At 46.9% G+C, this 72,089-nt stretch overlaps 1 protein-coding gene across 1 annotated transcript; it reads left to right on the forward strand.

The window, feature by feature from the left end:
• The first annotated feature begins 16,365 nt into the window (after nt 1-16,365).
• On the forward strand, nt 16,366-54,004 carry LOC146197059 (uncharacterized). Its single transcript, XM_084598795.1, has 16 exons — nt 16,366-17,135; nt 23,744-23,822; nt 24,325-24,441; nt 30,348-30,518; nt 31,075-31,128; nt 32,365-32,418; nt 32,594-32,659; nt 43,602-43,757; nt 44,078-44,206; nt 45,232-45,519; nt 47,920-47,973; nt 48,065-48,145; nt 49,027-49,113; nt 49,749-50,082; nt 51,842-51,995; nt 53,442-54,004. The coding sequence occupies exons 1-16, from the start codon at nt 16,722-16,724 to the stop codon at nt 53,772-53,774; spliced, it is 2,571 nt and encodes an 856-aa protein (XP_084454921.1). The 5' UTR covers nt 16,366-16,721; the 3' UTR covers nt 53,775-54,004.
• Nucleotides 54,005-72,089: the final 18,085 nt, after the last annotated feature.

Below are 72,089 nucleotides of genomic sequence, written 5' to 3' on the forward strand. Positions count from 1 at the left end.
AACCGGAATCGATGTAATAGGGGTACAATATGTCATGTAAAGGTGAAGGTTTCAATGATAAAAAATACAAAAAAAGAAAACAGAAAACAGAAGAGAAAAAGAAAACATGCACACACACATGCACGCGCGCACGCACGCACGCACGCACGCAGGCAGGCAGGGCAGGCAGGCAAGGCGGGCACGCAAGGCAGGCAGGTAAGGCAGGCAGGCAAGGCGGGCAGGCAAGGCAGGCAGGCAAGGCAGGTAGGCAAGACAGGCAGGCAAGACAGGCAGGCAGGCAAGGCAGGCAGGCAGGCAAGGCAGGCAGGCAGGCATTGCTGACAGCGAAACCGACATGTTGCCGATGCATTTATCTCCAAGTTTCCTGGGCGGGTGAGAGACCGACAAATGTTGGCGTGCTCACTTAATCTTTTGTTCACGCAGCGGCCGGTTTGTTCCATCTGCTTCAATCCGTTAGACCGCGGTATACAATACACCATAGCTATGCATCATTCTACTTTTTTCTTTTTTGGTCTCATGATTGCTGGTGCGGGAAGCTATCCCGTTATGCGCAGCAGTGAATGGTCACGGCGGGGTTTTTAAAGCTCATCCCTGCATCCTCAAGCATGAGACCAAGAACGTGAGACGTTCATTGTCGACTAACCAATTTCAGAAAAAAAGCTTGTTTAACCATGGTCTTGACTCTGTTATATTCAAAGGCTCTGTAACCAAACATGACTCATCGACACATTATCCAAGTGTATCGAAAAAAGTACATGGGTTCAACGTTACTGAACCAAATATTGAGCGAAAGCATTAGCTGCAGGTGACCGAGCGTTCTTCTTCTTCTTCTTCTCTACTTCTTCTTCATCAGCCCACATATAAAGCCCCGCTTTAACCAAGCCGTATGAACGTGGCTTAATGGCCAATTGGAGTAACGTGAATGCCATCCTAGCAGGATACTGGCATTCACGTTATTCACGTCACAGCGTCACTTGGGTAAGACGGGGCTACCAGCCGCGCTACGCTGAAGGCTCAAAACCTAGAGTAGTATTGCTTTCGCAATAATAACATGGCACCATGCATACTTACACACACCACGTACCATGTCCGAGAACCGATTACGGCCTTCAGTCCCTAACTGACTGCTACCATTTCTACCGATTAAATTAGGGTTTATAAATGATTAAATTTTTCTGTAATCATCAACTGCCTCCGAAATCTGTTTCTTTTGTCTGCTGTTTTATTGCGAAAGCAATACTACTCTAGGTTTCAAGCCTTCAGCGTGGCGCGGCCGCACCCATGTGACGCTTTGGCACCACATCCCACGTGACACTAGGGTGAGAGCTGGGCTACCAACTCAAGCGGTCGGCGTAGCGCGGCTGCACCCACGTGACGCTGTGATGTCACACCCCACGTGACACTGGTTAGAGCTGGGCTACCAAGTCAAGCGGTCGGCGTAGCGCGGTCGCAGCCACGAAGCAGCGCTTGAAGTCACCCCCCACGTGACACAAAAGTGGTCGGCGTGGTGCGGTAGAAGCGCAGCTGGTACTCACGTGATACGTGACGTCAGGCAAGTTCATACGGCTTGGTTAAAGCGGGGCTTTATATGTGGGCTGGCAGGAGCTGCCAACTTGGGTCTCTCGTTTCACATGGGACGGTTAAGCCAGAATCAGCCTGCTAGGACCCAGGCATTCACGTTACCTCTAGTGGCCACTAAGGCACGTTTATACGGGTTGGTTAAAGCGGGGCTTTATATCTGGACTGAGGAAGAAGAGAAAGAATACTCGGTCACTCGCAGCTAATGCTTGCGCGCAATATTTGGTTCAGCAGCGTTGAGCCTTTGTAATTTTTTTTTGCGTGTCTATGCACTGTATTGTGTGAAATGGTTTGGTTTGTGGGGTTTAACGTCCCAAAGAGGCTCAAGCTACGAGAGACGCCTTCGTGGAAAGTCCGGACATTTCGACTACATGGAGTCCTTTAACGTGCACTGACATTGCACAGCACACGGGTGCCTTGCCTTTCGCCTCCACCGAAAAGCGGCCGCCGATGCCGGGATTCGATCCCGTATCATTGGGCACAGTAGTCGAGCGCCGTAACCACAGTGCCACCCTGGCGAGGTAATGTGTGAAATGCTTTTTTGTATAATCATTATGAGATGTTGATTTCTTACTATTCGCTGGGGTTAGCGGTTGGTTCGTGAATGACCTTCGAGTCTGTGTATTGTAAGTAGCCAAGAGTGCTGACCATTCTATGTGTTTTGTGATGTGTGTTTTTTTATTGGTTGCGAACTTTTCTTTCCACCCAACTGCTACACGAAGCAACTAGTGGTTGGGAGCTTCGGCAAGCAAGAAGTGCGGCATTTTTCTCCATTCTCCTCATTCATGTATTTGAATGAAAATTACATCTTGAATGTGTTTTGCCGGCCGCAGGGGTGGCGATGGAAGCGCCCTTGCAAGTATAGATGTAGCGCCAATTGCGGAACTCATTTAAAAAGATATAAAATCTACAAGCAAGGTTAAATAATAAAAGTGCCTATGAATTATTGTAAGAGCAAATAGTACCCTGCCTTGAGTTTATATAGGAACATTACTCTGTCTGTATGATGACGTTGGTGCAGAGTAATTAAATACAGTGTACGGCTACAAATTATTTGTACATCCATTCGTCACTCCTTATTAACCATGATGATCTGCGGTATGAAGGTGAAAGTCGGATGTTTGGGTGAGGGCAGCACATATGTCATGTTAACCGGAGCAAGAGAAAACAGCGTGGTGCTGCCAACCACTCAAACGTAGGTTTGGGAGGTTTTAACGCCCCAAAGCAGCTCAGGCTATGAGAGACGCTGTAGTGGGGGGCTCTAGATATTTCGACCACACTAGGGTTTCTTAACGTGCACTGAAACCACACAGCACATGGGCGCCAAGCTTACCGCGTCCATCGAGTAGTGGCGGCTGCGGCCGGGATTCGGTCTCACATCCTCGAGAACACCAGTCGAGCGCCTTAACCAGTGCACCACCGCGGCGAGGCCCACTCATATATAGTCACTGGGAAATTAAAACAAATTAGTGACTGTACTCACACCTGACTTCCTCAGGCAACTTAATATATAAAATTCAGCTTAAATAGCGATTTTCGCCTTCTTTATTGCTATAACGAAAAAAGATCTATCAGAATATACCAATTTCTTTAAACGTGTCGGTAACAGTATAGACTGGCTCTTTAAAAACCGCGCCTTTAGTAGCATGCAAGCTTAACGCTGTCTAGTTTGTTGCCGCGCAAGCAGAAACCAGGCCATGATTTCTACATGTGTTACTAGGTGGCGATACCCATTCTGCAGCACTGAGACAGGGTTTGTCGAGTTCCATCAGCCAGATCACAGTTCTATTCATACCCCATGAGCCAGATTATCGAATCTCGGCTTCGGCTGCCTGCCTTTCTATCGAGGCAAATAAGCAAACGTACCCGTGTGCATTTTCCCCTGTCACCGTATGCTGTACGATTAGAAGGCACATTAAAGATCGCGGCGAGACGAAACTATTCCGCAGTCTTTCTTTCTTTCTTTCTTTCTTTCTTTCTTTCTTTCTTTCTTTCTTTCTTTCTTTCTTTCTTTCTTTCTTTCTTTCTTTCTTTCTTTCTTTCTTTCTTTCTTTCTTTCTTTCTTTCTTTCACCCCCTCGTCATCTCTTTCACTAAATAGCCTGGCAGGGGCTGGCTTCGTCGTTCTAAATTTCCTTTAGATCCGTCAAAGGTTTTACCTTTGGCAACCACTCAGGATTATTATCGAAAAACTTCGCAATCTCAATACACCAATGGACAGCCTCGCGGAAAAAAATTCGTGCAGGACGCGCATTAGGATCACAGTGATATCCTGCCATGCGCGACCGCCATATACTGTGGAGGCCCATTAGCATGATTGAATCATATGGAACCCTCTCCTCATTTTGCGTGGGTAAGTACCGTATTCCGTATAGGATTAATAGGTAATTCTTTCTTTATGGTTCTTTGAAGTACGTCCCAAAAATAAACCCCTTCCCAACAGTGAAGAAATACATGATCTATCGTGGCGCGGTTGGTTGGTTTGCGGGGTTTAACGTCCCAAAGCGACTCAGGCTATGAGAGACGCCGTAGTAAAGGACTCTGGAAATCTCGACCACCTGGGGTTCTTTAACGTGCACTGGCATCGCATATCAGACGTACGCCACTACGCTTCACTTCCATTGAAACGCAACCTACGGCGGGCGGGTTCGAACCAGGGTACCCCGGTATTGTAGTATGGCGTCTTAATCTCTGCGCCACCATGGCGGGGCGGAATCATGTGTTGTGTGTGTGTGTGTGTGTGTGTGTGTGTGTGTGTGTGTGTGTGTGTGTGTGTGTGTGTGTGTGTGTGTGTGTGTGTGTGTGTGTGTGCGCGCGTGCGTGCGTGCGTGTGTCTTAGTTTCACCGCTCAACAGTGTTTCCAAGCTAGTTATTTTTCCGCTAAATTTAGCGTGGTTTTACAATGTATAGCGGGAAAAGTGTACCGCAGGAGGAAGGATATTTAACGGCGTTTAAGTCCTGTTGGCTTTTTTTCAAGCGATGTTCGGTAGTCCTGCATATTTTGATAAAAAGAATTGAAGTTCTTTAAAATTTTCTAATTCCTGGAAAACATAGAGCTGTGAGCGCATGATTCAATAAGGTGCCAAGGTCGCAAACAGCGGAACATTACCAATACGCCTTGAATTGATTTATGCGGCATTTGTTAACGCATTCGTCAAGTCTGCTGTTGCCGAGCATACGGTCTGGGGTACTTGGACTGGCCAAATATGGGCAGCAGTTTAGGAAAGAGTGGCTGCAGGATCTTTAGTTTCTGGACACTTCTAATTGCAAATGAACGCCATTTGTGCAGTTAAAAATTCGTCGGTGGCGCTTATGGAATTTGTGAGGGCTACGAGAAATGATCGCTGCCATTCTACTGCGATGTATGAAGCCCACGCTCGTTAGTTGGAGCATTCGTGGTAGCACAGCAGCATTCTGAGATGAAGTGAACAAGTACAGTAGCGCTTCCGACAAAAATTCTTCTTTGAGCTGGTTGAAATTCCTTTCTCCATGCTGATGCATTAACTAATCTGACTTGCAAAAATGCCCATTGAAGCGGGCGTGAAGTGTCGCGGAAAAATACGAGTCATGAAACTCTGTCGGATATATAGGTGTACTGAACCAAGACTGCCAGCGCTTGCAGTTTGGAAAAGATTATCACGTCTTATAGATTAAAAAGTCGAATCGCACACAGCAGTAGCGAACACTGTGAATATTCTGGATATAAAGCTTTGAGCAATACGTAATAAATTTAAGTGGCGGGAATGTTTCATGGCTGCTTCATTAATTGCAAAGATGCAGTGCTTTTCTAAGATATCTTGCAACGGACACTGAAAAAGAAACTCGATAAAAGATAGTTCAACACAACACTACTAAATATTTCGGGCCGTAGCAGCATAGTTGTGCTTTTTTTCGGAACAGCAGAACAGGTCAACACCGCTGGTGGTTAGCATGTTAAACCGGAGGCGGAACACACAGTACTTTGGAAAATCGATTTTGAGAAAATTTAGAAGATGGCGCAGCAACTGTTTCACTTCTCGGTGAACACCTCGACCATCCATGATTGGGCCTCTTAGATATCTATTAAGAGGAGAATGGCGAGAACCTGCCCTTGCTCTCCTATTATTTGCCTCTAATCGTTTGCCTCTTATCGGCGTTCGTTGCAACGCTGCATATAAGTATAAGTGGTTTACAGGAAAGGAAAGGCACAGTATCTGTCAGACTTTCTCGGGCAAGTGTGTTTGAACAGTACACCATCGCTCCTGTCGCGTGGCGCTCCTTGGCGCGCGTTCAAGTGTATAGTATTGCTGATGGCAGGAACGCTAGGCAAGAACAAATCTTGCTAAATCTCGCGGAATAGGACAGATCTCGCGCACAACTCTTGCGGACTGAATTTGTTTCCATCAGCTTAGAGAGGCTTTCGCCTTATAAAAAGTTTGGTATTTCACAAAATTATGTGTGATACCTCACCTCACTGCCCTTTATTATTGATCCCTTAGACATGTCCGCCCTAATTGGCCCCCACAGTCTGGAAAATGAGCATGGTTGATTCGTTGGCTTATGGGGTTAACGTCCCAAACCGACTCAGGCTGTGAGGGACGCCGTAAGGGAGGGCTCTGGAAGTTCGACCACCTGGGGTTCTTTAACGTGCACTGACATCGCACACCACATGGGCGCCTTACATTTCGCCTCCAACGCAAAGCGGCCGTCGTGACCAGGATTCGATGCCGCACCCTGGGCGCAGTATTCGAGCGCCTTAACCCCTGCATCAAAGTGGCGGGGCCAGGAAACGCGCATGATGGATTGCCATTGTGAATCTGTTCTTTCAGCCAAAGCCCAGTTCCGACGGATGATTATTCAACTGAAAAAAGTCCATGCCCAATCTGAGTTTCCCCAGTTCCACTCCCCCTTAGTGATGTGTTCGACATTGCCTTTCGTTTTACGATGGTTGTTGATTAGTTCTACTGTATTCTGCACAGTGTTAATTTCACACTGGTGTCATAATAGTTTTGAAAACAAGGCTTATGGAGTCAGAGGAGGGTCGAATTGAAAACCAAATGCATATAGAGAAAGATAGCTTCATTTCGACAAGAAACAGACACAAGAAACATACATCTACAGTTGACTAAGAGTATTCTAATAAGAAAAGAAAAAAAGCGAACTATCAGCCAGCAGGTTTCCTTTCCAACTTGTTTTTTTTTTTCTGGAAATACTTCGTTCTTGCCTGAATGACAACTACTGGGTCAACAACACTGATTTCATTAGCCGCAGTAAGATGCTGTCTGCTTCGCTTTCTTTAACCCAATTATACCATCTTTGCTCAGTGCATAGCACCGAGAGAAAGATATGAGGAAATGAACATGGTTATTTGCACAGGTTATATTGCTGAACAGAGAGCGAGTGGAGAGCTGATCTCCTGACCTGGCCTCGTCCTCGCATAAGGGCAAACCATGTTCTACCAAAATGAGCTTCGTAATTTCCAGTTAGCCTGATCTTATTTTGCTTCTTATGGCGAACATCGAATAAGTTCTAGGATCGTCGGAAATGTTTATTTGATCATTAGTTGCGCTTTTTTAAGCTCAGAAACAAGCAATCACCCCTTTTGCGCTACTGCAAAGTATAGGTTCTTTGCCTTCTAAAGCTTTCTACTGTAATAGCGATGCAATTCGTTATTGTGTTAGGTTTCTTCGACTAACATATCTCATCCATAGGTCTTCATTTATTTCTTGGTAGCCCTGCTGCATTCATAAATTCATCACGCACATATACACGGTGTAATGCGCATACAAAGCACTCGGGTAATATAGAAGTAGAAGGTTCTGCGCAACCTTCATTTGCGTTTCTTCGTGTCGCTCCACATAGCGTGCACAAAATTTCAACAGAATAAGACTGCAATGTTTTGGTACCTGCTATGTCGCTTAAAACACCAGCTTTTACCAGTTCTCCCATTTTCGGGCTTTGCGAGAGTGCATTTCTTGTGCCACCAGCCGGATTTGTTTTCCAACTCTCGCTGACTTGCTTCTTGACTTCAAAACTGGATTTTACTTTGCATAAATGAAAACGTTGCCCACAGATTCACTTTTTTTTAAATGCAGAAGCATTACTATCCACATTCCTGAGTTTCATCGAGGTGGCTGCAAAGACTGCCAGGAGTGATTGCTCGAGAAAATAATTGTGGGATACCACCCGACATGTAAAGCCGCGCTTTAACCAAGCCGTATGAATGCGCCTACGTGGCTAGGGAAAACATAAATTCAAAGGTCCTGGCAGGCTGATTCGGATATCACCCTCCCATATGAAAGGGGGGGGGGGGGGCCCGAGTTGACAGCTCCTGCTAAGCATAACGTCGGACAACCCTACGTCTAGTCAGTCCGCGTCCACGCCAGCTGCCCTTTAGCTACCGCATGCCAGCGCCATGCTCGTGATTTTATTGCGAAAGCAATATTTCAGCCCTTCGCATAGCCACGGTCGGTATAGCACGTTTAACTTTAATGACCTCAGATGGCTGTGACGTCATACCAGCTGCGAGGGATGGGCTACCAAGTCGAGTCGTCGGGTGGCGGCGGTCGGTAGGCACGGCGCCCTGCAGCTGGAGCCGCACTGATACCGAGTGGAGGCGCTGCTGCCACCTCTTTTCTCGCAGTTGAGATGAAGAGGAGGAAAACGATGGCTATATAAATGCTCGCGCTTGCTCAGCCGAGGCACTCGCTATGCATCGTGATAAATAAAAAGAAAAGTCACGCCGTCTTGATGAAGCCAGGAAACGACAGTGGGCTGCAGAGACAGATGAAGAACGGGAACAGCGTCTCGCTCGACGGCGCACTCAAGATGCAGCTAGACGAGCTCGTCACGCTTCTGTTGAATCGTCCTCAACCGGTGACGACTCCGAATGGAATGTAACGGACGCTTTGAACAGTGAAGACTCCTTTTCGACGTGTTATTAGCCATGCTATTATTGCTTTCGCAACCTACCGGGCTTAACTAAAGCTAAGCCCCAGCTATTTTGTTTTCGCTCACAACGCTAATGGCGACGCCAGATTTTTGGTGAACAAGGTATTTAACGTGCAAAGCCTTTAACACCGTAGCTCTAAAGGCCGTTAAAGGGAAGCTTTTTAACGTTGGCGCGTTAAAAAGCTTTCCGCAAGTGGGTTTTGAAGCCAGTCCGAGTCACTGAGATAAGCTTCGCTGGCCCCTGCGTTAAACGTCTGGTCCATCTCGACATTCTTTCTTTCCTTTATTGCCTGCTTAAACAATGCCACATTAATGAAGGTAAATACGTACAATACATCGTCGTCTCACAAGGGTACATGGTTATATTAAAATTTTATCTGGTGTGTCAGGTCGTCAAGAATGCCATTCCAGTTACATTCTAACACCCTTCCTTATAAGGCATGACTTGAGCAATTGGGAATCTTTGTAGCGTGCACCACTAACTGCTTGTCGTGTAAAAATCCCGAAACAGTCGAATATCCCTTCATTGATTGTTGGAAGGCCGTCTTTCATTGGGATGTCCTACAGTGTACGTAGTCTAAAAAAGAAAACCTCTCATAACCATGTGGGGGATTGTATACCTGTCCATTGAAAGTGATCGAGGTAAGATGTTTAATATTGTAGCGTGTGCAACAGCAGCCGCTAGGCGGCAGCTCATCGAGTCTCGTGCGCGGACTGGAAGAAGTGGTCTCGTGGCGTTCGAGAAGAAGCTGAAGTCGGCTGCTGTCTCTCAGTGCTCTCTCTGGACCTACTCTTCTGTGCCTTCTAGGTCAACCCCCCCTATTAAAACCAACCTTCTGGTTACGGGCCTAAACGGCTACGTGACACTGGTGGAGGTGAGGCCTTGAATTACATGTCTCGGGCCTCTCGCAGCCGCTCATCGAGTCCCAACCGGCTTCCGCTCGTGTCGACACCCGTTCATCGCTGCAGCCGTCGCCTCCGAGGTCTGGCGCCGGAATTTGCCCCTCTACCTGAACCGACGCCAGCTGATCAGCAGTTCGAGACTTCTGTAATGGCACAGGCAAGTCAGCACCAGTTGCTGCTTCAGCAGCCTCGTACGCCCCCCAGTTTCCATGGCGCTACTGGGGAAGATGTCGACGACTGGATCGACCAGTTCGAGCGAGTGGCGCAATTCAATCAGTGGAGCCCTGCTCAGAAGCTGCACAATGTGTACTTCGCCCTTGAGGACTGCGCCAAAACATGGTATGAGAATAGGGAAGCCAGTCTTCAAAGCTGGGATTCCTTTCGCCAGCAGCTGCGGGACACTTTTTCCAGCCATGACCGCCGTGATCGCGCACGCCGCCTCCTAGAAGCTCGTGTCCAACTACCAAACGAGAGCGTGGCCATGTTCGCTGAGGACGTGACGCGTCTTTGCCGACGGGCTGATCCCGACATGACGGAATCAGCGAAGTTGCGCCACCTGATGCAGGGCGTCAAAGAACCCCTCTTCGCTGGTCTGGTTCGGAGTCCACCTCAAACCGTCGCGGACTTCATCAATGAAGCTACCCTCATTGAGCGAGCCCTGCAGCAAAGATACCGGCGCACGGAGTCTGCCTGTGGTCAGCCCTTCAGCAGTGTGGCCACATTGAACGGATCCACTGACGATCACTGTCTGCGTGAGCTGATCCGCGAGGTAGTTCGCGAGGAGCTCCTCAAGTTCAACCTTGGATCGCCTAACCCGACTGCCGTGGCTGTCACCGAAGCCGTGCGGGAAGAAATACGTCAGACATTGTCCCCGCCTGAGTCACCGTCGGAGCCACGTTCTATGAACTACGCAGCGGCTCTTCGTCGGCCTGCAGTGCCTCCTGCGCAACAGCTTCGATTCGAAGCACAGCCGCCACCCACTTTGCAGCCACCGTTCTACCAACCGTCCTTCCAGCCGCCATACCAGCAGAGCCTCGTCATACAGCCGTCCGCTCCTCAGCCACTATACTACCAGCCTTCCTACCAGCCACCGCCCCAGCAGAGCCCCGTCATGCAGCCACCGGTTCGGAAGGCAGACGTCTGGCGCACTCCTCGCCAACGGCCGCTGTGCTACCACTGTGGAGAACCCGGCCACTTGTACCGTCGTTGTCCATACCGTGAGCTCGGTCTTCGGGGTTTTTCTCGGGATTCCCCGCGTCCCCGGGTCGGCGAACGCCCTCCAGAAATCGAGGAGTACCTCGCAACCCGTGCAACCCCTTCAGGCAACCGTACACAGTCTTCTCCCGCGCGCTACTCGTCACCTAGCCGCCGTGATTTTAATGATGCGCCGAGGCGCCGGTCGCCAAGCCCACACCGGGGAAACTGAAGGCGGCGACCTCAGGGGGGCAGGTTGCTGACGAACGGAACCGATATCCCGAAGACCCCCCCGTGACGACTCAGTCCGATGCTGTGACTAGGATGCCGCCGCCGCCGCCACATGAATCCGAAACTCCCAATCAACCTCAAGCCGATCAAGTTGTTAGCGCCGACCTTTTCCGTTCTCGTCGACGGACACCCAGTAACAGCTTTGGTAGACACCGGAGCAGACTTCTCAATAATAAGCAAAAATTTCGCAGATCGGCTCTCTAAGGTGAAAACTGAATGGCTGGGGCCGCAAATTCGTACTGCTGGCGGTCACCTTATGACGCCGATCGGACGATGCACTGCCCGAGTAACCATCGCCGATTCAGCCTTTGTAGCCGTTTTTGTTATCCTGCCACACTGCTGCAAGGATCTCATACTCGGCATGGACTTTTTACGTGAGCATGGGGCGATTATTAATGTTCCTCGCCGTACTGTAACGTTTTCGACGCCTGAAACGATGACCGCTGACTCAGAAAGACGCCACGCACCTTTACGCATCGTTGACGCGGATGTATTCATGCCGCCGCGTTCGTCTGCTCTCGTCGCAGTCAGGTGCGACGATCAGTCCTGTGCTGCCGGTGTTGCCGAACAGAACATAGAGCTTCTGTTACGTCATGGAGTCTGTGTTGCACGCGGTATAGTTCATCTGACTAATGGTCTAGCTCACGTACTGATTACGAACTTCGGGAACGAACGGCAACGCATCGCTAAAGGCACCACGGTAGCTTACTTTGAAGGTGTCGCAGAAGCAGCCCACGGCTGCTTTGTTCTTGAGACCAACACGTCTGCCAGCCAAACGCCCAACTTCGACCCTGATGTGAATCCCGCTCTATCACCGGCAGAGAAGGACAGACTCGTTGGGCTACTCTTTCAGTTTCAAGACTGCTTCTCATCCGCCTCCGCGGTTAAACAGACGCCCTTGACCAAGCACCGCATAATAACCGACGACCGCACCCGACCAGTCAGGCAGAACCCCTACCGAGTGTCACCGCGGGAACGCGAAGTCATTGCTCAACAGGTCGACGAGATGTTAAATGACGGTGTCATCCAGCCATCGAGGAGTCCCTGGGCTTCGCCTGTTGTCCTCGTTAAGAAGAAAGACGGCAGTTTAAGGTTCTGTGTGGACTACCGTAAGCTCAATCAGGTCACAAAAAAAGACGTCTACCCGCTGCCACGTATTGATGACTCATTAGACCGGTTGCGCCACGCGCGCTACTTTTCATCGCTTGATCTCAAGAGCGGTTACTGGCAGATCGAAGTCGATGAACGTGATCGCGAGAAGACAGCGTTTGTCACGCCCGATGGACTTTATGAATTCAAAGTCCTACCTTTCGGATTGTGCTCCGCTCCAGCGACATTTCAGCGAATGATGGACGCAGTTCTATCTGGTCTTAAATGGCAGATGTGTCTAGTCTACCTGGACGACGTTGTTGTGTTTTCACCAACGTTCGAGGAACACCTCCAACGTCTCTCCGCTGTGCTACGGGCTATCAGATCTGCCGGCCTCACGTTAAAACCACAAAAGTGTCACTTTGGCTATGAAGAGCTCATGTTCTTGGGCCACGTCGTCAGCCATCGAGGAGTTCGTCCCGATCCCGCTAAAACAGCTGCCGTCACCAAATTCCCTACTCCATGTAACAAGAAGACAGTTCGCCGTTTCTTGGGCCTCTGCGCCTATTACCGCAGATTTATTGAAAACTTTTCACGCATTGCCGCTCCGTTGACACGTCTCACCCGGGATGATGTCACCTTCACCTGGACGGACGAACAGCAAAAGGCATTCGACGAGTTACGGCACCGCTTGCAGACAACACCTGTACTTGCCCATTTCGATGCGAATGCCGAGACTCTGGTCCACACAGATGCCAGCAACGTGGGTCTAGGCGCTGTACTCGTCCAGTGGCAAGACGGTGCCGAGCGAGTTATCGCATACGCAAGCCGGACTTTGTCCCGTGCCGAATCAAACTATTCAACCACCGAAAAAGAATGTCTGGCCGTTGTATGGGCGGTGATGAAATTTCGACCCTATCTTTATGGCCGGCACTTTCGGGTTGTGAGTGACCACCACTCTCTGTGCTGGTTAACAAACTTGCGAGACCCCTCCGGACGCCTTGCACGATGGAGCTTACGGCTACAGGAGTTCGACATGACCATCGTGTATAAGTCTGGACGTCAGCACAACGACGCTGACTGCTTGTCCCGTTCACCTGTCGAGGCTGCGCGGGAAGACGAAGAACCAGACTTTCCCCTTATCGCAGCCGTCGACGCGCTCACTGTTTCGCAGCAGCAACGTAATGATCCGGGTCTCGCACCACTTATTGATTTTCTAGAAGAGCGCACTACAGAAATTCCCCGTCTCTTCGCCAGAACGCATTCGTCGTTTTGCATGCAAAACAATGTTTTATACAAAATCAACTTCGCTCCGACGGGAAGAGATTATCTCCTCGTCGTACCAGAGTCTCTTCGCGAAGAAATCTTACAGGCATGTCATGACGAGCCCACCGCGGGTCACCTGGGGTATGCTCGAACTCTGGCCCGAATTAAGAAGAGTTATTATTGGCCAAACCTTGCGGCCGCAGTACGCCATTACGTGAGAACATGCCATGATTGCCAGCGACGAAAAACACCGCCTGTGAAACCGGCCGGTTTACTACATCCTGTTCAAGTGCCAAGATACCCATTCGAACAAGTTGGCATGGATTTGTTGGGTCCTTTTCCAATTTCTGATTCCGGTAACAGGTGGATAATTGTCGCTACAGATTACCTTACGCGTTACGCTGAAACGAAGGCCCTCCAGCGTGGTACGGCAATCGAAGCAGCGAAATTTTTCATCGAACGCATAGTCCTCAGGCACGGCGCCCCGAGAGTTATAATAACGGACCGAGGCACTGCTTTCACTGCCAAGCTACTGGAATCTGTCATGCAGCTAAGCGGCACTACCCATCGCAGGTCAACAGCCTACCATCCACAAACTAATGGCTTGACAGAACGTCTGAACAAAACTCTCGCCGACATGATGTCCATGTACGTGGATGTTGAACATCGGTCTTGGGATGACGTCCTCCCGTACGTCACGTTCGCGTACAACACGGCGCAGCAGGAAACAACGCAAATGACGCCTTTCTCCTTATTGTATGGCCGTGAAGTTTCGACAATGCTCGAAGCCATGTTGCCCCACGACGGCCGTGACCTCGAAGTTGGCGCCGAGGAGTTCACTCAACGCGCAGAACAAGCGCGACAGCTGGCGAGGGCACGCATCCGGAACCAGCAAGGTCGAGACGCCCAGCGGTACGATCACCGCCATCGTGTAGTGACTTTCGAACCGGGCGACAGAGTGTGGCTATGGACTCCGATTCGACGTCGGGGACTATCCGAAAAACTTCTGAAACAGTACTTTGGCCCATACAAAGTGCTCCGTCAGCTGAGCGACGTGACTTACGAAGTGCTTCCGGACGGCTTTTCTTCTACTCGTCGTCAGCAGAAATCCGAGGTTGCTCATGTCGTGCGCATGAAACCGTACTTTTCGCGAGAAAATTAGTGCACCGCCTACCGCATGTTTCTTGCTTAATTTTTTTTTCTTTCTGCTTTTGAATTCATCAAACTCGCATTTATTTTTTTTAGAGAGGGGGGTAATGTAGCGTGTGCAACAGCAGCCGCTAGGCGGCAGCTCATCGAGTCTCGTGCGCGGACTGGAAGAAGTGGTCTCGTGGCGTTCGAGAAGAAGCTGAAGTCGGCTGCTGTCTCTCAGTGCTCTCTCTGGACCTACTCTTCTGTGCCTTCTAGGTCAACCCCCCCTATTAAAACCAACCTTCTGGTTACGGGCCTAAACGGCTACGTGACAATATGTCCATGGCCTATTCAGGCTTTCGCAGATTGTGGAAGATGGGAATGGCTGCTTGTTCTGCTGATCTCAGTGCGCGTTCGGTACGTGATAACTTGAGTAACAATGTTTTGTTTTGTAATCGGAAAGTGTATAGAGCCCCCAAAGCAAACCCCAGCCTGAGTGAGGATACTCTCGGCTGCTGGCTTCACATGCTAAGCTGTCAGTCTTTCAAGCCGCGCATCGGATGCCGTCGTCTTCGTCGTTTTCATGTCCTCTGAAAAGTTGCAATAAAGACCTTAGTTAGGCCTCCTCTATCTTAACAAAAGCCCGAAATACCTCATAAATACTTAGCCAAACATGGCAAGGCTTGACAAAGCAAACCTAAACGAAGTAGAACTTAGATATACGAGTGCTAAATTTTGCTTCTGTATTTAAATCTGTGCTTAGAAAAGCTAAGCCACCGCTTAGCTTTCTTTGGCAGCTTCATGTTTCGATCCACAACTTCTGAGGTGCATGTAGGTCTAAGAGTAATTTCCCTGGAGATTTCTCACTGCTTCATGACACACATCAGAAACATTCTCCCCTCCACCATCCCCTATCTTTAGTCTTTTGTTTTGCGCAATTAGCACAGTTTTAATGTAACAGCTGCCAACTCGGGTTGCTCATGTTAGGTGAGAAGGTGGAATAGGAATCAACCTTCCAGTGCTCTTGTATGCCAAGTCAGACTCCTACGTCATGCAGGCACTTTCATACGACTTGGCTAAAGCGCGCATTTACATCCGTATCGAGTGGTCGTCTACGACTGGTTGCATGTTGATAAGAATTTGTGAGATATTATGGTACACGTTAGAGGATTGGCAATTAAGCTAGCAGAAACTACATGTACTACAGCCATTGACGCTTCCGCGTCATACCCTTGAAGCGGAGTTTGAATGTCCCCAATAATATTTGTCCTTCAGAACCATGCGTCAATCGGCTGCACCGTGTTCTACATAAAGAAATGGAAGACTCGTTGTGAAAGGTTTGTTAAGAATAATTGCAGGGGCTCTCTGGGTTTAGCGCCACAAACAATGACGATTTGTTGCATGAGCAGTACTGTGTCCAGGAAAATTCGACCACAGGGCTGCGTCTTCCACCTCTGCAAGGAACGGAAAACAGTAATGGCAGAGGGTCACATGCTAAGAACCTGGTAGTGTTTTCAGAACTCTGCTACTCCAATGAATAGTTGCTTTGTTCTGCAGACGATTGGGAGAACTGAAATACCCAAAATGCAGAACATTTCATGAGGTGAGTACATGCTCTAATGGCTGAGGGGATTTCTTTTTCTGCTCGAACGACGAGAGAAAATGACAGAACTAGAACAGAGTAGGAAGGGGAATATGCCTATCTGCAGCGCGGCGAAAAGAGACTGACCTTATTATCAAGCTGCTAAGACGACGGACGCGAAATGAAATCAAGAAAAAAAGAACCATTATCGAAAAAAAAAAAAAAACGCTCTAAGCAAACCGCAGAAAAGAAGTGAGAGAGGGGGCAGAGAAGGAGGGTGCAGAGGTACATTCAGCAGAGGACGCCACGCAGTCCACTCGTCGCGCGCTCCCCTCTGTCGTGGGTTGAGGATCAAGTTTCAAGTGTTGATACTCTCCAGCGTGCCTGCCCGCAATCAGAGCACGGAGCAAAAACGCAGACCTCCTCTGAATCGGACTCCGCTTGCGTCTCGTTGTAGGCATTCTTCGAAGCTGGAAACCAACATCTCGCGCAGAAGCAGAGCTACCGGATACTGAACTCACTTCCTCGAGACCGGATTGTTTTGGGTGAAAGAAGGCTTCCACGGCGTGTAGTCCCCCTAATTAGGCCGCGATAACCGTCACGATGGCTCCAGCCCATACGCCGGACCGCTAGAAGTTCTGAAAGGTGTGTCCTTGTGGTGTGAGTGTCAAGCAGGGCTTAGAATCCACGCTACCAAGAAGGCGGAAACATCACGTGGGGCCGGCCGCAACAGCAGCTAAAACGGGTGACCGTACGCGATGAAGAACAACGGTACAGAGGCGACCTCGACCTTCAGGTCTTTCGAGGCCGTGTACGTGTTTATGGCGGTGTTGTACGCCTTGACGGCCACGAACTTGTACCTGACTCTTACCAGGGACTCGTCTTGCACCGGCCAACGGTGTGAACCATGGGGTCCTGTACCGGCGGCTCCCCCTGCCGCCTCCGTCCACGTGTCCGCCGGCGCCCGCGGTGATGTAGGTACTCCCGAGCGACGTGCCAGGCGCAGTCCGCCTGCGGCGGCTCAGCGGCCGCTCCGAGCCGCCGAGGAGCCCGTGTACGCGAGGATGTCGTCCAAGGCAGCCGCCACACCCAACGTAGAGTTCTTTCCTCGCAACGACATGAACAGTCCCGACGGCAACACCATGCTTGTCAGCTCTTACGCCAGGATACCGGTTAGTGACCATCTTCTCATTGAACAGCTTGTTCGCTCGTTAGCTCTATAAAGACAACGTCACGCATTGTGTTATTGTAACAAGGGCATGGACAGTTGTCTCGTTTGGTGCTGCATCTCTTGAAACCACGTATTTGTTTTGTCTGTCCCTATTATCTTCCTTGTCCGTGGACTTGTTCGAGGTTTAAAACAGGACAGAAAGGCAGACAAAAAAGAGAACGTCTCTAAGCAGAAATATTGAAAAATGTTGTTACATCTGTTTTTAGCGAGCGAAATAAAACTAGATTGGACGCAAATGTTCAAAATTCAAACTAGAATGTCACCAAAGCCATTACATTAACAGCATTGCTGCCCGGAAGACAAAAAGAAGCAGCTGTGCCCCGTTTTGGCTAGCAAAAAGAAACGTTTAATCGGGCTTGCTTGTGACGGGCGGATATTAGTATAATGTCTGATTGACTCGGACTATATATATGTGATATAGGTAGCTTACCTCGTATTTAAAACCAAAGAACCTAATTTACTGCAGTTGTCTTGGAGCGCTTCTTGTATTTTTTATATAGGATTAACCATACATGGCAAAATTACTTTTAAAAAGGAATTCAATTGAATTACCAAATACTCTCCAGAAATCGTGCGAAAGTCATTAACTACATTACCAATTATTGATTCATACATTACATTCCATTGCAATTACGTTCTAGAAGTAATGCAATTACTCTCAAATTCCTTTCACGTTTACATGCACAAAAAATAAAAAAACTGCGTTAACGAAAGTGCAACCATGCACACTCTCTAGAAGCTTCGATGCCCAGTTTCTTTCGTCTTCCTGCCAAATTTCGTGCCAGACGACAGTTCCCTCCTTTAGTTTCTATCACGCACCACCAGAAAAATAAGACAGAGAAAAAAAAAAGAGAAAACAGAAACAAGTTTAAACTATCGTCACTTTCATTGTGCTCAAGACAGAAACGTGCGCCTTTACTGGCCAGAGCTGTCTCCACCGTTTGAAGCCTCCGCGACAGGCATTGTATTGTTTCGGTGGTACCAGGAATGGACCTCGGCAGCTTCTGCCTGGTAATGTTCGGGCAATGTACTTTTCTGTCCGCTCTAACCTCCGCTCGGCCCGTGGGGACGAGTGTAACCGGGCAACACACTGCCATTAGGTGACGCAACCTATGGAGGGACACTGAGCGCTCCTGAGTAGCTTTGAAGTCCGTCCTGCGCCATCTGCCCCTTCAGTGGCCCTTTCGGCGGTCCCTCGGCGGTCTCAGAAGTGCACTTCTACTCATTTCTGTCCCTTCATTTTGATGTTTTACGCTGGCCCAAGGCTGCCACGTTTCGTTCTTGGTTCCGAGTGTCCCTACCGGGCTTACACAAAGGGCAGAGATGCATTTTAGTAAAAGTAATTTCGAAAAGAATTAATTACTGTTGAATCTAAATTACTGCCATAAAGCAATTCATTACATCACTAAATTACCAGATCTGAAAGCAATTAATTACATTACCAATTACCACCAAATAGTTATAGTATCTATAGTAATTTCATTATAGTATTTCAATTAATGTCGTGTCTTGGCATCAACACACGGAGGCAAATATATTTCTCGTACTAAAGCGCCAAGCGAAAGATGTAGCTGAGCGCTGTTTCATTGAAAATGCATCCGTTATGTATCAGAAAGTGGTATTCTGTGTATCAGAGGCCGCTTTGGGACAGCAAGCCCCATACACCATACCATATTGACAAGTAACAAAGTCGCTCAAAAGCATGAGCACCTACTAGTGACAGTGGCAATCATCTAACGTTTATAAAACGAAAGAAATAGACTGTGCCAGCAGGAAGTGTTCCAGAAAATAGCACTACGCACATCTATAACTGTCCGTCTAATTGACTGCCTCTCTCCGTACTCCATGCTTACATCTTGATGTTCGCTTCATCGGGTACTTAACGTGTGGAGTTTGTCGATGTTAACAGCTGTATTTTATGGAGAGAGGAGTAAATCGTTTCTAGCGCGTTTATTTCTTCGGCAGACTAATACTTGACCTGATATTGAGTGTGCTAGATAATTACAAATGGTATGATATATTGTTGATTTTTTTTTTTTTGCATTAGCGGCAATGAACTTTTGCAAGTAAAAGGGTGTCAAGGTGTTTCGGTTCTAGTAACATAGTAACATTTAGTAACATTTGGTCGTGCACTACAATGACACTAAGGTGTGTGCGCAGCGAGGTGATATTCATCTTAAAGCAGCGCGAAAACACAGGACTATTCATTGATATTCATTGTTATTTGTTGTTGTGATATTCATTGTTATTTATCTATCACTGAGCCTCGCCGCATGTCGATGAGTGGCTATGGTGCATGTCTGCTGATTATAAGGATGCGAATTTGATCCCGGCCAAGTTTCAACGGAGGCGAAACGCAAGACGCCGGTGTATTTACGATGCCATTGTACGTGAAATTCAGGTGGCCGGCCAAAATGAACGAACTCTTCTACTACGGCGTCCCTCTTTGCCGATGTCACTTTAGGCAGTTAAACGTATCATACACGTGGACCCTGCCTTATGAATATTCCTCAACGTAATGGACTCGGCAATGCCTCCTGTTCCCATTTTGCCACTTCGTTTTTTTTTTCCTTTATATATTCCCTCTTTGGATAAGCTGCTATCTGTTCCGACAAGCCGAGATTTTCCGTCGCTAATTGTCGTATCGCCCTTGGCGTATCACATCTATGGGTCTTCCCGGCACGCCTTGTTACGTAATGAGGCGGGCTTAGTGCCAACTGTGGCAATGGCTAGATTTTGATTTACGTTTTGCTGACCACAACGCCTTATAGCTCCTTTTCAAGGCATGAAGCACACGCATGCCAATTTATTGATAGCGGAGAAGACGTACGATATTTGTCATGCTCTTCATATTTTATCACAATGTTACCTAGAAATAATGCACGCCACGCTAAGCAGTACGGGGATAAAAATAGATACGGTATGGTAGACGGATGTCAGGCGTTGCCTCTAGACATCCCCGCAAGTTGATTTTGAAGAACCCTTTAACCGTCAGTTTTTGTTTATTTTATGCACTGCTTTTGATGTTTCCGTTTTGAGGGAAGTGAGCGACGTGAACAGTGAGGCTTATACTTGCGTCAAAAAAATTTGCATTCATTACGCTTTCTTTAAATGGGCCACAGCTGATCAAAACGTGCCGAGATATTATGGTAGAAATGGAAAGATCTTGAATTCTATTGCAGGAATAAAGCACTGCAAAGCATTGGAGTATAATGGAACGCATTGGAGAATAATTGAAAAACAGTCATCGACATAACGCATAACGCTAGTGTTGTCCGATGGCGGAACTGATCACTGCCACATCGGAGCAACTATTTGATCATCGACATAACGCATAACGTCTGTTGTCCGATGGCGGAACTGATCACTGCCACATCGGAGCAACTATTTGATCATCGACATAACGCATAACGCTTGTGCGTTATGCGTTATGTCGATGATCAAATAGTTGCTCCGATGTGGCAGTGATCAGTTCCACAAGCGTTATGCGTTATGTCGATGATCAAATAGTTGCTCCGATGTGGCAGTGATCAGTTCCGCCATCGGACAGCAATAAGTCCGCCTTGTGCGGCAAAAGCCCATTATGTGGCTTTTTTTTTGTTTTTATTTTAAGACTGCTGCAGCTGAGGCTTAAAGAGAGCACTTCAGGTGAGGCTCAAAGGAAGTACCTTTGCAAGACAAACTGAACCACCTTTGCAGGCTGCGAAGTTCGAAACTGGGTTTGGGCCCACTGCGGAGGAGGGGCGCGCAGCGGGGATTACGGAGCTTCTCGCAAACGCACACCCTTAGAAACGCCGAGCGCTAGGACGGACACGGTACCCGATTTCACAGCGCACCTGAACGGCGTCAAAGCCGTCATTCAGGTCGCAGTCGAAAAAGAAGAAAATGGACAGCTTCCTTTTTTGGATGTCTTAATAAAATGAAACCAACCCGCGCTCCCATTCAGCGTATGCAAGAAGTGCATTCTTACTGGACGTTATCTTCGTTTTAATTTTTTTTCATCCAGCCGCGATCATTTTTAGTGGGTGGAAACGGAAACTGTGCAGAGACGGAAACAGCAACGGAATAATGCAAAAAATAAACTGTCGTTTAATTCTCTGGACGAACATGCTGAAACCACCAAGCATAACGCAGACTGAAACAGCGCGCGCGTTTTAAAAAACAGAAAATAATCTTCCCACTCGCTGCACCTGGAATTTCTAGTCGTTCAAACAACCGATACCACCCTTGATATTACACTGGCGGCCCCCTTCCTAGCGCGTATGTCCGTTGCCTGGGCCATATGTTCAGGTATAAATAACCTATCCCTCGCCTGTTTTCTCATTGCAAACAAGGCTCCCGCGCGGGAGACGAAGCATCAGTATACTTTCATTTTTTTTTTGGTCACGTTCTGTCTTTCCTTAAAGCCGAAGCGTTATCCCACAGTGAAACGTTGCCATTATTGTTGTATATTTCAACACGTGACCACATCTGGGAACAATACTGCTGATATATAATGGGAAGTACGCAGTGTGTTTTCTTTCTGAAACGTCCGTTACATTTCAATGCAGACGACGTAATAACCCTGTTCATCGGTAAACTCGAAGGGTTGATCCGAATGGGTCAAAAGGGCTCGACGTCATACGTGGAGAGGCGGAATTGGAAAGTGATGAAAAATTTCAGAAATTGTGATTACAAGGTCGAAACATGATTGACGCGCTATAAGGACATGTATATGAAGTAAACGAATTGCGCTGAAACGAATTTCAAAGTAAGATTACGGGCCGTTGAACCCTGTGTCAGTTAGCTATTCGCCTCTCTTGTTCATCTTCCTTTTTAAATCATTCACATTTTATGGGATCCCTGCATTAGCGAAGGAGCTGGGGGGGGGGGGGGGGGATTAAGAAGTTCGCAGGGGTCAAGTGGATGCAGCCAGCACAGAACCGGGTTAAGTGGAGAAATATGGGACAGGCCTTCGCCCTGCAGTGGGTATAATCAGGCTGCTGGTGATGATGATAATAATCGCCAAACTGCGCTGCGCAGAGAGCCAGATTTCTCCGCAGTGCAAAGCGACGGGCAGAATGATGGCGCAGAATATCTAAGTTTTCAGCGAAGAAACGGTTGCTTGAAGGAAGGAAATTATTACCATCGAAGGGATGGCACACGAAGCGTTGTCTGGCGGCGTTGGATGACACTCGACAGCATGCGAGTAAAGGCAGCAAAAAGAATAAAATCGAAGACACTTTGGTGACTGAAGTGATGAAAGGCGAAAGCCTGAGTTCTGCATTCTGCTATGCGACTGTTGCGCATGTAGCGATGAATGCTGCTACGAGTAAAGCGAGTGACTACACTTTCACATACTGCGAGTTCATTTATTCAGTGAATTCTGCTTGGGAGCGACGAGATCGCGCTTCTTGTATCTTCGCAGTTGTTCTACGTTTACTGCTGCGTGGTTGAATTTACCAGGTGCGCGACTTTAATTAGTAATTAATTATTTGTTCCCACAACTGTCATTAATTAGTAATTGTATATCTGTATAGTAATCAATAATTAATTAATTAGTAATTAGTACCATATACTTTTGTTATAATTTACTAATTGATTATTGATCGGCATATGGCCATATAAGGCGCGTATTCGCGCATACTGTGATGGTACTCTGTGATTGGTCGATACCTCCATAACGTCATCCCGTCTCGACCAATCAGAGCAGCCGCAAAAGCACGACACTTTTGCTGACGACAACGATGAGGCAATAAAGGCTTTCGCATTAATATAAAAATTCAGCCACACTGTAGTTATTACATGTTTCTTTTCATTCTTCGGCGCAGTAAGGAGGATCTCGCACTAATTTGTTGACGCTTCAGTCTGCAATTACGCAGCCATTAATTTAAATGCTAGTGTCAAACTACTTTGCATACTTTACCTAAAAGTTTGCATCATACATTTGAGTCTTGAATCTCGATAAACTGTGCGAAAACTATTACATCTTCCCTTTCATGCACTTGAGGTATAGAATGCAGCATGCATGCGTCATGGGTCAGCATGCAGAAAGGTTGTGGGATCTAACTTGCAAGAAAACTTAGCAGTACTAAATCACTGTTGCTTTTAGACAAAACTGATGGCGACAATACTTATTGTCAGAAAGTCCTGAACGTAAACTGCAGAAATAAATTGCAAGATATCAATACATTACGAAACTAATCAACGCAATGGAAACATCGAAAATAGCCTGGTCATGATAAATAATAATGCGAATTATAAGTATAGTTGCCCTCCCACACAGTGAATAAAAATTTTTGTTATATAAATAGCGAAGAAGGCCTGCGCCGATGCTTAATTAAGAGAGGAAAGACATTGTTCACGTTTTACGCTGATCGGTACTGTGATCCACAGGCGAGTCAACCTGAATGTATTCCATAATGCATACTTTTTGAAGCAAACAGTTAAAAAATACATTGCCTGTGAATAGAAAGCACATGCAAGTTGTTCGGTATATGCGAATCTTGCAAATTTGTACACCCCGTTTGCCTTCCGAACTAAATTTGCCTCTTTCGTTGCACTTTGCAGGTGCCGGTTCTGGAAGAATTCTGTTTTACATCAAAGGAGTACTGCGGTCCTGGCGAACAAGGCCTCCCGGGGAAACCTGGTGACGTATTACGCTTAGTTCTTGGATGTCGAAGGATCAGGGAAGTGACACGTAGAAACTTGTACCACGTAGGAAAGTGGAACAGGCGCGACGATTAGAGGTTATCACCAATAACAACAAGTTCACAAGGATACGCATCATGCAATGATGAAGACGATAGCTCAACGTTTATCGGGAGCCAAGTGTCATACGGCGCTGTACACAGCCAAGTAGTTCGCCGATATTAAATATTTAATCGGTGGCATACGGGACTAAATTTTAAACTCACCACAGTGACCTAAAGGCGAAACTCAGTTTAAGCAGCGAAAGCTGCGAGATACCGGATGAATCTTGAAATAGGTGCCAGGGTACATGAGAGGCAACAGGTCATGATAAATGATAGTTGCACTAAAGAGAGAGCTCCTGTGAATCGATAATAGGCTTATAAAACATCTATGTCAGCGATGAGCGATCTGAGGTCGTACATTTTACGACTAGTGACGTTCCGCTCTCTGAATTGCAGGTATTCCGGGCTACCCTGGGGAGAAAGGTGACATGGGACTGCGGGGGCTTCCGGGAGTGCCTGGAATCCCAGGACCCGTTGGACCTGTAGGACCACCTGGCATGAAGGGAGACAAAGGTGAGCTTGGTAAACTAATCGGTAACGTGGGTGAGAATGCGACACCAGCATTATATACCATTATTACGCCAGGTCATTTATACCAGAACATTATTATGGCATTGCTATAACATGCTATAGTATTATTGCTATTATACTATACTATACCCCGTTATTATGCCACTGCTGTAATATCTCCATTACGTAGGCGATTTTGCTGCTTGACTGCGCTGATTACATTCAGGATGCCTTTTTTGGTATTTTTAGAAATTGTTTATTGATAATTAAACTAATAGATGATGTTACTTGTGTTTACAGTTCGGAGTCCATCTTTGTTCTCCCCTCGGTAGTCTTCTTCCCCAGGGTTCTTATTCACCATAGTGGCTAGACGTCTTTTCTTTTTTTCCGCTGAGGTGACGGCTCGCTAACAATTACACTAGCGCAATGGCCGGCCGCTGGTATAATCGTTAGATGTGGTATAATTGTTAATGGTTGTGCGCTGTAGTTCCAGTCCCGGAATTCTTATACTTCGTGTGCTCTTCCCTGTAGCGCATGCGGTTTGTATAATTCACGGCGTTATTGTTTAACATTGATCGCGCTTCCTCATCAAAACACTGAAAGAAGAAAATATCCAAAATGAAGCAAGGAAGATAGAGTCACCACGCTTGGTTTCGTCCCCTTTTACATGCCAGAAGCGATTTGCTTCAGGACTCGTCTCCTCGATGCGTTCGATAGCACTAATAAACGTACCCGAGAAATAAAGGCTGTACTAAATGCTTCCCCTTTCCACTACGTTGTAGTGTACCTAAATGTTTTTATTTGTTTTGTTTTTACCTAATGTCAATCCCAAATGGGATTAAAACAGGAAGGGCACGAGTTAAACAATATAATGTACTAAGCACATTGAGGCAGAATTCAAAGCTATATAAACAGTGCCAAATCTATTTATGAAAATGCTTGCAACGTGTTTTGGACCATACTGACCCAAAATGAAAATTATGGTTGAGGAATAAAATGTAGGTGATGTACTAAATACCGAGAAAAATTTGGGAGCACATAAGCTTCACCTGTAAACGAGGACCATCATTTGTGCCTTCCGTCTGCCGATTGTCCTTGAGGATCCTCGGTCGCCTGCACGGCCTTCAATACTCGCATAATTCATAAGCCCTTAATTTGGGACTCTGAATTATCTCGCACATACTCATTGGCATACAGTCATAAACGTCCGCATTATGCGAGAGACCACCCGACATACTTCTAGATATAAAACGTTCAAATCGATCACACTTTCCAATACATTGATAAACTCAGGTACATATGACTTAGTTTTCAAAACGTCAATTATCTGGTGGATAGAATCCCCAAAATATTTTCAGATACGGCTCTTTAGTCTTGCACTTTTTTACGTATTTTTGTTACCACCGGGGACATGTGGCTATTTTTTCTTATACTTTCGTATCGTTCATCTCTGCGATTACATAAATAGTTCCCATTGGTTAACATAAAAAAAAACATGCCTTATACTTTCCTTTATGACGGTGGATGTTGGCTTTCTTATGCTTATCAGAAACGAAGTCCGTTATTTTCGCTTGATTTTTTTTTGTGGACTACCCTGAGCTGTACTACCCTGAGATACGAAGAGAGGATAACCTATGGTCGCTTAGGGTAACAAACTGGATTCCAATGGAAGAAAAGCGTATCAGGGGCCGGCAGAAAGTTAGGTGGGCGGATGAGGTTAAGAAGTTTGCAGGGTCAAGTGGATGCAGCTAGCACAGGACGGGTTTATAGGAATAATATGGGAGAAGAGGCCTTCGCCCTGCAGTGGGTATAATCAGGCTGATGATGATGACCCTGAGCAGTGACACAGCGCCGTGCCAAAACGTGACGTGATGTGCCGGCATACCCGGGTGCCGTATACATATGCAGTATACACGGTGTTTTACCGTAAATGGAACACTGTATAATGTATACCGGTATACTGTATATATGAATGTATATCACTGCCACGTCCTTGAACACTCGTCTACATGCAGACTCCATTAGAAATTGTTCATGCAGATGTAGAGCACAAGCGCGCTTTGCGGCGCGCTGTCTACTTGTTCGCTCTAGCGTCCACGTAACTATTGCTGTTGCACGAACTCTTCGTAAAATGCGAAAACGCAACACGCACGTCTACGGTGGCGCCCTGCCATGCAGTGGTGTCCCTGTAACTCTTCAGGCCTTAATGCCAGCAGTTCCATCTGAACGCGGCTGGGCGGCTCCATTTTCGCTGAGGATCTCAGTACAGGCGGCTTAATTTTGTCCATGACTATCATTTACTAGAACTATCCAACGAATTTCTCTTCTACTTTTCAGTGTCACCACCGAAGGCAGTATACCCGAAATATAAGCTTCCGTGAAGCTTTCTAAAGTTAAGCAACTGTGCGGGAAGTAATGGAGCATACCGGCGCCAAATGGGGTGATGGCAAAAAAAGAAAAAAGAAAAAAAAAGGGACATCTTTAATATAAGAATGCCTCCCCTGCTCTCACTGGGGGCTTCACTACGGTGCACATACCGATGATAATAGAGAGATTTAGCACACCGTGATCCGCGATCCACTACCGTGATCCGCCACCGTGCGTTCCACTGCGCATGCCCAGATCCCCTTGACGCCGATAGATGGCGCCACATACTTGATGTCGGCACATAGACCTGCCGCATCGGGACCAATCAGCTTGTGTGCCCCGCCCACGAGCGGTGGAGGGCCACGGTGGCGGATCGCGGTATGCTAAATCTCTCTAATGCGAGTCTACACTGCGCAGCGTCAAGATAATTTCCGTGTTAAGCCCCCGGTCCGAGCAGCGTTCGATCGATGGCAGCCTGCAGGAAACCCCCATAGCCGATCAAGAACAGCCTTATCGGCAGTCCCGAATAGCTTTCGACGCTCAGCATGGAGGCGTTGGAGTTTTCTTTCCATATTATGCCGTCCGCAACGTTGCCTTCTATGTTAAGCGCAATCGCTCCCTTTCTTTGGCGCCGCGTTTGAACAGCGGGGATGATGATGCGGGCGGTTTGCACTACGCCAGGCATCGTTGGCTTCTGGCAGGAGCCACTGGATACCCATGAGCCAACAGTCTCGGGTGACGAGTCAGTTTCGCGCGTATGTGCCGTAGTGGTGGTATCAGGTCCAAAATAGGGGAAACAAGCAAGGTCTTCGAAAATGTTGCGTAATTTGTGCATTCCGTCTATAACAAGCGACGTAACCAATATTTTGTTTTATCTGGGTTCTCTGATTTCAACATCTCAAATGACTTCGAAAGAAATCACTTGGAAAAGCCGAAAGATGTCGGCCATCACAACCATTTGCTGACACATTTCAGTTCGTGAATACACTTTTGTTGCTAATCCCGGCCATTCCCGTTTGCTGCATTCAACGCGAAGTCGACGTCGCTAACTTGACGGGGCCTATGCATAGCTACCACTTAAAGGAAGAAAAGCAGGACTGGATAGATGGATGGAATATAGGAGCGTCCCCTTTGAAATGGGGTGGTAGCAGTTGCTATCATGCTCGTCCCCCCCCCCCCCCCCCCCCCCCTATATCTTCCCTATATCTGGGAACGATGGGGCCGACAAACTTGCCCGAGGATTAACAATCCGGGCGGTCGGTCTCACGCATCCAGACGCACTAGCTAAATCCCCTCAGACTTTCGCCGAAATTACCAATTTTCACAGAGAAGCGACGCCTTTTTCCGCCTCCCCAACAAGCCAACCTGCTCCGCAGATTACAGGCGCACTCAATTCTTAGTCCATCGAAACTATAACTAATTACTAACAGGGAATACGACCCCACATGTCTAAATTGCAACAACGGAGAACCCGGCACTCAGGCGCACATTCTTTGGGGATGCGAAAATAACTCGCCCCCAAGGGCCCTCCTGCCAGCTCCCTCTGCAGAAAGCTGGGACCACACAACTTGCACTTATTTCGTGGGCCCAGGATGTCGCCCCCACCCGGGGGCCATACAGGACCCACCTGCCCTAGTTCACGACATCTGGGGAAAATAAAGTTGCTTGTCTCTCTCTATATCTTAATTATTGTTTTAGATCGATTAACTATACCATCATTCTATCCATTGAATTTTTGTTTCTACATTACTAATATTATGTTACTTTTCTGCTTTTATGCCACCAATCTTCCAATAGTTTTTTGCTAGCTTCCACAAACTTTTGCAACGTCCTCTGGCGGAAAAAATTGGGAAGAGCCGCGGTCATTTTTGCAAACATAGTCGCGTCCGTATTTCGAACGCCTCACGTTTTTCTCTCAAACCGACACGAAGAACAAACGGCAGCGGTTACTTACAATTGCGTTTACCGAAAATTTTGCCTCCTGGCTCTATAGTGAAAACGGTTGCGCAGTAATAGCGTCTGCTATGAAAGCGTCGTGCTATGGGTTTCGCTATGTGCCGCCGTCCGCATGTGTTGCTGCCCCGGGAGCCCCTCTTGTGTCGAAGCTGAATTCCTCCCGAAATCCCATTTCGGGACAGCGGGGACCGCGAGGCGCTTGGAGCTATTATGCCGGCCTTGGTTATCGCGACGAACGCGAATAGCAAGATTGTTTTCCGTTGCGCTGGAGCCCAGGACCTACTGCCTCTTTCTTTCTTTTTGCTCAAATATTTTTCTCCAGCCCAAAGGCAAGAAGACTAACAATATAAATAAACAATACACAAAAAAAACCTATACGCGCGGAACTAGCCAGTATCTCGACCCCAACGTGGGTTCGGGGACAACATCTACGGAACCGAAGATCGTATCTTACCTACCATAAGAATGCTAGAAAGCCGTCACAAATAGGACAGAAAAAACGGAGGTGTTTGGGATGTGACCCGAAAGAGATTGAAGAGATAAAGTAAGTACCAGGCGGCACCTTCAGGCGGCATACGGAAAAGGAAAGTTGAACTTGGAGTGCCTTAAGAAGTGGCTAAATATTGGCGAAAAGATAGCTTTTCACTCTGGATCTATTTTGCTCGCAGCTATTTGTCGACGCGCCTTCGCAGACCATAACTATACAGCGATATCGCTGAGAAGAACCGAAACGATTTCAATTGAGAGAACCGTTTTCTCACGCGGTACAGCACTGCGGGTAAACTGAGAGACCGAGACGTCGTTCTGCCGACGCGGACATTACCCGCTCGCGGTTGGGTCATATCTCGGCCACGTGCGGGAACGACTGGTGCACTCCGTCTCCAAAGAGTCGCTTCGATAAACCGTTCTTTCAATGCTTTAGCTATAAGGGTGCGTGGTGCAGGTCACCGAGATAGCAAGAACTTTCGGGAGTTGTCAATGGCGAACGTAGCCGGGCAAAGAACGAATAAGCGGATATCATCGCGCTTCCCGGCTGCCAACAACAGGGGATGGAAAATGATAAGGGAAGAGGTTCAAAGGAAGCAACTGAACACGTCTGCCCACGGTATGCGGTTGTTGCTTGGAGCAGTCCACATTGCTTGCACTGTAGGAATGCAGATGAAACTGACTATGAGGAGTAGTTGTTTCTTTTCATTTTTAGGGAAGAAAGACGCTATAGAATGCTAGAAAGACCGTCTGGCCAAACGAATCGCGTCATGCGCTATCGTATTTCACCACCCGTTTCTACCTTTCGTTCAGAAGAATACTTCAAAACTTTATCATTTATTACATCTTTAAAGTCTCACGGAATGCATCTCTCTCCGAATCACGTGATAATGAGTGTCTGTGGATGGATGTTGATCTCGTATGTTTCTAGAAACGGGCTAAAAGCCTAGTACCCGATCATTTGTTACATGCAAACGTATCCAAATGTGGGATGGAGAAATTGCAGAACTGAAAATTGGACATGCGACTGAGTGGCAATCTAGGTGAAAAATAGCGGTAAATAGCACAGGGACATATATAGGATTTTTCTCATGGCGCAGGCTCAATCGGTGAGACAGGACCAGAAGGCCTGGATGGAAGAGATGGTCTTCCGGGACAGCCGGGCCTAGACGGCATTCCGGGGCCTCAAGGGCCAGACGGGCGGCCCGGCACGGACGGCAAGGACGGCAAAGACGGAATTCCGGGCCGTAACGGGACCGATGGAGTTAACGGTGAGATAGGTTTCTCACCCACAGCTTAAGCACCAGTGCTGTTTAGGGTTAACCGCAGTTAACAGTTTGTTTGTACTGCTGAAATGCACCATCAATGATAAAATTCCTGTTATTCGTGATTTTAATCGTATTTGGCGCTGCGTTGTTCGAAATATGGTATTTAAACGTGAATACGAGCACTTGGGGAGGGGAAGGGGGGGCACTAGAGATTAAGCATGCAGATATTTCCAATATACTCCATCTGAGTACTACAAACATTTCTGCCAAGCATAACGAGATCAACTGGGACAGCTAGTTGGATGAAGGAGAGCTAAGCCTGAAATGAGAAGGATATATTATGAGCATAGCCACTTTGGCTGCGTTTTGGCAAGTGCTTGCATCAGCATGATGACCTGAGTGGGCAGTGTTAAAATTTCGCCTAAATGTCATAATATCGTGGCTTGATAACAACGGAGTAGACATGAAGGATCTCTGGACAAAAAAGTGAAAAGCATTACAGGAAACATTGATCGAAGTTGAAGAAGCTAAGCTGTCATTTCTTGCCTGCTCCTAAAAGGAACGGATGGACTACCTGGACCTCAGGGACCACCAGGTACAAAAGGAGCGGCAGGTAAGCAGTGATGGGATATGTCTGAAGTAGGTATGCGCAGTTTCTCTTACTCTAGGGTTTTGTGAACGAGCTATTTCGGCTTTTATCTTAGCATACACCTAGTCAGTTGGCGAAACTTGAAGAAGAGAGTAAATGATTAAAATGTATTATAACACTATGCTCTACTAAGCGCAATTTGCAGCTTATATAAATTGTGTAAGTCTAATCTACCCAAAGCCTTGTACACCATGTCTGATACCAATTGTATCAATGGCAACATTTTTTGTTCCTGCTGGCGGAACAGAATAAAATTGTCAGACGTTTACACTAATAAACTATGTGCACAATTGCAGATGTGCATTTGGATTACAGATGCAGATGGCAAGGGAGGTAGAGGACCGGTTATTACGTCCTTAACGCAGCGACTAAGCAACCCAAATTTTCAGCGGGAGTAGTGATATACCAAGAAGGCATAAAACTCTTAAATTTAGGCGCTGATATATTTAATGAGCATGAATGAATCCGTGTTCGCAGTTTTATGAACTTCATACACCAAGAATCGGTATAAATTGCGCATGATACTGTGATGTCTTCTTTTCCTGTGTGTGCATGCTTCATGTGCCTTGTATGTTACCAAAATATGCCTAAGGACGTCAGCCTTTTATGGGGCCTTGCAACTTTAGTGAAACCAGAAAGATGTTTAGATAGCACTTATTACTTGCATAAATTAAAAACTTTATACTTTTGCTTTAATATCAAGATATGAGAGTGGATTATCGTCCCAGGTAATATAAGTAGTTATCTCGATATTCCTGTTCAGAAGTAAACGCCGTAGAAAAAAAAATAAAACAAGGTAAGCAAAGATAGAGAAACTGGCCACTATTGTCGAACATACTCACGGCAGTAATCGTTTTCTTAAGGGAACGCTGCTTGCTAAATCGATTAGTCGGTTGCTCGCCCGGTCAGCTAATTCGGCAATCTATTGAACGATTCATTTTTTTTTTAAATCTCAAAATTGATGCATTTATGCTAACCCGAGTGCATCCCTGGGTAATTATTGCAGAATACTATTCATGCTTGCTGTCAAATTGGGATGTTTACTAGTAAGTTAGAACTGTCGTTGTTCTATTATAGAAGAAAGAAAAAGGCATTTGTGTAGTATCTGCACAGTTGGTTGATATATTTTGCTGGATTACTTGCTTGTTTTGCAGAGAGAAGGACAACCTGAATGTAATTCGTTTTTATGAATTTTTGTAGGCGTTCCGGGACCTCGAGGAAAAAGAGGACTGCCAGGTCAGCCTGGAACACCAGGTGTGTGTGCCCGCTTTTTTTGCTCTTAATATAAATAATTTGCAGAAACTAGTAGTTTCATGCTCTTTCAGTGCATGATGAGGATGATAACAAAATTTTTCTGCTGATCTTAAAGTCTTCATTTATTCTCTCAATATCTAAGGGTTTAGTCAGGTGATTTCTTCAACTTTGACAGGTATTCCTGGCATCAGCGCCTGGGCGGTGAACACCACGCCCCCGTTCAAGACAGAAGCCTTGCTCAGTAAGTCCCAAACGACAGTACATCGACACGTTTATTACCTTCCAGTCAGTAGCAGCACTGCAGCGCCTTGTGTACTTTAGTAGTTATACGGTACCTGTTGTGTTAGCAAGCGATAGTTCCAGATACGCTTTCAACGGGAAATAAGTTATTGGGCTTCGATATCGAGCCCTCAACGGATCAAGTGAACAAAATGAATATCTTGTTACTATTACGTATACCTCACTGCGCTCCTATCTCCACACACATTTCCTCCTTTGCAATGAAAATCCAGTTGCGTGGAAGCTTCGTGTTTAGCGGCGGCTGATGGGGATGAATGCAATGAAACAAAATTTTAACGCTTTGTGTCTAGGATATAACCAAACACCAGGCATCTAAGTTTTAGTGCAGAAATACTTGATGCGTATTATTATTGTTTGATATGTTGAGGTTTTAGGACGAAATAACAGTGCGTGGGACGTCAACACTATACGGTCGGTGCTGCTCCATTTTACAAAACTCTTTGCGCCATCTTCTCTCCATATTTGCTACGAGCGAATGAGCTTCACGTCAGTGTGCAAAAGTATATCGGCTTCTGTGCGCTGCTTTCACAATCGCATTTGAGGAGAACTAGAAAGATATGGAGAGACAGAGAAGAAAAATAAACACGGAATCGCGATATTCCGTCAGCGCAAGTTTCAAGGGCTCGTGCTGAGTGTTAAAATCGTTAGGGTGGAGGCAGTGAGTTGTTTTACGGCCTTTGTGATGCAGCCATATTTTGCCGGTGACGCACTATTGTATATTTGCGTTCAAGGGTGCAGATTTAAAGAGAGACAGAGAAATAAAGAAAAAAGAACGGCAGTTGTCTCTGGGGTGCCCTAAATCGGGAATTTAGCGAAGGAACGGAGGAAAACAGAATATGCTGTCCCAGACCATTAGAACGTTCGGCGCTTGCTGCTTAGAGCCCTGCAATGGACTACGGCATTTCGAAATCCTCGGCTGCGCGCGCGCCTGCGATCAGGGAAAACGGGTCTGGAAAATCGCACGTGGGTGCGTTTCAAGTGTCGCCCTCGGGAGAGTCGTTGCGGATTCCGAAAACTCGATGACGAGTGAATGAGTGGAGGAGGCGGCGAAGAGTTTTACGGCTTCGTGGGAACGAGCACGCGCGGAAGAAAAAATCGAATGCACCGCGCGTTTGCTTTCTGCTCCATTTCCGCTCCCGTTTTTGCCGCCTCTAGGAGAACAAGGAGGCTGGTGCGCATCATTTCGCGTTTTGGCGACTCGCGCGCGTTCATGGTTTAAAGAGCGCGTTGTGTATTCGAGGTTCGGCCGCGTTGGCCTTCAACTTGGGCAGATGCAAATTCTAGGTCTGAACAACGCTCTTTTTTTTTTTCCTTTGATTTCGCAAGAAAAGCGTTGAGAAAGCCTTCAGGCAGCGAAATGTCTGGCTCTCCATAAAATTCTAAGACTGCATGTGTTGGCTTGAAGTCGACTGCTGAATGCTGCTTGCTGTCTTGAATGGTGATGTCGAGCGGAAAGTCGTGCTTCCAGCCTTTTAATACCCGCGGTTTCTCCATACTTTTCACGCGACGCTGGGAGCGGTGGCTTGTCAGAGGTTTTTAGGAAGAAGGAATGACCAAGTTTTGGGCCTAGGCGCCGGCCCTGTGTCTTAATCGGCATTCAAAATGAAGCCTTATGGGAGGCAGTGGCCAAAATTAGTTTTGAAATGCGCTCGCGGACTCTGGGAGCGGACCGCTGGGTTCATCGAGTACAACGCTGCCTTTTCTACTACGGAGTATGCACGCGCTGGAAGAGGAGGGTACGTGAACTGACTGCAAAGTATGAGGTACCACTGCCAACCGTGACAAACACTAAAGACACCTGCTGGACTGCTGCGAAGGTGCGTGAACACGTGGAAACGGCGGAGACCAGGCGGTGGCGAACTGGTGCGGCGGCCAGGCCGGCTCTCGGTATGTACTCCACGCACAAGAGCGACATCACTCAGGAGCGGTTCTACAACAACCCCCTGGGGAGTGCCCTGCTTTCTGAGGCCCGTGGGGGGGGGGGGGGGGGGGGGGGGGTGCTGCGCACGAAGAAATGGCATGCGTGGATCGAGGGCAAGGACAACGCTGATGTCTTGTGTGCGTTGTGCGGACGGGAGACAGAGACTATCGAACATATAGTGTTGACTTGCCAAGTGCTCCGGCGATGTCAGCCTAGTGGGTCGGCTTTGCCGCAGGTGCTGGGGTTCGCACCTGGAAAGCCGCAAGAGACGCTGCAGTGGACAGTGATGCGACACAGCGGGATGAGAGGGCTGTGGCTGTGGAGACAACCAAACGACGCCTTGAGAACTGGATAAGGCTGACTAGATAAATGGCGTTGGTGGCGTTGCGTCACGGCGTTACAGACTCCGTCACAGTAGGGAATTGACTTGGTTAGGACCTTTCTGGTCCCCCTGGTAAAAAGGGGAAGCCTCAGTACCAATTCAATCTAATTTTACGGCGTCCCATAATTCCGGGCCATTAGGACCCGAATGCCATTTAGTCGACTATCCCGGCTGACTTTGCGCTGGAAATCTCAGGCGGTAGCCTCTAATGCTGTGTACTTTATTTTATTGTTTATAAATTTCAATATTTTACACTACATTATTTATTCATTTATTTATTTATTTCATAATTTCGTTTGTATACTAGCATACAAAAATTAGCCCCCAAACGTCAAGTGGAACAGCATGATGTTTAGAGTTCGAAATGCAAGCGAAGTATAATTCAGAGAAGGGTGTAAAATGTTTGATTCTCTCGCTTATTATTCAGCACATGCTGAAATATTCCCTTGAAGGAAGGCCTATGGGAAGCAATAATTCCCTCCTGTTTGAAGACTCATCGTTAGGGCCTATCTGTAGTGTAGCTGATCCTGCAGAAAATTTCGTTATGCGTGAAGCAACTACTGTACATTGATTTTTGAATGCCTGGAACAAAACCTTAAGGACAAACGCACCAATTTCTTTTTTTTTTTGCTAAAGAATATTACAGAGCAAGTGGCTGATATAGCACAGGTTCAGTGAAGACACCTCTTTAACTGTTTTCATATTACTTGAAAAATCTCGGTTCATGACATGACGCTGTATTGCAGGTTCCTCAGGCAGAGTGAGCTAGAGAAAGAGGTAGTTTATTAAAGAACGCAGATTATTCAACATGCCCTGAGTCTAGTTGACCAAGGCAAGCTGGTGTTCCAGCTTTGCCCACGACAGTCAGGCACTCCAGGGGGGGGGGGGGGGATGAAGGGAAAGGGATGGGGGATATGACCGGGAAGTAAACGAACCCTAATCGGGCAATTCAGGCGCTGCAAAGTCTTTGTCACATTCTTTTCACCTTCTTAGAGGGTAAAATGATAGAGAAAATGGCGTTAAATTGGTCTCAGCGTCATCTTGAAATTATATTTTGTTTTCTCTAATAAAAGTAGATTGGCTTTCGCCCCCACTAATCTATATACACATGACCACTTATTGCCTATTCAGCATGACTTCATCTTCCTGTCCTCGTTCCAAGTCCATGTCTTGGTTACACTATGGTTGGTTGGTCTGTGGGGTTTAACGTCCAAAAGCGACTCAGGCTATGAGAGACGCCGTAGTGGAGGACGCCGGAAATTTCGACCACCTGGGGTTCTTTAACGCGCACCGACATCGCACAGCACACGGACGCCGCTCCGTTTTGCCTCCATCGAAACGCAGCCGCCGAGGTCGGGATTCAATCCCGCGTCCTTGGGCACACTAGTCGAGCGCCGTAACCACTGCGCCACTCCGGCGGGGCTCTTGGTTACACTATATGTGCCAAACGCCTTCAATAATATCTCCCATGATCACATACTCCGCAGTGTCCAAAAAACTGAGTGTGGGTGTTCTCCTCTCTGCATGTAAATATTTTCCTTCCTCAGAGGTCGCATTTCATGTTTTCGCATAGCAGGCGAGAATTCCTCTCTCTTTGGTCTCATCTGCGACACACATTAAAGTGCTGTTCTTTCTGACGTAATTTTAAACCTTGATAGATAGCCCTCATTTCATGCCAACTCCAAGATATTCCACACCGATCTCACATATTTTATGCTTAGACCTCGCACTTTGGGCACCCAAGGCTTCTCAGAGGAGGTAGATGCCACATTCCAACAAGACTTACAATATTATATTAATATATTATAATAATATTATACAATGTATCCGAGTTTCTGACTTCCGCAGGACTCCAGCGAGCGCCAAAAACGTTCGAGCTCCTTTTTTATCGCGTGCCCGTTATCAAAGATCAGTCAACCTTCGCATGTCGCTTCATTTACCACACTGTCCAATCTAAGAGGTTTTTATGTTCATGAAAAGTCCCCGTATATGAATGTTAGTTCGGCAAACAGCAGGCGCCACTACATTATTCGCCTGGTCATACGTGATGTTAAACGCCAATACAGAGTGCAAGTAAAAGAAACCTTCCAATTAGTACAATGCTTTTGCACTAAGAAAAATTGATGTGTTCTATCGTATTTTGAACTCACACAAAAGTAAATAAAGTTTCGCCAGCGCTCAACAGTCTCTATAAAGGATCCCTTACAGTCCCTGGTCATACTTCAGCCCAGAGGCTCTACCAAACGGGCCCCTTTCTTCCCCTGTCCACGTCACTAACCATCCGCAGAGACAGGCAGCTGATTTACCTACCCAGCGCCACGCAATTTCTCCGGGTTATAGACAAAGAAAGCTTCCCTTCTATTGATCGATCTATTCTCGGATCGTCTTTACCTATTCAGCGCCACGCAATTTCTCCGGGTTATAGACAAAGAAAGCTTGCCTTCTATTGATCGATCTATTCTCGGATAGTCTTCATGCCTTCCTGCCAACATGCGCCTCACCCATCTAACCAATCCTATGACATTTAGAATGAACAATATCCACTGGAAAGCGCATGCACCCCAATAAAATCCTCCTTTATCCATGCATATCGATATATACACCGATGCCACACCATTGGGCACTGATCCAGTGGTATGTAACTTTCAAATCCTGGCAACCAGGTCATTCCTTTCATACATGTGGCCGATACAGTAACCCTTCTTCTATCGCTACTCTAGAACGCATGCCTATTATCAATGACGCAGTTATTTCCCTCTCACATTCTTCGCGCATCTTCGTGCGCCACTTATTCCTACTCCATGAAAGCTGGATGGAAGGATGGAAGATGGATGGAATATAGGAGCGTCCCCTTTGAAACGGGGTGGTAGCAGTAGCTATCATGCTCATTTTTCTCCCTATATCTTAATTATTGATTTAGAATGGTTAACTAAACCATCATTCTATTTATTAAACTTTGTTCCTACATTACTAACATTACTAACATTGTGTCACTTCTCTGCTTTTAAGCCACCAATCTTCCAGTCGTTTTTCGCTAGTTTCCACTGCCGGTTTATTCACCCGGCCACTGGTATCTCTAAACCCCAGATCTTCAGGAACAGTGATTGCGCCTGCATCAACTTCCGGATGGATACCATTACATTCGAGTATAATATGGTCCATTGTTTCACTGGAGTTTCCACATACAGCACATGCGTCATCTCCATTGTTAAATTTCTTTTTGTAACAGCGTGTTTTAAGGCACCCTGATCTAGCTTCAAAAATTAGGGCACTGCCTCTTGAGTTATCAAAGGAATCTTCCTTCCTGATCTGCATTTTCCACTTTCGGTATAATTCCACACTCTGTTTCTTTTCCATCGAATTTATCCAATTTTTACCTTCTGTGTTTTTCACCTGTTGCTTAATGCTTTTTATTTCTCCGTCCTTGTTACTAGCATACTTACTAGTTAGTTTCCTAGTTCTTTACCTCCATTGTGAGTCAACGCTTTTTAGGTACAGGTATTTAAATACTTTAGCTGCCCATCTGTTACTGTCCAATTTCCTCAGGCGTTCCTCATATAATATTTTACTCCGAGCTTCCCGTACTTCGAAAGATGCCCAGCCCATATCTCCCTGTACCGCCTCATTTGTAGTTTTGCCGTGGGCACCTAGTGCTAATCGTCCAACGAATCTCTGATTTGTTTCTAATGTCGACTGTACCTCTGATTTTAGGCACGAAACCTCATTTCCGAAAGTAAGTCCGGGCACCATAATTCTTTTCCAAATACCCCTCAATACCTCATACCTATTGTATCCCCACAATGTCTTATGCTTCATTATCCCGGCATTCCTTCGCCCTATGGCCTTAAGTGATTGCTCATGCTTTCCAATGTATGCCAATCCTTCGTTTACCCATACCCCCAAATATTTATATTCGGCTACTCTAGGTATTTCATGGCCTTGAATTTTAAGGCCCTGATCAGTTGAGCCGTTGAAAATCATCATCAGAAGCTATTAGCTTGCTCCAGCGCCGCTTAATTCTTTCTGATCAACGAGCAGAGCTAGACAACTTCCTGTACTCATTGGCTCCATCGCCAGTCACGATACAGTGATTCCCGTGCCATGCACCCTGTGATGTTCGGGTTAAAGAATTTCTATGTTCAAAGAGCCGGGCATTCAAACAACGGCCAGTCTGCCCTATGTAGTATTTTTCACAAGAAAGAGGAATTTTGTAAATTACCTGCGTTCTGCACTGTACATACCTAGATTTATGGTTAACATAGCAGCGGTGCTCACTTTTTAACGTGTCTGCCTTTCTTCTAACCAAAGCACACACACCTGAAAATTTCGTGGGGGCTGACATTACTGTGCCTACATCATACCGATTGGCGACATTCCGCAACCCATGTGAAACATTGCTAGAAATGTAAATGCCGCCCCATTTTCGATAAAATCATGCACCCTGGCCATACAGGGAACACAGAAAATGAGCTGGCTTGTTTATCTAGTTCGTGATGTTCACATTCGCGCGCTGGGATGTCTGGTCAAGCCTGCCGACATGGGACTAATTGGTGGCTTATAAACGCACAATTAAGAAACGCGACCAACTCAGAGCGCCGTGCCGAAACGTGCCCTACACACATTAGCATGTCACCGTTTATCTGCATGTCGTAGGTTTTAAACGAACCCTATAGAGTTTCAAGATTTCATTTCCGTATTTGTTCTGACCTTTCCGAACTTTCCTGCTCAATACGCGAATCAGGAACATCATATCTTTCGTCTTGCAGGCATAGCTCTGCATGTCTCAATTTAGGGCTTGATGTGCAAGAGGTTTCTTAATGAGGTGATTTTAAACATAGCAGAATATCTATTTGAGGGCTGACAGGCATTGTTTGAGTCCCACTCGTGCCACATATACATATTCAAGTACCTTGGCGCTCCTCAACAGAAGGAAAAGCCGGAGCACGGCCGCTCGATGGAAGCGCACTAGGTGCGGCCTGCTACGTCGCCCGAAACCGGCGGGAGGCGCCTACTTCCAGTCGCCACCGCCGCGGCGCCACCGTTCGGGGACAGCCGCGCGCGGAGAGCAGCGCCTGGCTGCGCTTTGAAGGAGGCGTCGGCGTGGTAGAAGCGTTTTATTTTAAGGATATGAGAGCTCCGCTTCATACAATTTGGCAACAAGAATTAGTATATACTGTCATGTCTAGTGTGACCATGTCAGCACTTAGCACTTGCTCGGCAAGGATGTATACTGGAGTGTACCCCGAAAAACTTATAGTGACGGTGGTTCAATCGATTGGAGAGCTCGCATTACCATGATGTTGCATTCGGATCCAGTTGTTCGTCATATCAAAATGTGACCCGGCTGTGAACATTTCGAAGCTGTTCAGCTGCCATGGCAGCCTAATGAATAACCACTTAATTAACTATGCCGCAAATTTCGTGTGTCATTTTCATACCATTTACTCATTTTTGCATACAGCTTTTATACACAAATTGACGTCAACCTGTTCTAAGCTGCCAGCGCTATCCAATAAAAAAATGTCCTACTATGAGCAACCTCTGTGAAAATGCGACATGTAACCAACCTTTCTATCTCACTGTGACAAATTTTACAGTGGAAATATGAAGATGCTTATTAGGTTAAATCTAGATGATAACCTGGGATCTTCTACTCAGTTGGAGACATTAAACTTTGTACGCCAGAACGCTATCCGTCATGGCTTCCCGCATTTTGCATGACCGAACAAAGTAAGCGCGCTTGATAGAGCCGGTATGCCTGAAGGTGCTACGTATATGCGCCGAAAGGTTTTATTACTATTTTTATTGGCTGCTCGCAAACCCATACAATTTTGCTGGTTCGTAATTTTCATTGAAAGAACGCGCATCGAGTGTTGCTGTTGTGAAACTTAGCTGTGATCACAAGAATGCTCACGCGTCAGAGCGCAACTGCAGCCGAGATTCAGTGAGCAGCCGAGTACGCTTATTTAATGACCACACACAAAAAAAGGAAGAAAATTACCAATCGCAGGCGGAAAACCTTTCTTGAGAGAGGTTTATGCCATAGCCATAAACATCGCTCCATTGTTGAGTTGACATTTCCAGCCCAGCTCGCTATCAGTGGGGGCAGCAACTTAACAATATCTTGCATAGCGCCTTAGCTTGGGCACGATCATTGTTTTTATAGATTAGCTGCAGGTACTGTGTACAGTGAGAAAACAATGATGAAACCAAAAGTTTACACAGCTTGGCTACTTCGCCGGACCTCTTCAGACTTCATCATCCTGTTAATGAAGGTGCTCGTAAGCTGACAAAGCTTGATTACTTCCTTTGCGGGGTACATCAAGCCTCCATTGTCCTTGGTTTTCATTAACCTGTAACTGGTCCAGTTGACTATATTTCCTGCAACAGGCTCTTGCTCGACTGACATGTCGCTTCAAAACCATTACCAAATATCGCATAAATTAAGCAACAACCTGGTAGTGATAAACAAAACTTGGGGTTCTTAAGTCTCCTTGAGGAGCCTCGTTAGAGTGCCCGCACTTTGCTACCTGCTTATTCACCGTATCCCGTAATTGCTGCCTCTATCGCATATCATTAGAATGCAACCTTAAGCCACCGCATTATATAAAATAGCACCCCACACATAGCTATATAAAGCGCCTCTTTACCGAAGCCGTACGAACGTGCCCTATAGGAGTATAGTGTGCCTGACTTGGGATCTAAGGGTCCCGCTTTCAATAATTCCCCTTTCACCATTACATCTTATTGACCCTGTCTGGTTTGGCAGCTCCTGCCACATTCAACATGTCATGTGTTCTCATAGCGCCAAAGGTGTCTGGCTATATCACCAACTAAAGTGCCTCTTACCAGAGAGGTTTTTTTCCGACTTTCCACCGAAAGAGCGGGCGCCTGATTTTCTGTGGAACGTGGCTTTTCATTTTATCGCATCGGCTCAAACAGTCTCAACAGTATAAACAAATGTTGTATGCATAGGCTCCTTTACTTGCAAGGCCACTCAGACTAGCGCGGCAAAATTTAGAACAAATTGCATGCTTATAAAAAAAAAAAAAAAAAAAAACCTTCGTAGCTTTTTCTGATATGTCCTCGCAACATAACCTGCGAGAAAAGCTTCTGGTGCTACCTAATCGTGTTCATCTGCTTCACAACACATCGTTAAAAATTCTAGTTCACTGGCCAGCTCCCTGGTAACTAAATAGGTTAAACAACGTGTCGGGAGCACAGGAAAAGAGGACGACACAACTAGCGCGGTTGTGCCGTCTTCTCCTGTGTTCCCGTCACGTTGTTAGCACGGTTAACCGATAATTAATCACCAACAAGTCCAATCTGCTTTCCCTTGTAGCAAATTCAATGGCAGCTGACAGGGCATTATGCTTCAGCATCTGGACTTTTTAACCTGAGCGTCGCTTTCATTTCAGAGGAAGCGAGTGCATTTCCACTCCTCGCTGCTGTCTTTGCCTGAAGCGAGCTCAGCGGATAAAATTAGAGGGTCTCTAGATGTCTCTTAAGCGCAGGACGGCGAAAGCCTACCCTTCTCCTATCATATGCCTCTCATCGTTTGCCACAGTACGTCATTTCAAGACGTCGTTTGATATATTGGTCGTTTCTCAGTCATGATGAGTCTGTCTGCGTAGTCATTGTAGCCCTTATCACTCATAACTAAGCAGGTTACTCATTTAGAATCAGCAGTTGTCATTACATGTCGTCGTTTCACATATTGGTCATTTCGTAGTCATTAACAGTAATGATGAGTCATGCCTAGCTATTATAGTCATTACCATAATTCGCTAAGCACTTTTACTAACTTCTAATCAATTGCGGTCATTACATGTCGTAGTTTGATATACTGGTCATTACAAATCATTTTAGTCATTAGCAATTGTCATTACCGCTATCAATGTCTATTTTTAACTTTTATTGATTGCCTATAACCATCAATCATATTCATTTTTAATCTCCCTCCTTGCACGTCCGCTTTTGCGACGGGCACACCAGTGCACAGATGCGACGCACAGACAACCGGAAAAGCTTCTGCGCATAGATTTTCGCTCCATGAGCCTGGAACGGCTTTCACCTTAAAAAACAAACGCATCCAGTCTCAACGTTAACGTGCTTGCACACGCGCACACAAAAAAGTTTGCGTTTACCACGAAGACGCGAGGCGAACGCGCCAAGAAAGGAAGCAAACCGCGCGCTCAGAGCCGGCGACCCCGGCGGCGACGTGTCCCCGAACACTGGCGCCCTCAGCAGAAACAGCGGGCGCAACTGTAAACTCCCCAAGGACGCGCTTGCGGCGCGACGCAGCAGGCCGCACCCAGTGCGCTTCCATCGATCGGCCGTGGCCGGAGACTTTGCATAGCGTATTGCCATAGCGTTGTCCTTAGAATTAAACTTTTTTTTTCATCGCCCACCCCAACCACTTCTCCCCCCCCCCCCTTCCCCGGTTTTGAGCCCTTTCCCTCCATATGCTATTCCGCTTCTGAACTAACACTTGAGTGAGCTCACGCTCACGCTCACACTCCCTCTTCATTCTTTACTTACCGCCATTCGTTATTGCCTTGTTCTGATGTCGTCTCGCAGTTCCGCCGGCCATCGTGGACGCACAGACGGTGCAAACAGTGACCATCCGGGAGGGGGAAAACGTGCGGCTTCGCTGTGCGGCCACGGGCCAGCCGGAGCCCATCATCACCTGGCGGAGGGATGACGGCAGACCTATCTATGGGGAACGTTTCCACGGTCAGTTGGCATATGGGGCGCGTTAAATATGCTTGAAAAAACACCACTGAAAGTACTCGGCAGGACAGACTGCGTCTGAAGCCAATCTAGTCTGATCTGATGAAACCTTAAAAGAATCACCATTGCCCAGCCGAACTTAACGAAATCGAGCTCAAAGAACGTTTACTGGTGAGAGGTTCTGAAAATAAGCGCAGCGCTGGCCTAGTAACCGAAGTGCCTGTTTCTATGGGGGAGGGGGAGGGACAGTGATCGACTTTCAGTGCCGCCGGGAAAACACCGGTCTTACACCTGATCGCGTCATTCTATGTGGCCGTTTTTAGAGTCTCTTGTCCAGGATGGCCAGCTGAACCTGACGCAAGTAACAAGAGAGGAAATGGGACGGTACTTCTGCACAGCCTCCAACGGCGTGCCCGTGGAAGCTACCAAGGAGGTCCTCCTGGAGGTCACTTGTAGGTACACATGCTCACTACCCCTGCTATCTGCTCGTTGTTTTCTTTTCCCATTACTTGGCTCTTCAGCGTTTGAAACCACACAATTGATCAACATGCTGTCTACAGCGTGCTTAACTCCAGGTGTTAGAAATGGGAGGAGGTACTTTCTACAAAAGGAAAACTTCCACAGCGCTAAAAAGTACAAACACAAAGATAGAGGATGGGCGCTAACTGTGGAATTTCCCTTTAGTCCAAATGCACCACACAGTCCATCAACAAGTCTTACTCGACACTTTCTACTTTTTCCCACAGCTCTCTAATGCTAACAGCCATGAAATTTCCTGTAGGGCCCATATAAAGAAACGGCAGTCCAAATTGGTCAAATTCGGGTGTTTAAGGATTGTGGTGGTGCCTGCGGTTATTAACGAAAACTGTGTCCTAGTCGTGGACATTGAAATTGTTGATAAATGCACTACCGCCTGGCAAGAAAATCAGCTGAAAAGATGCATTAGCAAACGTTCTAAATGTAACAATTGCAGGGGCAACTAATATTAAACGAACGTTTTTTAAATCTTCCCCGATCTGCCCTTCCCTAAACCCATATTAGCCGATACTTGCCTGATTTCATCTGGTACGGTTTTTCTGTATTCGTGTTTGAAACAGGCGTTTTACTTTCACTTTGCGTAAAAATGTATTGCAGCGTATGGAGGGTGGGGGGGGGGGGGGGGGGGTCTATTTTTGTAACATATTCCTTCAGCCGGCGAAGGTTAGCAGTACCCTGCCGAACACAAGTGTCATCGTCCGCATGATGTCTTTTGCGAAGCAGGGTCGCATCACCCGTTGGCTGTTTATACTGGTCATAACAGGGGCTTAACAGAACATCCGTCACATTATCCTATAAAGGGTCTTCCTTCCACATGCAACTCACGCTCACATTCGTGTCGCATTATGCGAACACTTATTCAGTGTTTTCTCGATAACTCTCACTGACGAGCCATTTAATGAACTGAAGGTCGAAAGAAACTTCTCCCTTGTACCGCCAGTTCCTCCCTTCGTACGGATCAAGCAGTGGTCGGTGGCAACCCGTGTGGGAGGCTGGGCGCTGCTCGAGTGCATCGTCGAATCCTTCCCGGCGGCGGTGAACACTTGGACGCTGCGCTCAGGTCGCTTCCTCGAAGACGGCCCCAAGTACCGGGTGCGCGAGGTGGACCGCGGCTACACCACTCTGATGACGCTCAACGTGACCGATGTAGAGACGCAGGACTTCGGCCTCTACCACTGCGTCAGCAAGAACGCCTTGGGACAGGCCATTGGATCGCTTACCGTCTACAGTGTGTATAAACTATCATTCTCTGCCCCCTTCTTTTTTTATTTTTTATTTTTTGCTGGAGGAGTACTGAAACGTCGATATCGGCTCTGCTAAATTCTAAAATTAAGTTCTAAGAGAATTTTCCTGGGCTACTAAAACAACTGAGCAGACGCTGAGGTAGCGATCGACTATCGAGCTTTAGCTGTAGAAATATACTGCTTTTTTTTTTTCGATAAACTGATTCAGCAATGCTGAAACCGTTTACATTCGGATCGCATGGTGTAGGCCCACCTTCGCTATATTCGGTATACTTCTTCGATTCGGTATACTAGTATATCCGAAATGAGCGCTGTGAGAGAAATTTAGATCGCAATGTGTACAGCGCAAAACGACGAATCGTTTGACCCTATCCGGAATGTCCTGCGAGAAATGGGTTGATAGTTTGACGATCCTCAGTGGAAATGGTTTGGGAGAGCGAAAGTCGCCGGTACGAATCCGCTGCGTAGATTAGGTGCCGACTAAGCTAGCAGTTTTGTGCTCCGTGACCCGCCGAATTATTTGACACCACCCCGAACCTTGTGCGCCAAACGGGCGGCTCAGAAATTGTATACAAATGTTGATACTAAAGGTTCCGGCTCGCCAGACAGGGCTATATATAGCGAAATGAAAGAGTGCCGCCTTTATGCATCCGTTGTTGCTATCCAACTGTTGTGTAACCTGTAGTCACGTGGTATGGTACCGCCTTGGTCACGTGGTATATATGTCGTTGCTATGCGACGGCCACGCTACGTTGTTGTTTTGACGTTAGGGCTCACGTGACCTTGAGAAACGCATAGAGTAGAGTTAACGCTCTAAAGCTAGAATACTATAGTGTCCCGATGCATATTTAGGCATTTTCCTATTCCCGGAAACACCGAGGCAGACGCAGTAGCCAAACGTGCGCCTGCACTCTCACTTCTGGCCATTCGCTCTTGAGATGTACACTGAGCCCATTTTTGAGGTCAGTGCGTACTCAAATCAGCAAAAGGATGTGGTTTGGACAAAATGTAGAAGAACTAACCAATATTTTATTGGATCACTACTACAATATAATAAGGACCAGACTGAAGTGGGAGCTGACTGCTCTTGATGAAAACAATTCATTCTTCAAAAGTTGTTAGGCCAGTGGCTGACGCGTGCACGGCAAAAACGGAAATTCATGGCGCTGAAATCATTTCTTGAGGCCAGCAGCACTCTTTATATATTAGATTTTGCTCGGATTACAAACGATTACAGCCGCTACCTCTATTCGTTGGAGTCTAGTGAGCCTGCAAAACATTTTGGGGTACATCTTTCAGTTCAGTCGCTATTTGAACATGATTAAGATTCACATTAATTTCCTTGCTTTTAGTCATTGTGTTTATGTTCTTGACAGTTCTTATATAATTATATCCATCTGTACTCGCTTACTGCTACTCTCTTGCGTCCATATGTTTGGCGATTCTTATATTCCTTTTAGGCTCAATCCACGACTATTGTGCTTGAGAGTACATTATGCATGCTTTTCGTATATGTTAGGTGATTACTCCCACACCAATGTTCTTGTTTCTGACGCGAGTACTGTGTTCTCTTTGTTATGCACTTCGATGTTGTAGATGTGCTTTGTCCATCTTTATGCAAAATCAGTGCAATTGTGTTTTGTAAATTGTGCAGAGTAGATGATGCTAGATGCTAATATCAGGTATCGTATATCCTTTGATGTTCACGACAATAAAGAAAGTGTTAAAGCATTCGGAAACCGGCACTGTGACTCACAGCCGTGGAACCAACCCGACGCCTTGACTGCACCCATTTCGCAACCTTAAAACACCGCAGACTTTGACAAGCTTCATCACCCTCCCCAACATGGACTTAAATATACAAACCCAACTATCTTCTTTCACCCCTGAAGAAGGAGTCGACCACCTCCGAAATGTCAGGGCATTTAAAAATTAAATAATTGTGGTCGGAGAATGACTCGCACTTTTTTATACGCCGTTTTTAATGCGCGCACATAAATCGCGACACATCTCCGCGGTTATGGCTAAGCGCCTTCAATGCTTGATTCGGCAGACCAAGGTTAGGAGTTCGATACCGGCCAACTGTGTGCATTACAATGAAGATGAGATCTGAAATTGCCGGTTTACGGACACTTTGATGCCCTTGAGCGGTGTCAGTTGGTTTCATGTAATTCCGGAGTCGGCCAGTATCCAGTGCCTAATATTTGAACATCACCTTGCATTGGGGTAAACCCACTGGATTAAATCAAACCAAATCGGATTAAACAAGTCAAATGAAATAGAAATTCGTTTTCCAAAAGCTGAGTGGTCACTTGAGTGAAAAGCCGGTAAAAGCCTGACGAAGGCCTAGGATAACTTATGAACCTATCCTGTATGCCTTCCAGGCGAGGACGAAAGGACCGAAGAGTTTGACGATTCAGAGAGGACAGCCGGACACAGTAAGTACGCCTTTCTCGTGATCACGGAGACGGGCAGCTGATGCTGTGGACTTTATTAGCATGGCGCTTGACGAGTGTTTGCTCTTGGCAGCACCACCGACCAAACATACCATGGGCGACTGCAGGCGGTGCCCGGATTGCAGCAGCGCTCGGCTGAAGACGTGTGGACCAGGCGAGTACTGCACTACTGTTCTGTGCACATTCTTTTCGGGAAAATTGCTCCAGCAGAAAACTTAGCGCCACAACCACTCTAAATATTGCTCTCCCTCCGAATGAGTGCAAACTAATAAATATAAGAAACAAGACTTAAATAGCCTACATTGTGTTAATGAGAGGGGAAGAGTAAAAAGACAAAGATGTGTTTTTTTAATGTAGGTACACTGAGTAAGACATACGAAAGCTTTTGCGCATAGATGGAAGTTGATGAAGAAAACGTACAATGCACAGATTAAAAGTGTGCTGCGTCTTAACACGCGGGATAATCAGCTGCGGTGATAGCTATGAGAAAGATAACGGTTATTTAATGAAAGGAAATGTGGGGAGGTTGGTCGGTGGCAAAGAGAACCTGGACTGCTGCTCCATACTGGGGAAGGGGAAAAATGGAAGTAAAGGAAATTAAAGGAAAGTTATGGCGCGAATGAAGGGTGACGATGTCATGGTACAGTGAAATTCCTTACGGTTATCCAAGTTATTAAGGAGACCTCGCACACACTTGCGACATTTCCGTTTGTAACTGTATACACACGTGCATAGGTGAAGAGAAGAGCTATGCGCTTCTGTATCGGGCACGAACGCGTACACACGCACACCACGCACTGCACGATGTTCCGAACTCGGTCCCCGCGTGCAATTCCTGGGTTCAAATTGAGTTCCGCTTCGAAGGTCTCCTTGTTTTTCTTGAGCTGTGCAGAGAATTCACACAAGATCAGGTTTCACAATGTGAAGCAGTGCTTTCGCACGAAAACAACCACTGCAGAGTAATGGTAATTGAAGTCGACCATTTCTAACACAGAACAAATGGTCAATTATTGCACTTCTTCAATTATCTTGCAGGAACACTGACGGACATCATCAACGTTCAGAATGTTGACAGCACCGTAAATAGGACTAACTGGATGGCCAGGAGACCACGAAATCAGGGTAAGCGAGTCGAAGGAAAGTGCAGATAATAATGGCTAACATTCTAATATCGTGCAAAAGCACGGCATTAGAATTAGGTGTTGCGCAGGTTTTGGTTTCGTCATGCCTGTAGCTTTGTGTAGTTGGCTCAAATGAGGCTCACATTTTTCGTTAAGCCGCCTCATTAATTGATTGACCACACGATTGCAGCGCCATCTTACGGGACTTACCGCTACCTCGGCAACGCTCTGCTATAAAGTGTTACTCAGTAGTTGAGCAATCACAGCTGCTCCACAAGCAAGACGAGGTTTTGCTTGAGGTAGTAGCTTCCGGATAGTGTTTTTGTACTAAAAATTCATAATTACTTCTTAGGCGAGGCTCTTCTTTAATAGGCGTCTGTACAGCACCATGAGGAAAACTAAAGACGAATCCTTCATCTTGATACTGTTGCCGTGCTCGTTCCCACGTGTGCTGCTCGACGATAGTAACATGATGGAATAAGTACACATGGAATCATACATACAACCTTAAAGAGCGTATGAAAAGTAGAAATTCAGTATCATTAATGTGAGTACAAACGTAACTGACAGGAGGTGTAGAATATAATTTATCGCTACTTATATTCAGACTCTTTTCAAACGTCTAATCCGAAACAGAGTGCCTGGTGACGCGTCGCGTCATCGAGCGCATCGGCAAGCCAGTGTTGAACCGGAAGCCCGGCGGCGCGTTCAGCAACTGGATGCGCGAGAGCACGCCTTACGACCCCAACACCTTCTACGTGGCCAACGAGCTGGACAGCAGCTCGCTTCTAGAGTTCCCCTCTAAGGCCGCCTTCCAGAGCGGTACGGGCTACCGTACGCTGCGCCTCCCGACTCCATTCCACGGCAACGGTCAGCTGCTGTACAACGGGTCGTTCTACTACCACCAGAACGACACAAACTACGTCGTCCGGGTGTCACTGATGGGACGAAGCAGCGGGGACCCGCTAAAGTGAGTACTGTGGATCAGCATGCCTGATGCAGTAACTTAATAATGCTATACTATGCATGACTGTTCATTCAGGATAATCGTTATCACTGGCCCAGCTACGTCTCCTGCAGCACGAAATCATCTCAGACAGCTCCAAGTGGCCAAGTCCTGCACTACCTGCGCTCACCGTATACGTCCGCATATTTCGTTATCGCATCTGCCCACCCGAATCTCGGCTCCAGCGGCCACGTTTATAACATCGCGTAACCATCATTGCTATCCCAAGGGACCATCGGTTGTCTTGCCTTCTTGATTTCGACTAGGATTTCGTCAACTCCTGTTTACTTCATCACCCATCCTGCATTCGCCCTCTTTGAAGTTACCTCCTACCAGTTTTCTTCTCATAGCTCACTGCGTTGCTTTCAATTTAATTACTGCCTCATGGCCATAGATGTCAGGTGTCAAGATGCAACTATATTGCTATACGTTTTACTTGATGTACATTGGAAAGCTCCTATTGATGACCTTAGAGGATCTGCCCAATGCACTATATCTCTTCAATATTATAACTGTTCAGGACACATTGAGTTTTCTCTTTTGAATTTAACTCGGAAAAAAATAAGGGACTCATTAAGACATGCGTATGAAAGAAGCCAATAGCTATCGGACCTCAGCAATGCATTATTAAACGCTTTTTTGCAATGCAGGTGACGGGAGTGCGAAAACACTGTTTAGTTCCCTATGATACATGTAGCAGTTCTACGTGGCTCTTCTGGGATGACAGAACATTGCACATCCCTCGCTATGGATTGGGGTGGTACTAGTGAATGTCTCTAGGTCAGGCTACTGTCAGCTCAGCTACACTTCAACCTCAAAACTGAAGATTTGATAGCCTATCCCGTGGCTGAACTGTTATAACACTGTGCGTTGATTACGGAGGTATCATATATTTGGACAGCACCTCACTTCTATTTTGCAATGAAAAATCTTTCAGGTAAAATATGGATTATTGCATAATTTCTTATTGGCAAACTCCACAAATAAAGACAACATCATTCCCTATAATTTCCAAAGTTCAATGGCTGTTGGCTTTCTTCAGTACAGGACCAGGCCACTGAAAGGGGAGTGCGCTCAGGACTGCATCAAGTTCGTTTCTGTCAGTACTGTGCTCGAAGTACAGCGGAGCTCCGTGTTCTGAGTTCCAGGTTGTGTCGTCATCGAGACGAAATCACACTTCAAATGTCAGAAGTTTTTCAAGCCGTCCCAAATGGAAAGCAACGAGTCAGTTATTGTTCGCTTAATTTACAAAATTATGAAATTGGTTTACTCCTCCAAAAGTACTACCGCATAAAAAAAAGTAAGAACAAGAAGGTTTGGCAAGAAAAAATGCGACGATAGAGGAGTGTCTTTTGTGACACGCGTTCAGCATGAGTTTTGCTGTTTAAGTGTTGTTGCCCTCAGTGGAAGTACTTTTCAGTCAACGCCTGTTTGTGTCCTCTTCCATCCACTCTTTGTCTTTTGTTGTACTCTACGAACTTGGCCTGGCATCGTAGGTGAGACAGATGTTTGCTAATGAATATGTCTAGCTTGGCCGGAAGACATCATGAACGCTTGCTTCGTACTTTTTTATTTTATGCTTTGTTTAGTTAAGATTAGGAAGCAAGCCTACAGGAAAAATTTTGCGCTTATCAATTTCAAAGGTATTGGGGAAGACGGTTAATGATTATTTCCTCAACAGCGAAGATAATGTGCATTCCTGAAATGCCCTTAATATTGTCAGGGTGGCAGCACGGTTGAAGCTGGACGATGCCGTGTACCGCAACGGAAGCTACTTGTACGCGGTACAGAGGAACTACGTCAACATCTTGGCCGACGAGAACGGCGTGTGGCTCAGCTACTCCAGCCGCAGGTCCAACAACACAATGCTACTCAAGGTGAGATGCTTCTCATGCGTCCTTCTCTGTCTTTTCTTAAATACCGTGGCCTGTAGGCCTATGATGGAGTTAATGCTGAATAAGTCGGTCAATCACTATTACGTTTGCTGCTCAAGGTGAGATGCAAAATCACTATTACACAATGCTACTCAAGGTGAGATGCTTTTCATGCGTCCCTTTCCATAAATATCATGGCCTGTAGGCCTCTGATGGAGTTAATGCTGACTAAGTCGGTCAATCACTATTACTTCCGCTACTCAAGGTGAGATGCAAAATCACTATTACACAATGCTACTCAAGGTGAGATGCTTCTCATGCGTCCTTATCTGCCTTTCCATAAATACCATGGCCTGTAGGCCTCTGATGGAATTAATGCTGACTAAGTCGGTCGATTACTATTACCATTGCTACTCAAGGTGAGATGCAAAATCACTATTGCACAATGCTACTCAAGGTGAGATGCTTCTCGTGCGTCCTTCACTGCCTTTCCATAAATACCATGGCCTGTAGGCCTCTGATGGAGTTAATGCTAACTAAGTCGATCAGTGACTATTAATTTATTGCACGTCTCAGTCAGTATAGTTTTGTTATCACAAGGCAGCTGATTACTATAGGGAGACAGTGTGATAGGATGACCACTGCCGTCTAAAATTGCGGTTGATATGGCTTTATACAGGTGAATCATACAAATGCCTTCCGGCGCCCCATCTCAATGTTCTTCGAAAAATTCGTACAAATGCCCTCAGTACCCTGACATGGGTTTTCGTTTACCACATCTGAGTTGAGCCCGCATGCTTCCTCTCCCTCTACGTAAATATTTAACACTCCTATCATGGGTCCCCTCTCTTCACTGATTGTTTCGTGGGGTGTGTGATTGAATTTTTTTTTGTAGGTAAACTATCCTTGATGCGTCAGGACGCTAACTTTTGTTTCCACATAAAGTTGCTTACTACGAGCCTTACCGAAGCATTGAGGTGAAAGAGCAGATGCGAAGGCAGTAGCGACAACAAATTCTCTCAGACTTTTCGCTTGATCTTCTAAATTTCGGAGAAATGGCTGCGGTAGATGGATGGCGCCAGAGATAGAGGGCGCCACTTATAACTGCTATCAGCATAGAGACAGCAGCCAATCACCATAGATTACAGATGCACGTACACCTTGTAGATTTGGCGAACTGGAAACGAGATGGTCATATTTGGAGCAGAGCAGGATGTTAACAATTGTTATTGTCACAAAGTTATTGTAGAACATTCCAAAGGTTATCACTAAAATCAATCAATCAATCAATCAATCAATCAATCAATCAATCAATCAATCAATCAATCAATCAATCAATCAATCAATCAATCAATCAATCAATCAATCAATCAATCAATCAATCAATCAAGTGATTCTCAGCTTTTCCACAATGCATGTCACAAGGACATTTTATGCCTTACTGCGCAGGTACATGAGGAAAGCCTCCGGCCGGAGTACATCTGGAACCTGACGGTGGATCACCGACAGGTTGCGCACTTGTTCGTAGTGTGCGGCGTGCTATACGCGGTGAACAGCCTGAGCGAGCACAGCTCAGACGTTGGGCTTGCGTACGACCTGTACGCAGGCTCACTGCTCACTGATGCGCCAAGGCTCAACTTTAGCAACCCCTTTGGTAACACGACCTTCCTAACGTACAATCCGGGCGATGCGTCCCTTTACACCACAGACAGCGGCAACCAGCTCCTCTACCCGCTGCTCTTCAACGCCACCGAGGCGGCTCAGTCGAAGACCAGCGCTTGAACAGCTGCCTGGCGACGGACTCCCGATCGGGGCGTGCCTTTCTATTATTGGCGGCCCCACCCACCTTTAAGAGAGGTCAAGGAATGTAGGAGCAAGTAAAGAACCGTGACAAAAGCTTACTTTTTGTTTTAACTTTGTGTTTAAAGGCGTTGTTTCTTCCTCTATTACGCGACGTTTAGTGAATAAAGTTCATGATGGCTACGATCAGGGACTTACAGGGGTTTGCCTATAACTGCATCTGAACTTCTAAATCCTACTTTCTGTGGTCTTCTCTGCGTCTTCTCTGCTTTAAAAACTGTGACCAAATGCTTCATTCTCCCCATATGTGTGGGCAGGAAGCCAACGAATGCCGTTGCGAACCTGAAGCGCCATAAGAAATGGCTGACGTTAAGTCAGTGGGGAGCTGCAGATAGAACTAGCCTTGGGGGGAATATGATACCCCCGATATCCAGCTCAATACCTGGCTACGCGCCTGGTGATAAATCATCCAGCCAATGAGCACAGACGGCCTATAACATGTGGCAAGGAGTCCTTTCAATAGAAATCGGGCACGCCTAGTGAGAGAAATGCCAAATGGAGTACGAACCCAAATGAATGTTATTCCACTCACTTACCTTATTTCCCTCAATACTCAGCCAGGAAAAAAAAAATCGTTCGTATTTCGCATCCCCCTAAAATTATCAGGGATCGCGAATGGACGACTTTCAGTCGTAGCATTTTGATAAAGTTAGCTCGACACGGAGGAGTCTAACAAGATGAGCTTGAAGCTCCTTCCCTTCCAGCGTTTGCAGCGTAGCCTTTTGCATAGAAACCCCTACGAGGAAAAAGTTGAAGAGGTTCAACTATCTTTGAATAAAGTTTCACCAGCGTTAGCCATCAGCCGGAGCCGCAGTCATTGTTGCCGCTTCGTAATTGGCTCGCTTCTGCGCTTGGTAAGGTTTTTGCCAATGGGCTAGTCTGGCTTCTCGTTGTTCGATGATCTCGACAGCCTTTCTGGCGCAGCTGCGTCTTTGTTTTTAGCGAGATGGCGTACGTATATGGCGTATTAACCTATGTTAAACGAAGGAGCGATGCAGGCGGAACTGCATGAAGATATCGATGTTAAAGAGAGCGTTTTGTGGTTTTATACGAGGCGTGATCGGCTGTGATGAAAACGACGATTTTGTTGCGCAGCGCGAGGTGAAGACAATGTTTGCTTCACAGAGTGAGGTGAAACATCACGCGGCGCTAGAGTACGTGGCGCCATCTGGGTAACGCATGAGGTGATAACGAGTAATAACGCGAAACTCGAAAATGAACACAGTAGAGCTAATTCTCTAAAGGTAAAGAAGAAAGTCAATCGACAATGGCTACACTGTTTTTCAGTGATTGCAGCAACCCGAGCAGGCTTTATTAACCAGATACTGCAACACTGCTAGTTAAACGATGACTGGCGCTTCCCTGTATCACAGCAATCAGCTATACGCTACAGGTGCCCACAAATGCTTCAGCAACATCGAGCCAGGCAGCGAAAAAATCTGTACAGCAAACTAGTCCTTGTAGTTTCACCACTGGGTCGCTGCTAGAACGCACACTATGTGCGAAAAAGCTGTTCTGGTGTTAAGACGGTTCGGGCAGAACACTGTAATTCTTATTTTTTATTGCCCGCTCTACCTTCTAGGTGCGAAAAAAAAGACTGAACGTTACTGGAGAGAAATTAGCTGAACAATCGTACCTGCTGACCAAGAAGGTGGCCTGTGCCTTAGCATCAATTACTAAAAGCGTCCGATGCCGCACGTTCTTGCATAGGACAACTAGAGCCCAGTTTTTGATGTTTCCTTGTGCTTTAGAGTTCCTTGTGCTTCGTTTTGGTAGAAATGGTCATTGCTTTACTGCATTGCGAATTTTTCTCCAACCAGTAATTCCGAATTGTTACAGAGGTTTCTCTGTTGAAGCGGAACTGCAGCCCTGGTCACACCTTTCCTGATGCTGATGGTGAACACTTCCAAGCAGCGCAATATAGCTGCAGGAAATCTGGGCACTCTGCGGCACCGTTTGCGATTGGGCGACAAGCGATTAATCCGAACGGAGCTGCGTCCCTCTCTCTTGCAGGCTGCTGAAAGATGTTGCACTTTTACTTCCCGGATGAAATTACGCGAGGTGGCATTACCCAGCGGAGACGACGGCACATCTAGTTGGCCATTCGCTACGGTTAGCACGAGTAATAGTGCCCTGGGGAGGCCTGGAGCGTTCACTCCACTCTGGTGCTTACAAAAACAGAAGAATAGTTGTAGCAATACATGGCGTCCAAACCATGTGTACAGTCGTGAGAAAAAGTGGTATACAATACGCAGCCAGTGGCGATGGTCAGAAAAACAGCATCGAAACGCCATCTAGTGATTGTGACAGGGAAAGCGACTGCGACATATGCATGCCGATAAAATGGAGCACCACCACAATTGTCTCAATTCCAGTTAGTTGATGCTAGGTAGCACTGAAATGCAGTTTTCTCGAGCACCGCCACCGGCTGCGTGTTGTATACCACTTTTGCTCACGACTGTACATACTGCTCAGGACCACACATTGTAGGAATCACGTCCCTTCCCGAAGGACATTGAAAAATCACAAATTTTAAATAGCACTCAAGCATGATAAGGTTCACTCATGAAATTTGTTCGATAAAGTCACTTGATAATTTCAGTACGCCATGTCGCTGAATTATTTATAGATGGGAGGATCAGCTGGTAGCTCATGAATTAGTGGCTTCAATTTAGCAGAACTGCGATAACGTTCCGCAGGTTCATTAAGGCATAGTGTTCACACGTAGTTGCTAGCAGAGTCGTGCGCACTAAAAGACACGGCTCGTTATGTCTAAGGTCCGTTTCGAACTGCGAGCTGCCAAGAGTGTGAGGCTGGCTGTTGCTTGCGAGCAGGAATCAGTTACCCAGCTGTACCGATGTTCACACTTGCATGGACGATCAACGGGCTGCTTTCTCGAACTCGTCTCGTTCGGAACGAGACTTGTCGATTGTGACTGTTTGCCGAAAAAGAGGAGGCGGATGTGAATGAGCCCCTTCATTTCAGCTGCGCCACTTATTGGTTAGCGGTTTATAAACACGCAGTTGCAAAGCTAGAACGCTGAACCATGTGCGACTGGTCTGTAAATGTCGCTTTTCGACCGATGTGCCAGTCTGCGAATTTTGCTTAATTCAACCAAAACCATCGCGCAGCCTGTGCGACTCACACGTGTGTATGGGTCCTGAAGAAGTGTTGGCGCAACATCATCATGCAAAAGTAGACGCGTTTGCATTGCGTGGCTTAGCACTGTTTCACTCTGTGGCTGTGCCAGTATTCACGCAGTCGCTGACCAGAACTGCTATATTACGTACATGTACAGACAACTCTTTGAACCTCGAACGTGCACCTGTGAACAGACTCTGCATTGAAGACATGCTCGGTTTAGTTGCACTGCCAGAAAATGGCCATTTGATGAAGCGTGGGTGTTCACATTATTTACCTAAATGTTTGGTTTGGTTTATAGGGCATAACGTTCCAAAGCGACTCAGGCTATAAAGACGCCGTAGTGAAGGGCTCCGGAAAATTCTATCACCTGGGTTTTTTAACGTGCACTGACAATTCACAGATGGGCGCCTTGCTTGTCGCCTCCATCAAAAAGCGGCCGCCGCAGCCAGGATTCGATCCCGCAACCTTGGGAACAGTAGCCGAGCGCCCTAACCACTGCACCATCACGGCGGAGAGTTACCTAAATATGATGAGCATTGATGAAGAAAATTAATCAAACGTGAACTGCGAATTGAAGGAGAGTGTGACAGCCGCTAGGCGTGAACAGTTGATTGTGAAAAAAAATTGGTAGCACTTTCTGTTTTTCTTCGTCTTATTTCGCTCTATACCGTCAACAATAAATGAACTATGGCCGAGGAATTGTCCAACTTTACGTTTTTTTTTTTTTGCTGCACAAGACGTTAAAAAGGTTTGGAAGTAACGTCTGGCAGGTATAACTCACTACTTCGCGACATATTTCTGATAAGCAATGACATTATACTCCGCTGCCACGAAATGCGGTCGATTTTTCTTTGTTTCCTTCCACGCGAAGTATTCATTAGTCCATTAGTCCCCATTAGAAAAGCATATCAATTTTTCAGTTTGAAGCACACGAACAACGCTTAAAAATGAATAAAAAAGGTCGTTGATTACTGTTTGAATCAATATTTATTAATTTCGAAATGGTGGTTGAATGATGTCGCGCCCGGCGACGTGATCGTTTTTTTTTTGAAGCAATGTGGGAATTTCGTTGTCACCTGAGGTTTTCGGTGAATGTGAGCTTTAACGCTGTCACGTTTACATCTCAAACTGCCTGAGTATTGTTACCGTACCGGGATGAGATCGGTCAGCAGTCGGTGTACTTTGACTAGCTTGTGACCTCGCTGTGGCCTGGAATTCAGCTCAGTGGGACCTGCACATGCGGTCCTCGGTTGTGGGTGCGGAGATAATTCGCATCGGTGATATTAACTCGGCTGTTCATAATTTTCATGCAGAAAGAAGCTATCAGCTGAGTGCCATTGATATCTGAATATTTACGCTCGGCGTGTTGCGATGGATTAAGAAACCATGATGATACAAAAAAATTCAAGGGGGCACTTTGGACCACTAAAGTGTGATGAGGCGGAATCCTTTGTTTGATACTTCGCTGATTCCTGTTTTATTTCGTCTGCTTCTGTATGCTGCGTGATGCGGCTTCGAGGAAGAGCCATATTAAAGGCGCAGCACGGACGCCTGGATCGGACTCCCGGCGGGGCCAGCTTCGTATATGCGTAAATCGTCTGGTGAAGTCATCGGCCACGACAGGACGTGACGCCATAATGGCGTCACATCCGGTGATGACATTGCGGCAGGCCACCTCCATGACGCCATCAGGTGATGACGCCATTTCCCTACATCATAACAGTCATCATCAGGAGCTATACATGTGATCATCACTGTCACTATCATCATCACTAACTATTACTATCACTAACTACCACTATCATTATCGCTCATTGTCTACCAATAACTGAAATTCTTCACTGACATCTTTAAAGGTAAACAGAACCCCGCGGAACCTTGCTGTCTTCTGCGGTATCTCGTGAAGAAGTGCGATACTTCTCGCGGGCGCACGCACGCACGGACGGACACTCATGAGCCTATAAAGGATTTCGCCTTAAAATAATGTCAAAATAGTTTACAGTCCCAGTCATATGTTTCGCATTCTTACCTCTGTTATTTCACACTACCGGTTGCCTAAGCGTGAATACGTCCTTCAGCATTCGACGCTCCTCGCTTGTAGGTTCTGAGCAAATTTCGAGGTTCGGTCATATGCCTCCCATTGTAAGGCACAATACAAAATTATTACTAGTCCATGAAGCACAGTGGTTCTGTAACTTATGTCTCCTAATTCCCGAGCTCTCAACTGCTGCACTGAGGATGACCTTAATCACAGCGTTGATAAATTTAGGTGGCACTGCCCATGTTTACAGATTTAAGCCGTTGTGAGCCACACACCAAGTAGCGAAATTTAAGAGTAACTGCTGAAAAAAAATTGCCAGCAAACTAGCATTATAGAAACGGATTTACTTTATGAACAAAAAGGAAAGCGTGAGAGTTCGGTTTAATATCGCCGGCAAAACTTCGATGGCGCAGCCGTCAGGTTTTTAGTAAATAAGTTCGAGAAATGAGTGCAGGAACAATATTTTCTTGTTTACGTGCGTAGCGTCTTGTACTTGCAGGGGTTTATTGCCCATATCAGGAGGCCTTCACGAGGCAGCCACAGCAGTGAACAAGAAATAGCAACCAAGAAAAGGCAACATTTTTAATGGAAAACACTTTGGTAACATGACACCCAAGTATATTGCTGCCGGGCGAAATGAGCAATAAAGTTGGGTCGTTTCGTAAGAGCATCAAGCAAAAGCGGCATCAAAGCTAGCGGTGCTCGGCAGCTTTTGCAAACTTTAATTTTCTCAAAGCAAACAAGAAAAATGAAAATGAATGTTCCAATTATGGTTCAAGGTGAAATGGGAACCAGCAATTTTCAATATTTAGTGGACGAAGAGAAAAAAAAAACAGGGTAATTTCCCTTAGTAGGTGCGGCTCCGAACTCTCGCACTTTCTGATTTGCGCCCTGATGAACTCGCTGATGCGGCATATGCGCAGGAGTGTTTCTGGTTCCAAGCAAGTGGACAGAAAAACAAAAAGATTACGGTCGATTTGCATAGTTAATCAAATGCAAAGTAGGTGCGTAGCACTGCTTAATCGTTGTACTTCAGCACGTCAAGCACGGAGAACCTGTGCCGCAGTGCCTGATGGCCTAGCTTCATCCATTGCGACGCGAAGGAAACGCGCGGCACAGCCGCGTTCTACACCATCTTCCCATGAACGCCAGTACACCATCTTCAGAAATGAACGAAAACTGGCACAATGTACCCCTTTACAATGCACTGCTCTGCGGCCGAAAGGTCTGGGTAGGATCATATGGGGAGTGAAAGTGAGAGCGAAGTGCGCTTGAAGGCGTGCGCCAGTTAAGGCGCGGAAGTAAGCACAAGCAACTTCACGACGTGGCGAGCGGCTCGGAGCCGAGGTCTAGGGAGCACCACACGAGCACATCTGCTGTCCTTTGCCGTTGTCAGATGGGGAGGGGGATTGACACCCGGAGGTGCCGTGCCCCAGAGTCACACATAACTCATCAGCCTATCGTCATCCATTCAACACCTCCGGCAAAGTCCCCCCCCCCCCCCCCCCCCCAGGGCCAAGTGGGGTCTGGGAGAGTTTTTTAGTTCGAGGTGAGGGTCCTACCCGGACAAGGGGGCCGCCGCGTGATGCCCTCACAGGAGTGAGTGTCATCAGACGCAAAGACGGCTTGCAGCGCCATCGTGGCATCGAGCCGACGAGGCGGACCTTCATGACAACGCGAATGTCCCCAAGGACAACCAATCCCTGTGAGAAAATCATAATGACACAGAGAGTGTTCCACCCTTAACCGAAAAAATCACAGACGGTCCGCACCAAACCTTCGAGAACCTCTGCTCGCCAAGGATGCGACGTTCCCGCTGCAGGCAGAACCAGACCTCTTTCCGTACTTTTGCAATTACTTCATGGAGGCCCGGAACTCTGCTGTTGTATGCGGCCGCGCAGCGTGCCAGCCATACTTGGTACGCGCACTCCACGAGCAAGAGGACGAACTGGTTAACGGCCACGCCTGGCAACGGGTTCAGGTATTGCACGGTCTGGTACGGTATACCCGGAAGCTGGAAGAGGTTAGCTACACGACGGAGAAGCGCTTCGGGAAGGAGACACTGCGAGAATATGTGCACAGTGTCCTCTCTACCACCACAAGTCGGACAAGTTGGTCGCAGGCTGGTACGTGTAAATGCCGGCGCCTTAATGGGGAGGACTCCCCTGGCGAAGCGGTACATAAAGGACGCTCTGCTTGCTTCCAAAAAATCCGCTGTGATATACCGCCAGCTGGGCTTAACATTAGCGAGGTCGTAAAGACGGAGGTGAGGGGGGAGACTGGGAGTCAGAAGCCTAACTAGTTCCTTTAGGGGAACCGAAACCACATCAATGTCCGCCTCCTCCTTACGCAGACGCTAAAGGCAGGTAGCTGCCTGGGCATAAAAAGGGGAAGGAGAGCCCGATCGTGGCACGCAATGAAGGCTACGGAGAGAGATGCCGAAGTCGAGGACGTGCAGGCGACACACGACTGCTCACTCCGGAGTACACGCGTGTGAAGCGCTGCCCAGTGACGGCCGCCATGTCTGGAACTGTCCCGCCCCTCTCTCACTGTCTTAATTTCTCACTGGTTGCATCTATGCGGCCGCTCCGCCTCCTCAGCGTTAAGTCGCGGATGCGGGTGTCACCACTTTCCCTTCCTCCTCTTCAAATTCATGGAGAGACGGATGGACAGAGAAAGAGAGAGAGAGAGCGATTTCTGCACACATCTATGCAGCCGCTCTGCCTCCTCAATGATGAGCCACGTGAAACGCGCGTCGCCACCTTTTAAATAATAATAATTGGTTCTCTGGAAGGGAAAGGTGCGGTAAGTATCTCACTCGTTTTCTGTGGAGACCTGAACCGCGCCGTAAGGGAAGGGAGGAAGGTGGGAGTTAAAGTGGAGAGAGAGAAAGAGGAGCCGTAGTGGAGGGCTACGGAGTAATTTCGACCACCTGGGAGACCTTAAACTGATTGATTTTATAGGAAGGGAAAGGCGCGGTAACTGTCTCTTGTTTTTTCTGTGGACACCGCAACCGCGCCGTAAGGGAAGGGAGGAAGATGGGAGTGAAAGTGGAAAGAGAGAAAGAGGAGCCGTAGTGGAGGGCTACGGAGTAATTTCGACCACCTGGGGATCTTTAACGTGCGCTGACATCGCACAGCACACGACGCCTCTTCGTTTCGCCTCCATCGAAACGCAGCCGCCGAGGTTGGGTTCGAACCCGGGTACTCCGGCACAGTAGTCGGGCGTCTTACCACTGCACCACCCCGGCGGGTCCTCTTTTTCCACTAAGTTCACGGAGAGAGAGAGAGTGAGCGGCTTCGGACAGACATCGGCGAAATCCGTGATTGCGCCTAGTAGTGCTACGCACTAAAACAGAAAGTTTAACTCAGTTAATCACAGAGTATCGTGCAGGAGCAGGATGTTTTGCAGGATTATGTTTTCTAAATCTCGAATATTAAACGTTATTTTGCTGTGTTAATCAGGAGGCCATGCTTCCAGACCACGCATTGCATGTGTGTTGCAGCACTAAATGTTCCGAGAGCACCGCAGAATCTGCAGTGGAGAAATGCGAAAGCAGCGTTGCTGCTGCACACGGCATAGAGTTTCTTACTCTTGCCTATAGGGAAAGCTGTGCTGCCGTCTATGGGAGTTTACATGGAGTTTCCAGACGGCCAGTTCAGCCACCATGGGCGCTCAAAGCATCATGGGCCGGAGAGCTACCGAGTGCAGAACTACAACTTTTGGCCAAAACTAATGCAAAGATAAACGTTGTTCGACCGTAAATAATGTCCTAAGATTAAATATTGCGACTATAAATTGCAAAAAGAGAGAGAAACAGCATGTCAGTGTGAGATTTATCCAATAGAAGCGATGGCTCTTTCTCCTATTGGCTTAGTTTTCAGCAGCACAAATACCAATATTTCGCACCTAATACCCAAACTTTGAAATAAAAAAACGTTATGAAAATATTTATGGTTGTACAATCACTTAAGAAAGTTTTAGTGGGATTTCGGGAAACAAAAACCATTTATTGACGACGTCTGCTTTTGCGCCTTCGCTACTATGGCTTTCGCGGTCACTGTACGCACCTTCAGATGATGATGATGACGAAAAAGAAACATCGCAGTAACGCCACTCCACGTACCCGAGAAAACCCGACTGTCCCGCAACAAGTAGCACACCGGCCCATGATTCTTAGAGCGCCCATGGTGGCTGAAGTGCAGCGCCCTCAGCTTTCCCTCTAGGTAGTGTAAGAAACTCTATGGCACACGGTACATCGCGCGCCCCTTGTCGAACACGGCCAGCTTTCCTTTGAATACATCAAAATTAGCCGGCGATCTCTAATTGTTTTACTGGAAAGGAAAGGTGCTGTATCCGTCACACTTGCTTCTATGCACACCTGAAGTCCCTCGGAAAGGTGAAAGGTCAAATCGGCTTCAGACATTGGGTTTTCGCAAGAATGCGGGTAGTAGTGCTGCAGCAGTAAAAAAAAAGAGGAGTAGTGGGTAGGAAGTGGGCGCAAATAACAGCGGCCCTTGGCAACCTGAGCGGGTCAGAATGAAACGCTTCAAAGTTCCTACAGTTGTTGTTGGAAAAGAAAATCCACGGCCTGCTACTGGCTCTGTAGCTGAGCCACCTCCGCTGCCTCGTGCAGATAGAAGAGAAAATAGAAAAGGAAGAAAAGGAAGAGGGAGAGAAAGACGCGCGCCGCAACAACGGCCGTCGTCCACCATCACCGAAGCGGTGGCGGGTGCAATGACGGCCTACAACAGGTAAAAATTCGGACAGGCTAGCCCCCGCCGCAAGCGGCAGTGACCTATCTGTCCCAACCCCATCAGTGGAGTTTTTCTTTTTTTTTTTTTGATGGGTAGTTCTCGCCCACATACATTACCAGGAGCATACTCTCTTTTTCGCTACTTAAACGCCGTCCGGTATCCAGCGCACACACTTAATATGCGTTTCTTGCCCAGAATGAACTGTGAGAAAGCGGCTAGGTGTGTGTCGATCAAGCCTATTCCTTGTTTACAAGGCACAGAAATTTCCACAGAAATCTTCAATGGTATCATGCTACGAGTAACGATAGACAACAGTGCGCTAGGAATTTTCTATACTCGTTCAATTTCTCGGCGCGGTCGTCAACTGGTGCAAGTTGTATGTAAATTATCTCGAGTTCCTTGTAGCTTGTTGGGCGGAAGGTCTGCACGCAAGTGCCCTTAATAGCTAAGGAGTTAGGACCAGCTCACTACCGCAGCTCAATAGCAAACATTAATTTTTAGGTTCTTGTTTATTTTATTAATTTTGGTTCGAAATGTTTCCTGCCTTCCAAATTGCTTGACCGCAGGGGCAGAAAGACGTAGGTCCGTAGGCGATGTTCTGAAAATCGGATGTGAACAACGTCAGACAGTAACACGAAAAGTTTCGAAAGAGGTTCAGAGCACAAGTAGTTTACGAGACAGTATCAGAACGAACTGTGAAAACCTGTAAAGATAGCCTCGCACAACTGAGAGGTGCTTGCAGTGCTCCAAGGACTGCTTTACAAGAACGTTCAAGGCAAAAAGAGCTGGAAGAAATTTGTATTCGCCACGCTGACTCGCAGAGAAATAGGGCGTTACCCACTCAGAGACGAAGAGGCTGTGGAAAGAAGCGTAAAACTGCAAACGAGGACGCAGGAGTAAGCGCAAACTGGATAAACGCGATCGAACCGGCATTTGCTGTTCTACCACCGCCAGAACGCTTAACAGGACCACTCGAGGGCGTGGCCTCGATGAGTGTTAGCGATGCTCAGCGCTGGCTGGTACGTCCGACGTCATTTAGAGTTGCTATGGGGCCCATGCTCTCAGCACCAACACCAAGCAGGTCATGTAGCAATCTCTCGGACCCAGCGGCAAGTTCCGTGTTGCGCTGTCTATCCAAGCCACACGCTCGTTCGTTCTTGTCAAGTGTGCTGATGGTGGTACACTGCGCTTGCCATCGGCAGTTTCGTTTTGTAGGCTAGCCTTAGAGCTCATGGATTTCGTGGGAAGATCTTTACAGGCGATTTTGTTTCCGGCACTTTTTGAACTGGTTTGGATGGAAGGAAGGCGAAGGATATGCGGACAAGGCGGGAACACGAATGTACATGTGTACACATGGAGTGCGTTCCTCCATTGTTGTTGTTGTTGTTGTGGCTGTAGGAAGAAGGAAAAGAAAATGCACGGGCCTGCAACTGGCTCTGTAGCTGAGCCACCTCCGCTGCCTCGTGCGGACAGAAGAGAAAATAGAAAAGAAAAAAAAGAGGGAGAGAAAGACGCGCCGCAACAACGGCCGTCGTCCACCATCACCGAAGCGGTGGCGGGTGCAATGACGGCCTACAACAGATAAACATTCGGTGGCTGGCTAGCCCCCGCCGCGAGCGGCGTTGGCCCACCGCCCCAGCCCAGTAGGGTCAGTTGTTGTTGTTGTTGTGGCTGTAGGAAGAAGGAAAAGAAAATGCACGGGCCTGCTACTGGCTCTGTAGCTGAGCCACCTCCGCTGACTCGTGCAGATAGAAGAGAATATAGAGAAGAAAGAAAAGCAAGAGGGAAAGAAAGACGCGCGCCGCAACAACAGCCGTCGTCCACCACCAGCGGTGGCGTGTGCAATGACGGCCTACAACAGATAAAAATTCGGTGCCAGGCCAGCCCCCGCCGCAAGCAGCGGTGACCCACCTGCACCAGCCCCATCAGGGTAGTTAAAAAGATGATGGAAATGGCGCCAAAAAACGCTGAGACCTAACGAAAGCTCTGCTTGAAATACGAGAAAGTAAAACGCTGCGTAAAACGAGGTCAAATTAGCGAGTGCATGTTTTACAGACTGCTGCAGAGTGATGTAGATATAACGAATAACAGCATAGTAAACAAACAATGCACACAGAGATATCGACAAAAATAATTTACCAGTTTATGTTATACGAAAAATAATGCCGATGATAACCAAGCGTTACTTCAAGACAAAATTCAACGAAATTTTCTTTTTAGAGTTCGAAATAGCTTATAGTAGACGGAAAGAACCAAGTAAATATATTTACTCCAGTTGTGGTATGTATTGCAAAACAGTTCTTCACATAAACCGGTCAGTGAACGACGCGACTTGCAAACGAACTCATATAACACACTCTACAAAGAGCACGAACAAATATTCGTGTGTTTACCCATACGTTTGTTTCTTTATCTAGTTTGTTTGCAAATTGTTAATCCCATTTATTTTATTGTTGCACTGCTTCTCCTGCCGGGGCCTATCAAGGCTGGCAGTATGTAATAAATAAATGAAGTACGAAATTTTGTCACAGGACTCCAAACCGAATTCGATCAAACACACACAAAAAAAGTCCTTATCTCTGGAAGTTCCAGAGCAAGAAGGTTGAGAACGAAACAAAAAATTACCGCAAGAGGAGCGGTCATCTAAAATCGTGATCCCGACCGATTCTTGCTCATTTAATAGGAGCCGAGCCTGGCCTCATTAATGTAACCTCAGTTGGTTTGTTGGGCGAGCATTAACGCACCATCCCATTTGCCTTCAAGCAGGGCACACAGGATACTTTCACCTTAAGAGGTTTACCGACCACAAGTAAATTGTCGATCTCCCAGTTGTGCAATATCGACCGTTTGTATGTGTAATACGTCAAGGCTTTTGAGGTGCTGATGGCCACTTGAAGAGCAGCTGTCTGTTTTTGAGATTTTTGCAGGAACCGAGGTCGAAGCGACCCTTTCAGGACGTCGGTGACACTGGCAGGGAAAGTGCCAAGAGGAACGACCATGTATCACCTCGCTTTGTGAAATTAGACCAAAAAAAGTCAGCACCTCGCCTGATGAGCTGACTGTAATGTTCAGTGAAACGATTTGATCCTGTACGTAGCCCGGTATGGGAACCCACAGAAGGGTGCCACATTTAAGTGGCTGCAGAGCGTACGTGGTCGCGCCTTCAATAAACGCTTTTTCTGATAGCCTATTCGAAATTCATCTCTTTGTTCCGCCCATATTCTCACAGATGGCAGCAAGGACTTGCGCTTCAACCTTACCGGCTGCTAATACACTTCGGTCGGCAGTCCAATGAAACTTGACCCTTTCAGCATCCAAGAGCTTGGTGCCCCTGACCATGCCCTCACATGCGCGGACAGCTCAATTGCGCCGTCGCTTGAAAGGAAGCCAGAAATGGCGCCCCTCAAAATGTCGCCGACTTTAGTTACGACCCTTTTTGTGTCTGTGCACCTTTAATACCCGCCTTGATACAAAGAGGTGCTAGTACGCATATATTAAAGCGATCTGGAAACCCGTTTAGCAAATAATCCGGTGTTGTCAGTGTTGTGAGCGAAAAATCACAAGCTATGCCTCTTGCTGGGGGTAGTTAGCAGGTGGCACATGACCGAGCTCGGATTCTACGATCGATTGGTTGTGTGATTAAACAAGACCACAGGATGTCACAAGGTCAGGAGGAGGTGCCTGTTGTTCACCGAATTTGAAGGGAGGCATAATATCCCAGGAGTTAGCGTATGAACGGGGAACAAGCCTGTTAAGGAAGAAGCCTCGCTTACCTCAAAACAGGTCATGCTTCGTCAGATGTACTTTCATTCTGTGTCAGTCTTATCGTGTTAGTGCCAGTGCTGCGGTGGGTTGTGTAGCGCAATAGCAAGAAATAGCGCAAGTTTTGTTACAAGGCTTGACATTTGTACGGAATCGAGCCACTAGGCCATTATTCGTAAACTTCAGGTGATACACCTAAATTGGACAATAGAAGCGCATTCTTCGCCATGCATCACACTCACAAGCTAACCCTCATCCCTCATCAGGAGTAGCATGCTAGGCTTACCACTAGGCAGACATCTCCTGTTGCCATTAAAATATCTCTCTCTCTCTCTGACAAGCTACGTTTCTGAAATTGTGAGAACGCCACGTGATGCGAGCGGTGCCATACCACTAATCTCACACTTGAAAAAATTACGAGGGACTTCAGCGACTAAAGCAGTGAAAGGTGAGAACCTGAGTGCCGCATTCTGCTTGAAGAGAAACTGGCAATTACGCAACTGACAATCATCAGTTATTAATCCTAATTAGCTAGTTATTAGGCAATTAATTATTAACAGAATAGTCATTATTCAGTTAATTATCGAATTGCTTAGTTAGCCATTGATTAGTCAATAATTAGTAATTGATCATTGATCGGCATATGGGCATATAAGACACGCATTCGCGCATACTCTGGTGGTGCTCTGTGATTGGTCGAGACCTCTATGACGTCATCCCGCCTCGGCCAATCAGAGCCGCCGCAAAAGGGAGACATATTTTGTCCATGACAGCATGAGCCATTAAAGGCTTTCGCCTTAATAAGAACTGCAATGAACGCGGGGCAAGGAATGCCAAGACAAAAGCCTTTATAGGTTCATGAGTGTGTGTGTGTCCGTGTGTGCGTCCGTCCGCAGAAAGCACCACGTACAAGGATAAACGTTATAAACCTCTAATGTCAGACTGTCAAATCATTTAACAGGCGCTAAAGAGTCAGTGAGCAGTCAGCCACAGTTCAGTAAAGATGGCGCAGAAAACAGGACAACCACCGCGCTATAAAAACACTCGTCTTATTGCACTTTAGTGGCCCCAAGTGCCCCTCGATCTTTTCGCTGGTGCGCGTGTGCGTGTAGTTCTTTGCCGTGGACTACAGTCTACAGGATTGTTCTGCCTTTGCGGCAGTCGTCTCTTTGCGGTGACGGACCAGTCACAGATCTAGGACCGTAGGACAGGGATCCTACAACTTTATGCGTGCTCCTGTCGCTCTCATTCTCTCCATAGGTTGTAGTGACCTTATTGAATACGCAACTGTATACGTGCACCGGTAATTTGCACATCCACTCCGTCGTCGACGGGGTTGACCAACTGGGTACCCATGCGGCGGTCGACATGTCGTATGCGGCAATAAAACTCTATTTTAGTGCGGACACATGTCAGACTGCAGCCCGATATAGGCCATGCTATTTTCAACGCTAACGTTTATAGATTTTTTGTGGCTATGTTCGTCTAAGTTGGTCACAGGCGAGGCGACTGCCACTCCCTTCGTCCAGAAACGACTACACGCTCCCGGAACTTCGAAGTCTCTGCGCCTGTGCTCCCGTCATCATACCACAATGAAAGGAAAAACACGAGAGTAGAGGAGCAAGCAGAAAAAGGCCATTGTAGAAGTTTAAGTTACAAGAGATAAAAAGACATTTTCTTAGTTTTTAGGTCAAGTCTATAACTATGTTGTAAAATGTCCCCCTCCCCGCACAGACTCTGGTATACGCTTGCGTTTACGGACACGAAAGAAAGAAAAAGAAATATAACAAGGACAGCCGTCGCCTGTGTGTCCTGATTTGAGAAATAAGCAAAGTAGGAGAGCAAAACACAGCAAAATCTTTTAGAATATTGGAATTTTCCTATATGCTCTGCCGACGGCTGCATTTCGAGATCCACAACGTCGGTATGCGTTCCTGCGATCAGGATAAAGGAGCGCGTGAGTTGACGCGCGTGTACGGTGTAGCTCTCTCTCGAAAACCGTTGCGTATTTCAATCATGTTATGTCGCATTCTCATGTTAATCGAGTGTTAGACATTTAGATTTATCGATATTTTTATGCTCGTGGTTGATTTTGTTCGAATTTTCGCCACGTGCCTAGATTTTGTCCCTCTTGTGGGCGTTTCTCTCTAGTATATATATGACATGGTTGGCTGATTACCAAAATAAAGTTGCAGTTCAGCGCCTGTGCGTCTTACGTGTTCCTCCGTTTTTGTCCTTGTTCGGCTACGCGCTGCAAAAACTATGGAAAACCAACTAGCTCGACAGCTTGTCCTCTTCAAAACCTCGCCGGCGACTGAGCCGGGGCCGGCGACGTGTTTAACTGCTTTGGGTGAACGGGCACGCGAAATGGGCAAATAGAAAATACTGCCCGTATGGCTTTTGCGCCATTGCGCCGCCTCTGCCCCCCCCCCCCCCCCCAGGCTGACGCATCGCCCATTTCGGCTGTCTCTCGCAGGCGTCCACTGTCGAACGTGCCTGTTGTATTCATAAGCTGTTTCTTAGCATGTTGCCCACACAGCAGCGTCTCAGAATTTCAGCGCATGAATATTACAGCAGGAATACTCTATTCTATTGTTCTCTCTTTTTTATCTTTACGAGGCGTCAAGCACGTGGCTGCCCTCAGGCGGAGAGAGGCGCTGCGTTTTTGAAACTTTGACCAAGACTGCATGCTGGCGCCAAGCTGAGTTCAGAGTATACATCTTGGTTGTAAGAACTATGTGCTTTGTTTTCCTGCTTCCCGAAATATGCGCTTAGTATAACGGCATAGTATCGTCGCCCCAGACATACATCTAGAGTACATCAGCGCCTCCTGGACGGAAATCAATTGCCACTCGGAGTTTTTCCTGAATACAGCCAAATACGTATAGTTATTTCACACTAGACCGTGTCGTAATACGCTATATAGCACTAAAGAATTTGAAAGGCTGGAATACGATGGGTTTGAAACATACATTTGCTATTGGTATTGGTTATTGGTAAGCTTTCACAGCAGTATGATATTATTGCACCGTACTCAATTCCCTTTTAAAAGAACTTCAAGGCGGGTTAGGTGGTATGATTTCTGAGTATTTATTATACAGCAATTTCAGAGACTCCCGCTAAGAGAAAGAAGCACGTAATTGCTGTATTGAATCCAAAGAGACACACTTTCTTTTATTTTGGCCACACAAAGGACTGCGCATCTGGTGCTTTGCCGCTGACCATAGCATTACAGATTTCTTAGACGTCGGGGATACTTGTGACCTTGTCGTCGGGCTGGTCAGGCCAGACTGCACTAAAACCCATCTAGCAGCCCGACCTGATTTGCTCTAACATGGACCAGCTTTTACAAACCTAACCAAAGCAAGCCAAATTATGCCGAACCGGATCAAGCCGTTGCCAGCCAAGAGCGTCTGAAACTGACCCCAGTGGTGGCCTAGTGATCAGGGAATTTGCCTTTTATGCGGAAAATGCTGGGATTGATGGCAAAAAGTACCTAGTGTCTTTCACTGGTTCGGGCTGTTCTTACGGCCTCTTTCGGAATGCCTTGACGAGGAAGGTCAGCTCAACCTGAAAGTGATAAGGGAAGATATCGTCCGTTACTTCAGCACCACGTCTAACTCCATACCCTGAGCTACCATGGAGATTCCCCTGAGATTGTCTCTGGGTGCAACACTTGCCATGGCAAATACTATCTAGCTGTGTAGTTGGCGCGGCGTTATTTTTTAGTACCAACCGCGAATGGTATTGTAGGGAGATTGAGGGCAAATCAAACTTCTTCTATATTAATGAATTACTGCACTATATTTAAAACGTCAACCGTGTAAAAGAAAACGAGCGTTTTTGCGCAAAGAAATACAAAATGTAGTGGTCGCAGTCGCCGGCTCCGTCATAAGTAATCTATGTTGTGTCGACAAAGTACTCTAGACTTAGATCTCAGAAGCCAGACAACACCGCCAGTCACTTTAATTCGGCCACCAAGATACTAGGAATTTAAACCTAGTAGTGGGAAAAGTTTATAATGCTGTGAAGAGGAAGACATGCACGAGGAACATTCCAGTCAGTGGCATCGGCCGCCTTGGCATCGTGATAGCTGCAGGTGCTGGACCTGACTGTGTTTGCTGTCGCTGTGTTAGCCGCTGATCTGCCCAGTCCTGCTAATCGAGGCCTGCTGATCTGTTCAATAAATCCCCCCATATTACATTTGGTGGAGGTGCCTGTTAAGATCTATCCTCTCGTCCTGGAACTCCGCAGCCGCACATTACCACCTCCTGCGATGCCTGAGGACGTTAACCACCAAGCCGTACAAGTTGGCTCGGCCATCATCTGTCCCGGCTCCCTCCGCCAGCGAGACCCCGCCATTTTCAGCGGCACTGACGACCACGACGTCTAGGACTGGCTCACATCCTATGAGCGAGTGAGCGCTAACAACAAATGGGACGCGGAAACGAAGTTAAGCAACGTGATTTTCTATCGCACCGGCGTAGCAAATCTATGGTTTCGAAACCGTGAAGCGGACATTCCATCATGGTC

Source organism: Amblyomma maculatum, chromosome 3 (genome assembly GCF_055883805.1).
Source record: "Amblyomma maculatum isolate TAMU_Amacu chromosome 3, ASM5588380v1, whole genome shotgun sequence".
NCBI classification, from domain to species: Eukaryota; Metazoa; Arthropoda; class Arachnida; order Ixodida; family Ixodidae; genus Amblyomma; species Amblyomma maculatum.

Bases quoted from the DNA above. Each gene is read 5' to 3' on its own strand.
- LOC146197059 (XM_084598795.1), top strand. From the start codon at position 16,722: ATGAAGAACAACGGTACAGAGGCGACCTCGACCTTCAGGTCTTTCGAG. The intron at 30,519-31,074 runs GTGAGATAGGTT...TGCTCCTAAAAG, and splicing joins CGGGACCGATGGAGTTAACG to GAACGGATGGACTACCTGGA. The intron at 44,207-45,231 runs GTAGGTACACAT...TTGTACCGCCAG, and splicing joins GGTCCTCCTGGAGGTCACTT to TTCCTCCCTTCGTACGGATC.